This window comes from Pan troglodytes, chromosome 7 (assembly GCF_028858775.2).
Source record: "Pan troglodytes isolate AG18354 chromosome 7, NHGRI_mPanTro3-v2.0_pri, whole genome shotgun sequence".
NCBI classification, from domain to species: Eukaryota; Metazoa; Chordata; class Mammalia; order Primates; family Hominidae; genus Pan; species Pan troglodytes.
The window spans coordinates 12,096,330-12,168,418 of record NC_072405.2 but is presented as its reverse complement, the minus strand read 5'-3'; the positions used below and the strand labels follow the sequence as shown (position 1 = coordinate 12,168,418).

The 72,089-nt window shown below is 38.4% G+C and overlaps 1 long non-coding RNA gene and 1 other non-coding gene across 3 annotated transcripts; one reads left to right on the top strand and one right to left on the bottom strand.

Moving 5' to 3' along the window:
• Positions 1-38,837: 38,837 nt before the first annotated feature.
• LOC107976478 (uncharacterized) lies at positions 38,838-50,646 on the bottom strand. Of its 2 annotated transcripts, none has more exons than XR_001720519.4 (3): positions 50,595-50,646; positions 41,219-41,378; positions 38,838-39,904 (listed from the first exon to the last, which is right to left on the bottom strand). It is a non-coding gene; the product is annotated as an uncharacterized LOC107976478 (long non-coding RNA). The 2 variants fall into 2 exon arrangements; XR_010159359.1 differs by lacking the exon at positions 50,595-50,646 and adding an exon at positions 50,165-50,245.
• On the top strand, positions 45,161-45,294 carry LOC112204280 (small nucleolar RNA SNORA70). The gene has a single exon (XR_002937852.1). It is a non-coding gene; the product is annotated as a small nucleolar RNA SNORA70 (small nucleolar RNA).
• Positions 50,647-72,089: the final 21,443 nt, after the last annotated feature.

Sequence of the window (72,089 nt, the reverse complement as noted above, 5' to 3'; positions counted from 1 at the left end):
CTTTGGCCACAATAGTTCTTTAGTAGAAGTATAAATACAGCCACAATATATCAAGCTTATCAAGGTCACTGTAATTCAAATATTTACTAATCATCTGATATACAAAGTACTGGGTGTGAACACTGAGGTGAACAAGGCATGAATTTGATCCACAGAGTTCCCTTTCCTCACTCATCTTAAGGTTCAAGGCCGACACTCCTATAAAGAGAGGCAGGTGAACTGGAGGAAAGCTTAACACATTTATTTAATCCAAGTTTTAAATGATATGGGAGCCTTTGGAAATAAAGACCCAAAGACCCAGGGAAAATTGTCTATTTGCATGTTTAGGTTTGATGAAGAAAGGACAGCCACGAGGAAGAAACGTTAAAATCTAACTTAAAATCTAACGTTGGAGAAAATGTTATAATCTAATGGTAATAGATTGAGGAGAAACTTAGCAAGCCCACTCCAGATCCTTCTTGGCCTCTCTCCATAGCATTCTTCACCCACCTCTGAGTAGGCGGCAGGACTCCTCTGGAATGAGTGTCTGGAGGGAGAAGGGAGAGAGGGATCTTTCTAGGTTTTTCGGCTTGCTGTGGGGAGAGCAGTTTAATATTAGGTTGTTGCAAAAGTAATTGCAGTTTTGGCCATGACTTTTAACGGCAAAACCCGCACCTTGAGAAAGAGAAGTTCTGGTTTCTACCTCTCTTTTGTGGGTAGAAGGAGGAGCGAGAGACGGCAGGACGGGGAAGGCCCGGGAGACCGTGCTCTGCAGCCTTTCCAGTCTCCTTCAGCTTACGGTGTGCAGCAACGCCAAGGCATTGTCCTTCGGGGTGTCGTGTTCTGAGCCTCAACAATTGTATGCATCCAAAACCCTTTTGAAAGAATGAACCTCACTGCTGTCTCCCAGAAAACCATTTCATTTCCAAAGTGTGTTGGTCTGTGAGGCATCAGTTCAGCTATGACATGAGATAAAAACAATTCCAGTCCCCTTTGCTGCTTACTTAAGTTAGCGAGTTATTTGTACATATTATGGAAATGACCAGGTTTAGTGACAGGAGAGAATGAGCCAGAGAATTTGAACAGTAATTTAATTCCCACTGTCAGAATAGAAAGCTAATGATTGTATATTACTTAACACATGAGGGAACTGATGTATGAAAAAGTTAAATTACTCGTTCAAAATCACCTAGTTAGTAAGTGTTGGAACAGGGACTGAAGCGTTGAACCCAGATCTCCCTGGCTCTGATTCCCTGTTTCTTTTCCTGCTTCTTTTCACTGATCTGTGCTGCCTGCAGTGCTGGCTGGCACGGTTTGGCATACATGGTCTTTCTGAATTCGTTTGCTGTGCTATTCATTAAGCTGTTTATCCTAAAAGAAACATATGATGCCGATTGTTTTTGCGTTTGTTTGGCTTTGTTTCTTACGTTAGTTTCTGTCGTCTTAGAGGGTCATTTTCTAAATTAAGTAGCTTGATTTGATAACAGAAGCAGTAACAGTTTGCTCATACTTAAAAAAAAAAAAAAAGCCCCTCCCTTTCAGTGAGAGGCATACTAGTCTAAAAATAGCCTTTCCAAAATGTACCATATTATCTTATGCCATACTCTCTAAATTAATTGACAAGAAATTGATTATCATTCTTTTCATAGAAGGCTTAACTTTGAAAATCCATCACATGGAAATGGTTGTCTCAGGTTGTCAGAGTATTCACCCACACAACAGCCCGAAGGAATTCGGGAATTTTGTCAAATGCAAAGTTGCCCCTGAATCTGGTTCCGGAGACAAACCAGAAAGCTGGCAGGAGCCCTCTTTGTCACCAAGAAGCTGGCAGTTTCCCTGCCTGATCTGGAGTTGAAAATGTTACGGTTTGAAACTTTGTGGCATTTTGTCTGAAATGAAATTAAAATGGCTACCTAGATATTCTGGTCTTCTATCTGGCATTTAATTAAGAGGATTTCAGTCACTGTTCCTATATAAATTGAAAAGCCACTTCAGTCCTGTGAGCCCTGGAAATATGATCTTACATGCAGGCATGTTTATGAGTAAATCCATGTCTGGGGTACTAAATAGCATTTCTGAACCATGAACCTTAAACATTTGCAAGACATCTTACCATTTACAGAAATTGCAGAACAATATTTGGAGCACTGAAGGTTATCCCGTCCCTAAGTTAATGCTAATTATAGGACACGATTCCGTTGCTAAACTATAAAACTGAGAGATGAAGACGAAAAATGCAAACACGGCCACACAATGAGAGTAGACACTGCTTTCCTCTACTCAAGAGAGCATTTTAGAAAAGCGAAATTCTTGCTTTTACATATTCCCTTTATATATTCATTCTTTTCCTTTCTTAGTACACTGTAAATATATATTACTGGACTTCATACAGTGTTGTTTTTCAAATGTTGTATATTTCCTCTTACTAATGAGGACAGTGACAAGAAGTGGGGAAGATTTTCAGTCTTCTTGGAGATAAGCTGGATGTGACAAGTAAGTGTGATTTTGCTTGAATTCTCTAACCTCTCATACTGGGCTTTAGTTAAATGTCAGGGGTAAGTGATGAATAAATGTGAAATCAGACGAACATTGGAAAGAAAATGGTATCTGGAATTAGTTGGGATGAATCTTTCTCAATGATGAAAACAAAAATACTGAGCTCATACCACAGCTGAGTGGACTAAAAGTGTTCCTGCTCATGAAGGGCCCAGTGCAGTTTGGATTCTTAATAAATATTTAGGAACAGTGAGTAGCTGTCACTGCCAACCCACTCCTAGTGCCACCATCACCAAGGCACCCTCACCAGCACCATCGTCCAGGAATCAGGGGAGCCAGTTTCTCAGGATGGATTACCACAGCAACAAATGGGAACCAAATTGGAGGGAGGTCGGTCACATCAAATGCTCACCTTTCCCATGGTACAAAATGTATTCTCAGCCTTATTATTATTAGGGTTTAGGGCATAAACCCAAAAACAGGACTGCAGGAGACCAGAATACTTCACCCCTCAACGTACCACCCTAGCATATTGATTACTTTGAAGAATTTGAGAACGAGCCAACACAGGGAAAGCTCCTCACATCCTTCTCCACTGCCGAAAATAAAGTATAAAAAAGGAAATGTTCATTAGCAAATGTGCCCACACCAGGAAGAAAGCTGCTCTAAGACAGCCTTTCTCATCTGCGGGACTTTTATCTGCATAATAAGAAAACCCTCGTTCTCCATACCTTCCTCCCCTCATCCTCCTGTGACTTCTCCCCACCATCTCTGAGGTTTTCTTGTTATGCAGATACAAGCCCTGATTCCTTTCCATAGCGCTCAGGAAGCTCAACCATTTGGCACTGCTTTGAGTCTCCTGTTTATGGGACTCTCATGCTTAGTATGTAATTAAAATTATTTGTCTCCTATTAATCTTAGTATTCATGTAATTTGTTGCTCAGCCAAAGAACCTTGGAGGGTGGAGAGGTGTCAATTTCTCCTCCACTACATTATCTACTTTTACAAATGCAGAAAGCACATCTCAGTTTTATTGCTTCTATCCTGAGGTTAATCTGTCCATTTTATACAAGGAATAGGGCCAGCCATGTCCACGATGGGCATAGCAAAGAGGTCCGGACACACAGTGTGTCCAGCGTCAGGAAGAAACTTTTTACAAGAGAACCCTTCAGCAATTTTCTGGGAATCTCCCGCAAAATAAAGGACTCAGATGGAAACCATTTCCTGTAGTCTGTGATTAAGCTTTAGGCCCACTGTGACAAGTATCTAGTAAGTATGTCACAGAAAATGCCATTTCACTTACGTTGGGTGGATTCCTGGATTTCCCCCGCTGGCCTGCACATAAGAAAGGTGTGAAAACTGTTCCAACTGCTTGAGTTTTAAACATTGAGTGAGCAGTGACTTTGATTTTATTCTGCTCCTTTCAGACTGCCAGATTCCCCATTAATTTTTAAACTGCAGAATGAATTCTAAAAGCCCAGTGGCAGTGTATGGAATGCTTTGTCATAGCTCACACTCAAATACTCTTGCACCTGTAGAAAAACAAGTAGGGGTTTTGTTGCTTATGATACATGTTGACCCAGATTCTGAGCCGTGTTTTCTTCACCTACATTCTTTTAGACTGCCAGGAGACTCACTTGTCTCCTTTTACAAAGGACCAAAATTAAGTTTATTGTGAGCTCCTGTCAATCTAAAATGAGCCACAGAGAGACTGACTTTCCAAAGTAAAGAGCTTATTCAGGAACTGCAATCTGGGATACCTGTGCTGTGGCAGACCATGAGGGCGTTCGAGAGGGTAGGGCACAGGGGCATCTATGAAAGACAAGAAGTCCATGTAAGCTTTTTTTGAAACAAAGATCTTGGAACTGGTTAATGGGTACAATGTAGATTATTCAGGTGATGGATACCCTAAAAGCCCTGACTCGACCACTACACAATCTATGCATGGAACAGAATTGCACATGCACCCCATAAATATGTACCACTTAAAACGAAAACCAAATAAAACAGAGAGCTTTGGTTACAGGAGCTTGTTGTAGGAGTTAGCATTACCTCATCGGTGGAGATAGCATTTGTAGGCACATGCCACTGTGCAAGTGCCTTACCTGGAACACAGCAGTTCTGAGGAATTCCTTACATAGTTCCCGTCATACATACACATGTAAGAGGGCTCCTCCTGCATGGTCGGCCGGCTCTAATTTGTTAGAGTTTCACATTAATGACTTCATTTTGATATTGGTAACTTTCACACCCCCATAAGAAAATAAAATTCTGAAATCTAGGGCTGCAGGTAAATTAAATTCCTATTTATTAATAGGGTATGATCGAATAAAAATGTCGTTTCATAAAATATGTACTTAAAATATTTCAGTAAGCATTTCAAAAATGTAATTTTTCAGATTCTATCATTTAAAAACCAATCTTTTTTTTTTTTTTTTTTTTTTTTTTTTTTTTTTTTGGCATTTGGGATAGCCACAACAGCACATCAGTCCATCAGCTAAAAAGTCTAGATCATAGAACAGATAAAAATGGAAATATTCAAAATGTTGCTGTAATGGTAAAGATCTTCAAATTAATCATCTGTGGCATGACCAAATACATGCACATTTCTCAATCATCTAGTGGTGTGCTCTCTCTCCTGTCTTATGAAAGTCATATGGAGAATAAGGTTTACATCATAAACTATTTTTAGTCAAGTGTTCATCTGTTCCTTTTTTTTTTTTTTTTTTTTGAGATGGATTCTTGCTCTGTAGCCCAGGTTGGAGTGCAGAGGCATAATCTTGGCTCACTCCAACCTCCACTTCCCAAGTTCAAGCGATTCTTCTGCCTCAGCCTCCCTAGCAGCTGGGACTACAAATGCCTGCCACCATGCCCAGATAATTTTTGTATTTTTAGCAGAGACGGAGTTTCACCATGTTGGCCATGATGGTCTCGACCTTCTGACCTTGTGATCCACCCGCCTTGGCCTCCCAAAGTGCTGGGATTACAGGCATGAGCCACTGCGCCCAGCCCATGTATTCCTTTTTTTAAGCAGACATCTGAGTGTCTTCCAAGTGCCAAATGCAGTGTGAGGATGCTGGTGGAGGAGGAGTGGGGTCTGTACTTGTTCTCTTGAGAAGCTCACTGTATGGGAAGAGAAACAGTCATGTAGATCAGTAATTAGATAGAAGATGTCAAGTATTGTAAGGATGAGGATTCTTGCATTATCCTCTAACACAGGAAAGACTGATTCAGTCTACAAAGTTATGAGGTAGGATAATTCCCTTAACCCCCTTCGTGGGCAGGAACTGGAGTGGCTCACTTCACTCAACCTACTGCTGGCCACTCCTCACAAGAGGGAGAGTGTAAGCAAGTGAGTGTGAAAACCAGAGCAAAGGAATGCTGGAGCCATCGGGTCACTCCTCTCTGGTGGGAGCAGGCTCTGTTTGGGCCCCACAGCAGCATCCAAGTGCATTACAACCAGAGCTTTCTTTCAGTTCTGTCACCTAGGGATGACCAAGTGCCAACCAGCTCAGTGGAGGCTCAGGGTGGCAGCCCCTGCCCTTTTGGCACTGGGGTTCTTGTCTGGTATCCAAGAAGAATCAGATCACATGAACAAATTGAAGGGTAGTGTATGCAGTGGATTTTATTGGGCGATGGAAGTGGCTCTCTGAGGGATGGAAAGTTAGAAAGGTGATGGTGTGGGAAGAAAGTGATCTTCCCTGAAGCACAGCTGTCTACAGCCAAGCCCGTCTTTGAAGCTGCACAACCTGAAGTTAGCCATGTCTACCTGTGGTCTCTGATGCTCAGTTGCTTCTCTGCAGTCAGTTGTATCCCTAATGCTCAGCCCCTTGTGTTGGTCTACGAGCTGAAGTCTTTTTAAGGGCACAGGATAGGGGCATGGAAGGCCAAAAAGGCAACATTTGGGCAGAAAACTGGGGTCAGCGGTTTTCACTTAGGGCCACGGGTTCTAGGCACGGGTTCAAGGGTGGGGTTTAGGCAGGAGCCCAGCCCTTCTATATCAGCTGATTTTGAGTAGAGTGTATGGAAGATCTTTGAAGGATAAAGGATATCCCACTGAGATTTGACGCAAACAGTCTCGGACAAGGGATCATGAATACTAGACATCTGGAAACATCTGGCCTGTCAGGCTGCTGTGAATGACCCTGGTGGGGCAGGACGGTGGTTGTGCAGAAGTGAGGAGGGGAGGAGAGGAGGGCGGGAAGGTGAGAATGGTGTGATCCCAAGGTGTGAGGACTGTGCTCCTCGAAACAGCCTTGAAAGTTGGTGATTCCCAGAGCATCATGGAAGAGAGACTGCAGGCCCAAAGAGAGGATGAACACTCAAACAAGGTGATCCCAGAAGGAATGAGTTGACAGGAGGCTTTCTGGAGCTTTTTGGAGAAACATTGTGTGAGAAGTGCTGAGTAGTTGATTATGCCACGTAAAGTAGGAAAAAGACTGAGTTTCTAATTTGAATGAAGAGGTGCAAGGTGATCATCCACTAAGCCTCTAAAATAATGGGTGGGTGAAAGGGGGCCAAGAGAGGTCAAGAGAAAATGAACAAAAATTTCTGTCTATTATTATTCTATGTTCTGTGGAAGGAAATAGAACCTTGGGACCCCAAACTCACTATGCTAAAGGGAAAGTTCAGCTTGGGAACTGAGTCACACAAAAACTGCTTTTCCTTTTGTTCCCAAACAGACAGCTGGTGTTTCACAACCCTGTGTCATAGCCTCATTTCCTCTACTCCCTCTTTTCACATGTTAATTGATCTTATGTAAAATGTAGATTTACTGAATGCAAGACAATGCACAATTGACTTTTCCCTCTATTCACTCTTTTCACATGTAAAATGTAGTTTCACTGAGGCTAATCAGAGCCTCAGAAGAATGTAACCATCTGCCTCACTGCCTCCCCTCCCTCCCCTCCCTCCCTCATTTTTTTTCCTCTCCTGCTTGCTCTTTCCCCCTTTAAATACTGAAGCTTCCAAAACCCACTTTGGAAACAGCGCAGGTCACAGATGCTCCTGCGGCTTGTATGTTTTCTGGCCGTATCCTCAACCTAGGCTAAATAAACCTCTAGAGATTGAGACCTGCCTCAGTCAATTTGTGATTTACAGTTCTCAATACAGGCCTGAAATGTAAAAGTTGAAAGAAGGCAGGGATAGAGTTGCAGGTGATCTGTGTGCATGTGGCTTCATAAAATGAAAATGTGGTCACTCACAGGAGAAAAGAAGAGGCCTAACAGCATCTGTCACTCTCAGAACTGTTACATCACTTCTCAAAGTGAAACCGCCATTGCAAAATTATAAGAGACAGTGAAAGAGATCTGACGTAACCAACTCCATCTTGCTTCTAACCTCCAAGCCGTCCTTATTCTTTCCTGGGCATAGACTTAACTAACTTTGAGAGGAACTTAGTTTATAGTTAAAACAAAGTTGATAACAGCCCTTTCCCAAAATAAACTTCCTTCTTGCCTGGGGACTAGACTGCCTTTGTAGGACAAACACATTAGACACTAGATTAGAAATTATGATTTAAGAGTCATGCCACTGGAGGCTACAAGATTCTGACCCTCCCTGAACTGCTCCTAAGATCAGTGCTTGAGACATTTTGCAGACCCTGCACTTAATGGATCAGCTGGCACCACCCAGATGGATAAATTGGCTCATCTAATCTTGTGGCCCCCACCCAGGAACTGACTCAGCACAAGAGGACAGCTTCAATTCCCTATGATTTCATCTCCAACCCAACCAATCAGCACTCTTGACTCACTGGCCTTTCCCCACCCACCAAATTAGTCTTGAAAACACTGATCCCTGAATGACTGGGGAGACTGATTTAAGTAATAATTAAACTCTGGTCTCCCACACAGCCAGTTCCATGTGAATTACTCTTTCTCTACTGCAATTCCCCCATCTTGACAAATCCACTCTGTCTAGGCAATGGGCAAGGTGAACCCACTGGGTGGTTACAGAAGCCTCTTCCCAGTGACGCTCAGGGCAGTTAAATGGAAATAGGCTTGACACAGACACTAAAACAAACAGGCTGCACAAAGATAGTAGTGATGCCAATTATTATTGGAGTGTATGCAATTTTTTATAGACATTTTGGGAAACACACAGTCTCCTGGGTTAGGATAACTTAACAGAAACAAAAAGACATTAATTTCTTTGGGATCATTTTGGAAAGATTGACCACAGAGCAGTGAATTTAAGGACAGGCAAAAGAAAAAATTAGGTATGGGTTAGAAAAGATGTTCCACATCATATTTAATCAGGATATTGTAAATTAAAACAGCAATAAGATACCATGACACACCTATTAAAATGATGAAACTCCAAAACACTGACACCACCAAATGTGGAGCAACAGGAACTTTAATTCATTGCTGGTGAGAGAGGAGAAAGGAAGGAAGCGGTCAGGCAGTGAGTTAGGATGGGTTCTCAGTTAAATTCTTTCAAACAAAAGAACAGCCTAAAAAATCAAGCTGCAGGCACAGGTAAGGGAATTGCACAGAGGGGCTTGCCTAAGACATGCCCACAACTGCATAGATAAGAAAGGCTACACAGGTGAATTGCCGAGATCCATCCCCTAACACGTGTGTAGTAAGGGGAACAAAGCAATATGGGATAACCCAAGCTAAGGGCCTGCGTGCACACTAGGACGATAGGGTGGAGCTACCAGAAATTCACACCTTATGCAAATGAGATGCCCAGCACTCACTGGTTTCCTGTAAAAGCCTTTGCATGCAACTGTAAAAACAGCAACCCTCTTCCAGGTCCCTTCTCCACGGTGAAGTGTTTTCTTCTCTTGTTTATTTAACTTTCACTCCAACCTCACCCTTTGTGTCCATGCTCCTTAATTCTCTTGGTTGTGAAAGAGAAAACTCTGGGTAACATCTTATAATGAGAGACTGCTACATTGTGAGGCATTGGTGAGACTGTAACACTGGTGAGAATGCAAAATGGTATGTCCATGTTGGGAGACAGTTTGGTATTTTCTTGTAAAACTAAGTGTACTCTGGCTATGCCATCCAGCAATCACACTCCTTGGTATTTACACAAATGATATGAAAATGTATATTCACACAAAAATCTGCACACAGATGTTCATAGCAGCTTTATTCATAATTGCCAAAGCTTGAATGCAACAAGCCTGTCCTTCAGTAAGAGAAATGAATTAATAGACTGTGGTACGTCTATACGTTGGAATATTACTCACCAATAAAAAGAAGTGAGCTATAAAGTCATTGAAATACATGGAGAAAACTTAAATGCAGATTATTAAGGGAAATAACCCATTCTGAAAATGCTCCACACTGTATGATTTTGACTATAGGATATTTTCAAAAAGGCAAAGCTATGGAGACAGTGAAGAAAAAAATCAGTTGTTTCCAGAGGCTCATGTGGAAGAATGGAGAAATAAACAGGCAGAGCACAGGGGTTTTTTTTAGGGTTTCAGAGGCATTTGAACCAGAGCAACTCCATATTGAATAGAAGCTGGGTAAAATATGGCTGACATCTGCTGGGCTGCATTACCAGGAGGTTAAGGCATTCTAAGTCACAGGATGAGATAGGAGGTAAGCACAAGATACAGGTCATAAAGACCTTGCTGATATAACCAGTTGCAGTAAAGAAGCCAGTCAAAACCCACTGAAACCAAGACGGTGGCAAAAGTGACCTCTAGTCGTCCTCACTGCTACATACCCACCAGTACCATGACAGTTTATAAATGCCATGGCAATGTCAGGAAGTTACACTATGTGGTCTAAAAGGTGAGGCATAAATAATCCACCTTTTTTTTTTTTAGCATATTATCAAGAAATAACCATAAAAATGGGAAACCAGCAGCGCTTGGAGCTGCTCTGTCTATGGAGTAGCCATTCTTTATTCCTTTACTTTATTTATTTTATTTTATTTTTTATACAAAGTCTTGCTCTGTCACCATGCTGGAGTGCCATGGCACCATCTTGGCTCACTGCAACCTCCAACTCCCTGGTTCAAGCGATTCTCCTGCCTCAGCCTCCCAAGTAGCTGGGACTACAGGCGCACAGCCCCACACCCAAATAATTTTTGTATTTTTAGTTGAGACGTGGTTTCACCATGTTGACCAGGATGGTCTCTATCTCTTCACCTCGTGATCCACCTGCCTCGGCCTCCCAAAGTGCTGGGATTACAGGCATGAGTCACCGTGCCTGACCAAGAGATATTATTAATAAATAGACTAAAATGGGGATGGGGAGGAACATATATACAGGAACTCTGTGTACTTTCTATTAAATTTTTCTGTAAACGTAAAACTGCTCAAAATGTAAAGTCTACTAATAACACATTTTAAAGACAGATTGGTAGCAAGTCTTCACAACCTGGCTTTATTTTGTTTTCTCATCTCTTCTCTGGACTTTGACCTCTCTGGATTATACACAGCTTAAGTCATATAAAATCTAGCAAAACGCTGTTTCCTATGTTGTGTGGAACACACTAACTCATTCGAAATTCATGCTTTTTAACTTTTCATCACACAGCCCAAGCCTCGTTAGTATATTAAATCATTAAAATGTCTGTCTTTATTTTTCACACTATAAAAAATTGATTTTGATATTAGTTTAAAAGTGAGCTTTAATCTAGATTTAAAATCAGCTCCTAGATTTAAAATCAGCTTAATTTGGTGACTTCTTTAAAAAGTTCCTACTGATTTTCCAGTTTTCAGGCACTACTCATGAACTCACTAGTCTTCCAGCTTTTCATTCTGCACATTTTCTGATTACATCTTTTGCCTGGCTTCATATATCCTCACAGATTTGCAATATTTATTTTGATACTCTAGATAGTAATATTAATTCTTCTGCATTTTTAGATGTCCCAAATGTCTTCTTCTAATCTGTCCACAAACTTACATTTGTCAGAATAATCCCATAAACATAAGTCCTTAATTTTGATGTGTGCCTGTCCATCAATATATTCTAATTTCCTTTAAATTTTTTCCTTTTACACTGCTGTCTCTTGTATAACCAGTGTCCATGCCTGTATATAATATGACTTGGATACAAAACCACCAAAAAGCCTTTACTCCAATTGTCAATCAAACTCAAAAGGCTCCGTTAGGCTTAGCACCAAGTTTATTTACTAAGAACCCGAGAAACGGGGAGCACGACGGTTTGCAGGGAACCTGCGCGCAAGGCCTGGAGACTCTCAGACGCAGAGCCAGAAGTCCGCTCAGATGCAGAGCCGGAAGTCCGCTCAGGTGCAGAGCCGGAAGTCCGCTCAGGTGCAGAGCCGGAAGTCCTCAGTCCCCCTACCCTCGTGACTACCAGTGGGGAAGTTGGCAGGAAGCTAATGTGATTTCTAGGACATTTCGGCGTAGAAACGCCGTGGAATCCAGGTTCTCTCAGTTTTAACGTCTATCTAGCGACTGAATTCAGCTGAATAACCAGCTCCCTTTCCATCAGTTATGCAATAGAGCTCCTGACTGCGTGGTACAGCAGGTTAAGGAATGTCTGTGAATCTCTCATCGGTTCACAGCCAACCTACTGAACTCTTACGTGTTGATATTTCGAGGATTATACTGTGTAAGGGCCACATTCTTAATGCTGAAACACAAACTATTGTCCAACTATTTTAACATTTTTTTCCGTAGAAATTCCATTTTAGTCTTTTTCACGTTATGATCCATTTTCCCTAACACTATCCATTAAATCATTCGCCATTTTCACTCTGTCTTGGGCCATTTCTATACAAGCTTCCTTTGTATTTGTGATTATTCTGTATAATCAGCCATATTTCATTTTCCTGCACTAATTTGGCAGATGTATTACTATTACTGTTAATGATATCTTCCTTTCAGAATGTTTTTCTAAATAATTATTGGTGATCATCTTGTCCTTTAAAAAATTGCTGAACTCTATAATTTGTTTTAAAAGTGTATCTAATGATTCTCTTAAATAATGCTAATTGTTGATTCCCTTCTGTTTTGACCTGGGATTTCCAGAAAGCAGCAGCTAAGGTAGTAGTTTAGGGGCTAATAATTTATTAGGGAGTGCAATTCCCGGAAGAGAATTAAGGGCCAGCGAGAGTGAGGCAGAGAAGGATGGAGAGCCAATGTGGCACTCTTGGACATACCTGGCTGCCACGAAGTATAACTGATTGCTGATCCTGTGATTTTTTTTTTCCAAGACGTTATTTAAGTTGCATTTTAGGGAATAAATCCAGAGAAAGAAACGGAAAAACAAATAATTCATTGGCTCTCATTCTGTGGGGAAGGGAAAGTAGCTTCTCCCCAGTCTTCTAGGTACTTTGGCTGCGTTATGAATTAAATTGACATAAGACAGATTTACATGAGAAAACCCATATGTAATTATGTACTTAAACTTGAGAGTCTCACAAAAATAGGCGACTTGAGGAAGGGCCAGATGATTGAAGCTTATACAGCATACTGAGCTACAGAAAGAAATAGGGGCTTAGGATTTCTGGCAGGGCATGGGGACTAGTGGTGGTGGTTGGAGACAGGAGAGGGTAAGGGGAGGAAATATATAAATATATGGTGAGTAAAGTTTGCCTTGTTATGCAGATGAGAGTCTCAGGTGATAAAAGTAGCCCGAAGCAGCTCTCTTCCTGGTATGGACACACTTAGTAAAAAATATTTCCTTTATAGATATAAATTTCTTGGCCAGGCACTGTGGCTCACACCTATAATCCCAGCACTTTGGGAGGCCAAGGTGGATGGATCACTAGAGGTCAGGAGTTCGAGACCAGCCTGGTCAACATGGTGAAACCCCGTCTCTACCAAAAAATACAAAAATTAGCTGGCCGTGGTGGTGGGTGCCTGTAATCCCAGTTATGTGGGAGACCAAGGCAGGAGAATCGCTTGAACCTGGGAGGAAAAGGTTGCAGTGAGCCTAAATCATGCCACTGCACTCCAGCCTGGGCAACAGAGGGAGATCCATCAAAAAAGAAAAAAAAAAAAAAATATATATATATATATATATATATATATATAAATTTATTTTACAAAGGAGAAGCTTTCAGAGTTTCTGTAGTTTCTCAAAATAACCAGTGAATAGTGAATATGCCTAAAAGCAATATTTTGGGGTCGTGTGTGAGCCCCAATACTTCCCATTGACCAGAGCTTACACAAAGGTGCATTAACTTCCCTGAACTTACACATTTTGCCTGTTTGAGCACCAAGGAAGTCTTTGTGGCATACCCTTACATCTGGTTAAGTCATTCTTTGCTCTAGGCAAAATGAGAATATTTTTCTCTAGTAAAATCAAAGAGAATCCTTCTACCAAGGTTTCAGCAGAATCTCAGTATTTAAGACCCCCACGTATCCCCATCCTGGGAGTCAGGACTTCAATCTCTCCACATCAGGGCTCTGATTTTGACTTTGGAAAATTGTTGTATTATGCAGCCAGTCTTTGCAGTCTGGCCACCACGCTGACAGACCCTGGGCATGAAGTTTATATAGTCGACTTTGCCCTGGGCAGCTGCAGGAATTGACTTTCTTTCAAAGCAGTCATGAAAAGCCCCTTGGATGAGTTGGGAGTTGGCTGCCCAGAATGCATCGTTCTCTTTTATCTAGGATTCCAAGTGTAGTTACTATAAGCCAACTCACTGCACAATCCTAGTTATTTTCATTGCTCCCGATGCTGTTCAGGTGCCAGGGCTACCGCATATGCTAATGATTCACCCTCTGCCCATTTCTCATCAAGATTAACCACAGAAAAAAGCCTTTGTCATTGAAATGACACTGAATGCCAGCAGCAATCACTATGGAACTAAGGAACCAAGACCAGGTTTCGAGTTGTATGTAACCTTGGCACAGTTAAATAATCTAGCTACAAAATCTCAATGTGATGTTTGCATTCTGGGGCGAATCCTAACACGTCTCTTAGCATTGAGTTCTCAGAAAAATTCTAATGCAAGGGCTTATGTGCTATTCCTTCACAAGGTAATATAATCTCAGAGATTAAGGTCAATAAGAAGGATAACGTGAAGGAAATAAATGGAGAATGAGCGAAGTTAGGTTCAAGCTGGCTGCTGCTAAGTGCAACTGTGTGCTTGTCTGACGCAACATCCTCCAAAGAGGAATAAAAGGCATCGCTGAGGAGTCTGTCTGGAGAAAGAAAGAGTGGATTTTATTTTCTGACTCCCACAGTTCATTAGTGAACGGCTTGCCACATGGGACGTTAAATAATCCACATTTATGAATTTCACTCCCACAGTGCCGAGCAGGGACCATCATGTCCTGTGCTTGGGCACGAATAGGGAGCCCTGGGGCATCCAACAGAATGGAGCCCAGACACACATGAGGCGTCGTCAGGTTACACCTGAGTAGGTTTAATGAAGGTTCACACAATAGGTGCCTGCAGTAGTGGCTGGAACACGAGGCATACAAGGCTGAGAGGACATGAAATGGCACATACTAAGTGTCTGAGATGTCTACTTGTTTTTAAACTCCTTTTATTGCATCTTTTTCTTGTTTTATTCTCCAGGCAAGCCCTTCACTGTTATGTTTAATGGTTATAGTAACAGCATGTGCTTTTTTCAAAATTATTATAGTACCCACAATCAGATTGTATCAAGTTTTGTAAGTGAGGTTTGCTGTAAGGTTTCTGTAAGTGCTTTTTTCTCACCTAAGGCAGTTTCTATCTTTGTTTTCTTTTCTGAAACTGTATATTAAATTTTGTTTTTAAAATGTGTGCATCTACTCCGATCATTATGTGATTTTTTAAATATGTAGTCAATAGAAGGGATGAATTAAGTTGTTGGATTTACCTGATGTTTTAAAATTCTTGCATTTGTGATATATACTTATGTTGATTGTAATAGTTTATTATTTGTTAATGCACCAATGGGTTTGGTGTAAAAATATGCGTGGGATTTTCAGGGCTATGCTATGAGTTCTTTTGTTCCTTATGTAGCTCCGTAATCAAATCTATATTAAACTTACAAAATCAGCTGGTGACTTTCATTTTTGTCATTATAAGGAAATAAACTTTGCGAAGCAGAGGGTTTTCTATTCACTGAGGTGTTTTGGAGATTTCTTGTGCAGCGCCTTATGGGAGTGGGGAATCTGATGAAGCAGGGGCTATACTTTGATTCTGATTTAATGTCTTCATCTGCAGTTCGTCCTTTAAAGGTATTTACTTTTTCATTAACCAATTTTGGCTTCCCACCCCCCCCAAAAAAAAACCTGTTTTGGTTAGTTACTGTCACCTGGCCTTCAGAATGCAGAGGGACTCATCCATTTATCCTCATCTCTTGCCTGTTCCCACACCAGCCACTCTCCACTGACCCTTTCTTATCTACCTGGCTGCTCATGTTTTCAATACACTCTTTCAGCATCAATGAGAAAACAACAAATAACAAATTGAATGTGTTTAAAATAAAAATAATTATTTTATTTAAGAAAATTAATGGCAAGCATGTAACTTGCAGAAATTTTGTTGAAATTTACCATCCACCATGAGGTTTGTGCTGATTTATGTAACTAGTTCACATTAACGAAACAAAAATACAACTCTGGCTGGATGTGGTGGCTCATGCCTGAAATCCCAGCACTTTGGGAGGCCGAGGCGGGTGGATCACTTGAGGTCAGGAGCTCGATATCAGCCTGGCCAACATGGTAAAATTCCATCACTACTAAAGCTACAAAAATTAGCTGGGCATGGTGGCAGTCACCTGTAGTCCCAGCTACTGAGGAGGCTGAGGCAGGAGAATCCTTTGAACCTGGGAGGCGAGGCAGAGGTTGCAGTGAGCCGAAGTCACGCCGTTGCACTCCAGCCTGGGCGATAGAGCGAGACTTCATCTCAAAAAAAAAAAAAAAAACAAAGAAAGAAAAAGTCAAAAATACAATGCAGATAAAGAGGCAGCAACATCTACCTCAAAAGTTTGTAGATATTTTTAAAAGTCTGTCCCCAAAGTGATGGCTTATATGTTGTCACTCTGAATCATTGTTTTTCACTTAGATAAATTAGTTCATCTCATTTGCAATTAAAAGTTTGTGTTGAAGTACGGAAGTGCAGGTATAAAAAGTCAGGGAATCATTGCTAATGTGTTGTGCCTGAACTTTGCAAACCTTAAAAAAGTTTCCACTTTAATAGCACTGTTCATCAAATTAAAAAAAAAAAAATCAGGCAAATTCCAATAGCAGTTCATTTACAGAAGAACAGGTAAAGCTCTTCAAAATTTATTCTGCTAAAGGTGAAAGCCGAGATTATTGAAAATGCTACTGTAAATCCTGAAGTTTTATGTCAAAGAAGAAAATTGGCTGTTTATGAAACATGAAAAACATACAAGACATTCTCTACAGAAAAACGTCATTGTAGAAAAGCAGTCTTACTAAATTAAGGAGGTTGTGTAACATAAATATATTTGAAATGAGTTGTGGTTGAAATTGTTCATAATGTCTTCCAAAACGCATCCAAAATCCAACAGAAAGAAATATAGGTTTCAAACTCCACAAATACCCTGTTGACCCTTGAACAACACTGATTTGAATAGCATGGCTCCACTTACATGCAGGGTTTTTTTTTTTTATTATTTTTTTAAATATTTTTTTAACCAAACAGACAGGGAATACAGTATTTGTGGAATGTAATACCCACATATAGGGAGGACCAACTTTTACTGTATACACTCATGCACCCATGGCATCCGTGGCAGGACTTGAGAATGTTCAGATTTTAGAATGGGATGCATCCTAAAATCAGTCGTTCACTTACACCGTGAGATGATGATATATGTATACGTATATATGTATGTATGTGTATGTATGTATGTATATGTGTCTCTATGTGTATATATATATATATATATATATATATATATATATATATATGTATTCGGAGTAATTACACCAAGGAGGTCTATGTGATGATGGTGATGTTGAATACAAAATCAGATTACTAATATATATTTCCTCTTTGCTGCCCATGATCAATTATGTTTTAAAAACCCTGTGCCTTCAACATCTACTTTACGAATCAGCTTCTGTATCCTAGATCAATATTGAAAATTTTGGTAACTAAGTTCTCCAAATTTTGGTTGAAGTTCATTAAAAATCAGTTGCAAAATATTTAAACAAGTGAAGTACTAAACTTCAGCTTCTGATGGTTTTTAAAAGTTGGATTTATTTATAAAACAAATCTAGGAAACAGCATGGAGGCCAAGCTACCTAGGATATTTATTCTTAATATTCTGTAATTACTTTATGGGATATCTTGATTTCTTTGATGAAACTTCTAATTTTAGCAGAATGTATTTATAACCTGCACTATAAAGGAATGGAAATGCAAGGACCCATGGTTTTCTACTATTGAAATTTGGTAAAACATTGGAAAGAATCCTAATAGAGAAAATCTATTAGATATGTTTTATTGTGTAAAAATGTCTCAGTGGAAGATATGAATATAAACAAAAGAGGAAATAGTGGCCAAAAATATGGTTTCTTAAATATTTATAAAATACTGTATTAACACGTAAGAGAAATGAGAAAATTTAGGGTAATTCTTACGAGATTTTTCTGTTTCAGGATCCCATGCAGGATGCCACCTCACGTTTAGTGGCCAGGGATTTCCAGGCTTCCTTTGGCCTTCAGAGTTTCTCAGATGTTCCTTGATTTTACTGACCTTTGCAGCTGGAAGAACAGTGGCCAGGTGTTTTGTGGAATGTGCCTCTCTTGAGATTATTTGCTTTTCTCATAGCTATGCTAGGACTGAGAGTTTCTGGCAGGAAGACTACAAGGATAAATTGCAATTTCCATCATATCATATCAAGGGTACATGCCATCATTTTTATGTAGCCTTAAATTTTTGATGTTTTCTTTGACCACTTGTCTGAGTTCGTGCCTGTCAGCTTTGCTTGCTATAAAATTATCGCTCTTTTCCTCTTTCTGTGCTGCAGTCTCCGGAAGGAAGTTGCAGAGTGCACATATAAGGAGTGGGGATTTGGGATGCAACAACATCAGGGCAGATTATCAACCATTTGTAGTTCTTTTACATGGGGAATTTGTCAATTCTCCACCATTTATTTATTTAACTACTTATTTATAGCATTATAGATTCATAGGTATTTATTTTATAATTTAAATTGTAATCCAGTATGATTCTATTTATTTGTTGGTCAAATATTCCAACTTTAGAACTGGGGACTGTTTCAGTTGTCTCCTGTGTCCTTGACATAAGCCCTGATCTTTGTGAAGTTTATATCTTTTCTGATTGAAAAAATTGTACATATATAATCACACATTATATATTATATATAAATCAACTCATTTTTTAAAAGTTAGTGAATGTTCTTTATAATCTCACCCCAAAAAGTTGAGAGTAGAGACTATCAAGTGTCCTGTTTCTAATTAATATTTCATGTATATTTTTCACTAAATGATTTTCTTCTTTATTTTTTTATTTCTGGTGCTTCTCATTCCTTCTAGAAGTTTTGATTTTCCATCTGTTTTCCTGTTTCCATTTCTCTTCAGCCTAAGGTTTTTTTTTGAGCCTTTCTAGTGGCACAACTCTATCTCTGCTGAGATGGATTCTGTAATTCTACCATTGCTGGGCAAAGTTTTTTTAAAAATATTTTATCGTCACTATTTAAGGATATTTTTGCTGGGCATATAAATCTGAGTTGACATTCTCTTTGTTTTTTCATCAATTTAAATACGCTGCCTCCAGTTTCTGACAGAAAGTGAACAGTAATTCACATGATTTTTCCTGTATTTGCTTCTCTGTCTTTTTTAAATTAATATACAGTGAAATGCACAGATATTAGCTGTAAACTTAAAGTTTGGTAAATTTGTATGTCCATGTAACCATCACCTTGTTAAGATATAGAACTTTCATATCAATTATGAAAATTTCTTTATGCTGTCTTGGAGAAAATTCTTAGTGCATTAAATCCATTCTTCTGATCTCTCTCTCTCTCTCTCTCTCTTCTCCCTCCTTTTTTTTTTTTTTTTTTTTTTTTTAGATGGAGTTTCGCTCTTGTTGCCCAGGCTGGAGTGCAATGGTGCAATCTTGGCTCACCACAACCTCCGCCTCCAAGGTTCAAGTGATTCTCCTGCCTCAGCCTCCTGAGTAGCTGGGATTACAGGCATATGCCACCACATCCAGCTAATTCGTATTTTCAGTAGAGATGAGATTTCTCCATGTTGGTCAGACTAGTCACGAACTCCTGACCTCAGGTGATCCACCCACCTCGGCCTCCCAAAGTCCTGGGATTACAGGCGTGAGCCACCGTGTCTGGCCTCTTCTGATCTCTTTAACCAAGAGTTGTCCTGAACTTTATATAAATGTTCTCCTTTTGCATCTAACATGATTTTTTCAAAATAATGTTATATGAGATTTATCCATGCACCTGTATGTATCAGTATTGTGCTTGTTTGCTTGTTTTATTGGTGAGCTGTATTTTCTCATGTGACTATCCCACAATGTGCTTTATACAACCTTAACTTGATGGATATTTAGCTTGCTTTTATCTTATAACTGTTGTATTAGGTTTATATTGCTGCTGTAACAAATTACCATAAACTTATTCTAAAACCAATACAAATTTATTATCTTGCAATTCTGTAGCTCAGAAGTCCAGCACAATAGCATTGCTATAAGATTAAAATATGGGTAGGTTGCACTCCTTTCTGCATTCCTTTCCTAAGGGACAATCATCGTCCCTGCCTTTGCCAGCCTTTGGAAGCACTCACAGTTCTGTCTCACTCTGTTATCCAGGTTGGAGGGCAGTGGCGTGATCTTGGCTCACTGTGACTTCCGCCTCCCGGGTTCAAGCGATTCTCTTGTCTCAGGCCCTCGAGTAGCTGGGATTACAGGCACGCGCCACCACGCCCAGCTAATTTTTGTATTTTTAGTAGAGACGGGGTTTCAACATATTGGCCAGGCTAGCCTTGAACTCATGATCTCAGGTGATCCTCCCACCTCGGCCTCCCAAAGTGCTGGGATTACAAGCATGAGCCACCGTGACCGGCCAGTTCTAGCTTTTTTATATCAGTCGAAGATACATTTTAAATTATATGAATTGTTTTCTAGTATAGAGTTTGATAGTGGTCAAAGACTTTACTTTCCCCATTGAATTGCTTAGGTGTCATCTTTGTGTGAAACGGTTGCTAAATTATCTTGACTCCTCTATTGATCTACGTACTTGGCCTTATACCAACACTACATTATTTTCATTGTTATGTCATTATACTAATCTTGAGACAGTGTAAAGTATAACTGTAAGTCTCGAAACATATTCTTTTTGCAAAATTGTTTTGACAATTTTATATTGTCTAAATTTACAAACTGATTTGTCAATTTCTAGAAAAGGTCCTGCTTAGATTGTCTTTGCCATTACATTGAATGTATAAATAAATATAGAGAAAACTAACGTTTATGAAAGTTGATCTTTCTAATAAATGAAATGGTTTATATCTCCAAGTATTTAAGACTATTAAAATTTTTCTCAGCAATGTCTGTAGTTTAGAAGGCTTAGGTCTTACATATTTTTAAAAAAATCTCTCCTATTCAAACAAATGGAAGAACATTCCATGCTCATGGGTAGGAAGAACCAATATCATGAAAATGGCCACACTGCTCAAGGTAATTTATAGATTCAATGCCATCCCCATTAAACTACCAATGACTTTCTTCACAGAATTGGAAAACACTACTTTAAAGTTCATATGGAACCAAAAAAGAGCCCACATTGCCAAGTCAATCCTAAACCAAAAGAACAAAGCTGGAGGCATCACACTACTTGACTTCAAACTATACTACAAGGCTACAGTAACCAAAACAGCATGGTACTGTTACCAAAACAGAGATATAGATCAATGGAACAGAACAGAGCCCTTAGAAATAATGCCACATATCTACAACCATCTGATCTTTGACAAACCTGACAAAAACAAGCAATGGGGAAAGGATTCCCTATTTAATAAATGGTGCTGGGAAAACAAGCTAGCCATATGTAGAAAGCTGAAACTGGATTCCTTCCTTACACCTTATACAAAAATTAATTCAAGATGGATTAAAGACTTACATGTTAGACTTAAACCATAAAAACGCAAGAAGAAAACCTAGGCAATACCATTCAGGACATAGGCATGGGCTAGGAACCTTCACGTCTAAAACACCAAAAGCAATGGCAACAAAAGACAAAATTGACAAATGGGATCTAATTAAACTAAAGAGCTTCTGCAAACAAAAGAAACTACCATCAGAGTGAACAGGCAACCTACAGAATGGGAGAAAATTTTTGCAATCTACTCATCTGACAAAGGGCTACTATCCAGAATCTACAAAGAATTCAAACAAATTTACAAGAAAAAAACAAACAACCCCATCAAAAAGTGGGCAAAGGATATGAACAGACACTTCTCAAAAGAAGACATTTATGCAGCCAAAAAACACATGAAAAAATGCTCATCATCACTGGCCATCAGAGAAATGCAAATCAAAACCACAGTGAGATACCATCTCACACCAGTTAGAATGGCAATCATTAAAAAGTCAGGAAACATCAGGTGCTGGAGAGGATGTGGAGAAATAGGAACACTTTTATACTGTTGGTGGGACTGTAAACTAGTTCAACTCTTGTGGAAGTCAGTGTGGCGATTCCTCAGGGATCTAGAACTAGAAATACCATTTGACCCAGTGATACCATTACTGGGTACATACCCAAAGGATTATAAATCATGCTGCTATAAAGACACATGCACATGTATGTTTATTGTGGTACTATTCACAATAGTAAAGGCTTGGAACCAACCCAAATGTCCAACAACGATAGACTGGATTAAGAAAATGTGTTAATGGGTGCAGCACACCAACATGGCACATGTATACATACGTAACAAAGCTGCACATTGTGCACCTGTACCCTAAAACTTAAAGTACAATAATAATAAAATTTAAAAAAAAAGAAAATGTGGCACATTTACACCATGGAATACTATGCAGCCATAAAAAATGATGAATTCATGTCCTTTGTAGCGACATGGATGAAGCTGGAAACCATCATTCTCAGCAAACTATCGCAAGGACAAAAAACCAAACACCACATGTTCTCACTCATAGGTGAGAATTGAACAATAAGAACACATGGACACAGGAAGGGGAACATCACACACTGGGGCCTGTTGTGGGTTGGGGGGAGGGGGGAGGGGGGAGGGATAGCATTTGGAGATATACCTAATGTTAAATGATGAGTTACTGGGTGCAGAACACCAACATGACACATGTATACATATGTAACAAACCTGCACGTTGTGCACATGTACCCTAAAACTTAAAGTATAATAATAAAAAAAAGTGCATGAAGAAAAATTAAAACAGAAAAAAAAACTCTCCTAAATATTTTATGATTTGTAGCACTCTTTTAAATTGACTTTTTAATGTTTCAATTTGACTGTTTATTTTGTTTTAATTTTTTGCCTGCAAATAAACAGAAATAGAATTAATTTTATGTACTGACATTTCACAACTTTGATAAACTTACTCATAGCTCCTAGTATTTATAGTGTAGATTCTATAGTATGGTTTACATAAACAATTGTGTTGTTCGTGACTCTAGTTTTATTTCTTTATTTCCAAACTGCATTCATTTAATTTCATTTAATGCATGATTCCCTGGCTATCAACTCCAGTACAATATCAAATAGAAGCAGTGAGAGCAGACATATTTGTCTTTTCCCCAGTAGTCAATATTTCATCACTGTTGCCTATAAGATTTTTAGATATGCTTTATCTTATTAAACCTATTTTGCTGAGATTACATTCTTGTCAATAATTTTGTTTGAAATATGATGATATTAAGCATCTATTCAAATTATCATATTGTGTTCATATTTGTTCTATTTACATAGTTAGTTATATTAGTTTTTAAATTATGAACTATTACATTTTCCCTCAGATAACCCCCTTTGATCATAATCTATCAACATTTTTATTAGTTGTGGATTTCAATATGTTATTACTTTGTTGGTGATTTCCATGAATACGATCGAATGTTATGGGTCAGTGGTTTTCTTTTCTTCAAATGCATTTTAATGATTTTGCTGTTAAAGCAATAATGTTCTCATAAAATGAATTGGGAAGTATTTCTTCTTCAATATTTTCGGAGTAACTTGTGTAGAATTGATGTTATTTCTTCAGTAAACAGTTACAGAATTCACCAGGGAAACCATCAGTGCCTGGTGTTTTCTTTGTGGCAAGCTTTTAAATAAGATTTCATTTATTTAATACATTTAAGACTATTCAGACTATCTATTTCCTTTTGATTCAGCTTTAGTAGTTTGGATGTTTCAATAAATGTATCCATTGCATATAGATTTCAAATCTGGGGGCATAGAGTTAATAGTACTATCCCTACATTGTATTTTTACTGTCTGTCGAGTTGGGAGTCATAAGCTCTCTTTTCTTCATGATGTTTGTAATTTGTGTCTTCTTTCTGTTCTTTGTCAGTCAGGCTGTTGGTTTATTAATGCTATTGATTTTTAAAGAACCAGCTTTTAAAAAAAACTTCTTTTCCTACTGTTTTTTCATTTTACGTCCCACTGATCATTCCTCTTGTCTTCATTAATTCCATCATTGGACTTGCTCTGTGTTCAATTTGTCCCTTTTTTCTTGTTATTTAAGATTGAAAGTTGTCATTAATTTAAAAATCTTTTCTAATGCACATGGAATGAAACACATTTCCCTCTAAGAAGTGCTTTAACTGTGTTCTGTAAATCTAATATGTTGTGCTTTTATTTTCATTCAAATCAAAGTACTTCTAGTTGTCTTTGTGATTTCTTATTTGACCCATAGGATTTTTATAAGAATGCAAACAAATAAATTCTCATTCCTATTTTGTACCATGTAAACAGTTTAACCAAAATTGTCGAAGACCTAAAGATAAAAAATTCTAAAAGAAAAGGTTGAAAAAAATCTTTGTGACTTTAGGTTAGGCAAAGATTTTTTTTAATGAAATTGTGTGTGTGTGTGTGTGTGTGTGTGTGTGTGATGTCATCAAAAGGACAAACCTACTCTTTGAAAGACAGTATTTAAAATGTTAGAAGAGAAAGCACAGACTAGAAGAATATGTTTGCTAAAGAAATATAAACAAAGGTCTTCTCTGCATAGTATGAAAAATCTGTCATAATGCAATAAATTATGCAAAAACAAATTAATACAATAAAAATATTAAAAGACTGCATCAAAACAGATACACAAATACTAAAAGATTACATGATAAGATATTCAATAAGATTAATCATAGGGGAAGTTCAAATTTAAGATACAGTAAGATATCACTATACATATATCAAAACGGCTTTGCAAGTAAAATACCAGGTAAAGTATATATATCAACTGGAATTCTCATACCTTGTTGCAAGAATAAAAAATGGTTCACTCAATTTAGAATATAGCTTAGCAGTGTCTTATAAAATTAGAAATGTATTTACCATATGACCCAATGATAGCACTCATAGCTATTTATCCAAATAAGGTTAAAAATTATTCTTACAGTAACACGTATATGTGAATTCTGATAGAGGCTTTATTCATGATCATAGAAGTACCAGGTTCTAAAATCCACCCTGTATTTTGTGTCTAAAAACGGACAGAAAAGAGTATAAAGTCACAACTCATAGGTCTTAGACCTGCAATTCATCAAGAACTAGATGCTTGCAGCTAAACACTAGTTTCTTTCTGGCAGTGAGATCCAACTTGCCTGCCATGTGGCTGCCACATCTAGTGACCCTCTCCCACAACTTGACTTTCCCAAACCTACAAATTTAGGTATTTCTGGATTAGAATTCCTGATTACCAAGGTGAAATACTTCCACCCTAGGATCAGATTCGATTTTCATAGAACTCAAAGCTAAGAAACTTTGCCTGGTGGAACACATTTGTAATAATTTTATAAATCACCATGTCTACCGATTTCTTCACTTCTGTGTCTATTTTTATTTCAGATTTGTCTCCTGGTTATGGATTATATGTTTCTGCATCGTTGCATGCCTGGTAATAGCTGACTGAATGACAGACATTGTGATATTCCATTGCTGGGTGTTGAGTTTTGTTCTGTTTTTTAATAATGTTGAACTGTGTTCTGATATTCCACTAAGTTACTTAGAATTACTTTGACTCATTTAGTGCTTGCTTTTAAGCTTCATGAGTTCCACACTAGAGAATCCTTCATCCTTGAGCTACTGCTGCCCACTATTATCCTTGGGAGGGCTCTACCAAATGCTTTGTGTATTTTAATACCTACATTTTGTCTGGTAGCAATGTAAACTATTTTCATTTTTCTGTGGGACCTGAGAATTATTCAGCACACTTCTTTTCATGGTTCTTTTCCTAGTATCATTGAACTTCTCCTCAAACCTGTGGAATTTGGTATTCAAATAAAAACTTCAAAAGACCCTTTTGCAGACCTTTAATGTTCTCTCTGTGTCCAGGTGCCTCCCATCTGGTGTTCTGCCTCATAAAATCGAACCACCTCAGCCTCAGTGAACTCCAATCTATGTCCCATCAACGCTGTGAAATTAATGGTCCATACTGAGTTTGGTTTGTTTTTCATGTACTCTGGTTTAGAAATTGTTTCTTAATATTCAGCTGGGGCTGACATAGGACTTTTCTCATTGATTCCTCTTATCTTAAGAATCACATCCCTGTTTTGCCTGTTGCCTTATTTATAAAAATAGCCATTTTGAATATTCTGTATAGTTGTCTAGTTGTTTACCATAGGAAAGTAATTTTCATAACAGTGATGGTTCATGGAAGATGAACTCCATCATTCTGTATTTTGATTTAACATGTATTATAAAACCCCAATTAGATATTATTGTTTTATATTTCAAAAAGCACTTACAGTTAGAAGAGGTGTTTAGATATTTTAATTTTTAAAGGAATTTAAAAAGTTGAGAAACATTTTTTATGAAAAATGATTGAAAGTTTTATTTGCTGTTTATGTATAATTAATGGTCTAAGAATTCACCAACAGGCAAGTTTATTTACTTGCCTATGTGTTTTTGCTTTTGCAATCAGTTTAACTACAAGTAAACATGAGAATGCGACATTGTTTCTGTTTCTCAATTCCTGCTTGTTTGTGCTCAAGATTATTTGGATTTGTGCGTCTCATTATGAGTGTTATTTTTACTCAGGGAGAAGCACCCTTTAACATCCAAAAAAGGCAAATCTTCAAAAATTTCCTCATAAAGCAGGGGCAGAAGTGTGAATTTTGAGACTACAAAGATATTACATAAGGAGTATGATAAGAGTGGGAAAGCATGGACAAAATTCTCTTCTTGTTGCAGATTTATTTATTTATTTATTTATTTATTTATTTATTTATTTAGAAACATTGTCTTGCTCTGTCACCCAGGCTGGAGTGCAATGCGGCGATCTCAGCTCCCTGCAACCTCTGCCTCCCGGGTTCAAGCAATTCTGCCTCAGCCTCCCTAGTACCTGGGATTACAGTACAGGCACGTGCCAACATGTCCAGCTAATTTTTGTATTTTTAGTAGAGATAGAGTTTCACCATGTTAGTCAGCCTGGTCTCGAACTCCTAACCTCAGGTGATCCATCCACCTTGGCCTCCCAAAGTGGTGGGATTACAGGTGTGAGCCACCGTGCCCAGCCTGCAGATATACCTTTAGAAAGAAAATAAGCACTACAAGTAAAGCTGAGGCCCCTTCCCAAAACCAATTTCCTAGCCTCTTCACCATAAACTCCCTCACCATAAGCAAATATCCTCATGAATTTCACATTTTTCCTTTCTAAGAGCAAAGTACTTGAAACAATGCCAGGAACATAGTAACTGCTCAGTAAATGTTTGGGATACTTTATTCAAAATATTACTTATTTTAGAAGTATTTGAATTTTATTATTCTCTGCAGCTCACTTTTCCTTGTTCCATACTTTGTGTCTGAGATTACCAACATTGACACAGTAATTTATAATTTACATCTTGTAGCATGTGTTCACAATTACTTCGTATAAAATGCCAATTTATTTATGCATTCTCCTGTTGAAGGACCCTGGATTGTTTTTTATTTTTATTTTTTTGATATTATAAACAACATTGCAACAAACTTTTGTATGCATCTTTTCTTGTGCAATTCACTTTTTTATTTCTGAGTATTACTCCTAATAATATAACTAAAACCTTGACTATCCTGGCTGTGGGATATAATCATCTTCCTTTTTTCTCAGTTTTGCCAAATTTCTCTCCAAAATGCCAGCCATCATTCAGGTCCACACTCGCAGAGTAGGAAAGTCCCTGTTGCTCTATATTGTTGTCAACGTGTTCTCAGGTGTTGTTATTCTAAAGCTATGTACAGGTATGTCTGGGGCACGAAGAATGAAGTGATTATCTCTGCAGGTCCTCCTGTTTTCAAGGAGACTTCGAATAAAGCAGAAATAATGAGCACCTGAACCAAGGCATCAACACGGGGCTGGAGAGGACTAGAAGCACTAATAAAGTCCCATCCACAGCTGTTATTAAAACTGTAAGGAGGAGGATAGAGGTCCTATTTCGTGACTGAGGAGCTTTGGTGGATACTACAGCCACACATTTGGATGGAAGGTAGACGACCGGGTAATTCTTGTGCTCTGAATGGAAGCAGTTTATTGAGTAAGTATATATTTCACACAAAAACTTGAGAACAAATAAGTGCAAGGGCCTTGGGTGCCGTAAGCTTCTTTTCGTTCCATGTAAATATGGCATATGTTCTAAGCAGACTAAATTTTCAATATTATGCTATTTTAAACTTAGATCTTTCCTCAAGTTGGTCGGGGAGAATATTTCAGAGGGGAAATAGGAAGAAAGGTTATGATGATGAGATACCATGCACCTATAGATAGCACCTGGAGCTTTAAACCTACACAGCAAGTTTCCCCTACCAGGGGTGTGACTCATTTGAAAAAATAAATAGAACAGTGATCTTGCTACACTAATTATGTGAGTTCTCACTATAATTACCATAAAATTATAAGTTACAGTAATTTTCAGTACTCCACAGGGGAAAATGAAGTTACTTTGAATTGTAATGACAAATTAGATGGTAACTTATAAAAACATGAAATAGCATAAGCAATTTGAGTCACCGTAATATGTGCTATGTCTTGAAATGCATTCTTTTCATTAGCTGATTAAATAAAAACCATATGTCTGTGCTTGTATGCAGCCTTCCTCCCACCCCAGTACAATAAATGAAGAGACTCACAAGATTAAGGAGTGATAAGAGCACACTGCTTCAAAAAAAAATCTTGTGCAAGGGGAATAGTGAGCAAATGAGGTAAGCTCGTTCAGCTTGCTGGTGTGTACACCACTCTCACCAGGAGAAATTCTTCGTGGGTGTAAGCATAAGCTGCAGGAGGAGGACAGATTGACATGACATTTAGCCAGGCTGCTATCAGCGGCAGTCACAGTCATTTTTAAAGTCTGGTTCTGACAAATCTTAGCGTCGGCTTACATCAGATGAAGACTGTTTTTAGGTGAGCATTTTGGCGTGATAGAGAATAGTGGTTTCCCCCAGAGAGACAGAAGTTTGAATCCTAGATTTATTATTTTCTCTTGAGTTTGAAGTTTTTTGTTTTTGTTTTTTCATAACATAGGACTGACATCCCCATTTCATAAAGCTGTTAGACAAATTAAGTTAGGACATACAGAATGCCAAACAATATTCCTGTTGCACAATCAGTTTTTAATAAAGATGATCACATCACATGGTCCTCCAAAATAGCTCTCAAAAAGGGCTTGGATTGCATAGAATTTTTCTCCTGAAAATCACAGGCAGGATCAGAACAGACACAGACACAGCTTCTCTGCGTATTGATAGAACATTGCTTCCTGTAAAACACTTCCTCATCAGCCTCTCTTCCTAGTATTAGAGGAACATGTGAGATAGTGAATGAAATAATGTTTTTTATGCTGTCCTACAAGAGAGCTGTTATCAGACATATGTCTACGCCCCTTCCCTTGCAATTACCCCATGTCAAATAATTCTTTACTTGGAGGAAGTGAAGGTTAGACTTGAATGCCATCTCCACATTAGCACAACTTTTAAGACAAAGATGTGTTTTGAACCCTGGTCCTCTCAGGTTTTCGTTGTACACACTTCCCATCCATGGCACTGGTTTAGCACAGAATAAATTTATTTCTCTGTGTGGAATAGGATTTTGGAACCTTAAAGACGATGAGTGATCTGTTCTAATGCAATGAAACATTGACATAGCCTATAAGATCAGAAATCCAGAAAACTGGGTGTTCGCCTTTTATAAAATAGGACTAATGCCAGGAAGCATTTGGGACTGTATTTCCCAGCTGCTTGTGTCTCTTTGTAGTTGTGTGACCATTTCTCACCAATGGAAAGTGAGTGTGAATTTAATGTCTATATCTTCTGGATAAAGGATTTTGAGAAAGCCTTTCTCTTCTCCTATGCTCTCCTCTCATCTCTCTCTTCTTCTATGTGATGGGAGCATGTGCTGGTAGCATGTGATGGCAGCGAGGCCCAGGGGGATGGCAGAGGCTGAAAATGGAAAGAACTTGGGACATGTGCTCACCATGACTATTAAAGCCACCTGTAACCAGCATTTTCAGCATGCTGCGTTTTACTTTGACTGGGACAAGAAATAGGCTTCTGTTGTTTTACAATCTAATGGTGAGTTTTGTTTGTTATATTAGCTAGTGTTCCCCTGACTAATACAGCTGAGTTCCATTTGGAAAAAGAATCCTAAACTGATTAACACACACAATACGGGACGATACTCATTGCTTATGAGATATGGGTACTTGGTAGTTGATGACTTATGATTTGAAAAGGATTATACATTACACAGGATTATTTTAATCCTCACAAGATGACATCTGAAGCTTCATAACATTCTTTTATTGTGTCTTATTTTACCTTTAAGCCAACACAAGAGATTTAGTCACTGGTCCATAACAAAACTCCAATTGTGTTTTATTTTGCTGATGAAAGAAAAGGTTGTATGATATAAGGAGCCCTGTAAGAGAACCAATAAGACTCAAGTTCAATCCCTGGTTTTGACACTTGCCAACCTTGAAGTCTTAAGGTGTTATTCAATTTCAACTTCACTTTCTTCATTTGTGAAATACTAGGCGTGGTTACATGTCTTTTTTTATCTGACAGAATAAAGGTATATAGAAATTAGTACCCATGTTCTATTTTACATAGTGTTAAAGTATGTACACAGTTTTTAAATATTATTACTAGTAAAACATTCTGAATAATAGTCATATGGTCATTATGTAAATAAAATGTATGCGCATACTTATAGATGTTATAAAAACTACAGAACCTGTTAACTCACCTTGTAACAACTTTATGAAACATGTCATATGAACAAATCGTGTTAATACATATCACTTCTATATTAGTTGTTCATTGTAAGAATATTTTAGGATTAAAAAAGAAACTCTTGATGGTGCCAGTCATGGAGGCATGCACCTGTAGTCCCAGCTACTCTGGAGGCTGAAGCAGGAGGATCACTTGAGCCCAGGAGTTCTGGGCTGTAGAGCATTATGCTGATTGGGTGTCTGCACTAAGTTCAATATTAATATGGTGACTTCCTGGGAGCAGGGGACCACCGGGTTGCCTGAGGAGATGTGAACTGGCCCAGATTGGAAACTGAGAAAGCTCAAATTCCTGAGGTGACGATTAGTAGGACACTGACTCTGAAAAGCCACTGTACTCCAGCCTGGGCAACACTGCGAGATCTTTTCTTAAAAAAAAAAAAAAAAAAAAAAAAAAAAGAGACAGAGAGAGAGGGAGAGACAGAGACAGAAAGACAGAAAGACAAGACGAAGGAAGGAAGGATGGAGAGAGAAAGAGAGAAAGGAGAATAAGAAGAAAGAAAGAAGGAAAGAAAGAAAGAAGGAAGGAAGTAGCTTTGCAGTGAGCCGAGATCTTGCCACTGCACTCCAGCCTGGGCGACAAAAAAAAAAAAAAAAAAAAAAAAAAAAAAGAAGCAAGCAAGCAATAAAGGGAACTTCTATCCCATGTTTATTGATTTCTTTTTAATTTCTATGAGATTATCATTTAGTCATCCTTATGCCAGTAATCACAAGATAATCATGCAGAGTGAAATAAAAAAGAGCTGTTCAGTCCATAAATGAGGTTGAAATACATTCCTAGGAGTTTATGTGCATGATCACGAGCACTGTGTTCCTCTAGATGCTGACCAATCAACCTAGGACCCTAGAACCATGGGTGAGTTAGTGAGAAGAACGGGTATCCTCTCTCTGATGGAACTGGAGTGGTTTTGCAGGCGTTCAGGCCCTGGGAAGCAGCAAGGCTAGTGACTGTCAGGATCAGACAAAGGTCATTAACAGGACCCAAGGGTTCATTTCTGTGGATGCATGCTTATAAGATCTGAGTGTCATGATATATGTGTATGACACTCAGATACACACACATACACACCATATCCATGTATTTGTGTGTATATACACAATTATATGTATATAGAATTAAGTATATAATATTTATCTCCTTACATAATTCTAGAGTCTTATATTGACTGTAACCCTTCCATACTTTGCATTTTCTTTCACCTACAATATAAAATTTAGCAATCTACAGGATTTGGATTTTTATAAGCCTTCCAACCTGAAGATAATCTAGTATAACACCTGCAATAATCTAGAATCTCTGGGCATTAGGTGGAGTTTAGTACAGAGTGGGTAAAGGAATCCTGAAATTGTGAATTCAGTTTCTATTTCTGCTTCATTTTCTACCCATTAAAGAAATTATTCAGAGTCAGCCTGAAGTCGGGACAAAACACTGAGGAGAACATAAGATTGGGAGTTACTTTCCCCATAATGTTCCCCTCCTCTCTACTAGGCTGTCATTAGTAAGGATGCCTTAAATCCATACAGCTGCATGATTTCTTAAGCTGGACGTATTGTTATTTCTAGTCCTGCAGCCGTGAAGATATTGACTTTTTAAAAGATCCATTGTATACTGAACAGATCAAACAAATCAAAGACAAACAGAGGGATGAGGTTCCCAAGACTAACAAGATCTGATGGGCCTCAGTTCTGTCATCTGTAAAATTAAGACTACAATAATTGCTGTACAGAGTGGATATTAAGTTATAATGTAAAAGCAAAAACAATTTTACGTAGTATAAGAAAAACAAGCTAAGAAATGTGTTGCCTGTTTTATGGCTGATATAGCGCATAATTTTTGCTATGGTTATAAAAATAGTATAAGTAAAGTTATATATGTATAGTATATGAAAATATTTCTGATTTTAGTAGCTAAGCTAAAGTGTTTTTATTTACAATGACAGGAGGAAAACTACTTTCTGCCCCAAAAGCAACAGTGCTTCTGCAGGTAGCATTGCAAACTCCTGAAGCACATTCGGAAGATTTTAAACTGCATGTTAAATCTTGCAGTTTGAAACTGCGAGTCTTCCTGTGTGGCAAAGCTCTCCTCGTGGAAATGATTTTCTCGAAGCCTCATCTCAAAAAATGCTGTCATTTTCCCCCGAGTTTGCCATTTCCCACGCCCTTCGCGTGCACTTTTCTTTGATAAAGAAGTTCCCCTCGGTGGTACAGCCCTGGAGATTTAGAAGTTCGCCTCCTGAACAATTGTTTCTCAAAATTATTCAAACTGTATTTTACGATGATGGGGTGTCTGCGTCTTTCTTCCCTCTCCAGATCTTCCCCAGTGAGACCGCCGCGGGGTTGCCAGGGCTGAGCTGCTTTCATCATCAGACGGGCTGTGGTTGGCAGTGAGTTTGGGGCTGGCACGGTGGGGACTGGGGCTCTGGCGGCCCGGTTAGCAAATGATGTGGTTAATGAGCTCACGCTTCCTTTGAAGTGCCTTCTTTGGACAGATCAAACCTGTTTGCATTCTAATTGCTCTCCTTGGTTGCTTAGACTTTCTTCTCTTACCTTTCTTCTAAAAGGATATCAAAACTGCCCAGCCCTTGCATGTAAGATTCCTATACAAAACCATATTACAATAGATGGGTTTCTTGGAAGCAGCCTGGTGGGTAGAAAGAAGACTGATATGAGAGTGAGAAGACATGAGCCCTCACCCCGACTCAGCCACGTGGAAGAGGCGTGACGTTGTACAAATGACTTGACACCTCTACCTCCATTCCCCTAGCAGGAAAATGAAGATTTCCAACTAGATGACTCTAAGATACCTTTTAGCTCTGAAAAGTAAAGTAACTAACTTTTTTTTCTCTGCAAAGGCATTAGAAAATTAGAATCTCTGCATCCTCCTCTCCAACCGTAAGATTTTCTCTCCTTTATAAATGTTTACATTATATTCCACTAAATTTCTGCATGATTAAAGAGCTATAAGTTCAAGTCTACAGTACTGAGTTTCAGTCAGTTAAAAACCTCCCTGGAATCAAGCTCCTGTATTTTAGTCTTCTTTTCTTTGTCAGCAGTTTTAACAAAACTGACATCTTTTAAAAGGTGGTAACAGGAAAATACAGTTACTAAAAAATATGTATATAAAATGATTGTAGCTGTTGATTAATCTGAAAGTACACGAAGTTGAGTACAGTGTTGACACAAGTGGAAGATGGTGCATCTGATGTTGGCTAAACACTACAACGACCACAGTTAAAACGACAGTGGATAGAGCAAGACAGACCAACAACAAACTTAGTGGATGGGAATTTTGTAAATGATAGAAACATATTACAAATACGTGGGAAACAATCTGCTTCATAATGATGCTGAGAAAGATAATTAATTATTTGAAAAAAATGTGAAATGAGACCCTTTCCCTAAAATATTCACCATATTACAGATGTGTTTTTTAAAGTGAAAATGAAGCTATAGGACTGGAAGCAATTAAAGGAATATTATCTACAGAAGGAATGCGGAGGAACTTCCAAAAGTAAGACTGACAGATTTGTAAATTTTAAATCCACGCTGTCAAAAATTATCATGAAAAATGAAACCAAGCTTCAGCAACTGCAGTCCAGGAATGTTCTTGCGGATATCGGCAATGTATCCCTTTTTTATGCTAAATTGGATAAATAGAACCAGAGTGCTTCCTCGCCTGTTGGCAATGACTTTGGCAATTTCCAAGTTTTGATCTTGTGGTTACAGTTTCTGCAGACATTTCTGAACAAGTTGTGTGTGTGTATGTGTGTATGTAATTGTATATTTTCTTTTTCTTGTGTAAATACCTAAGTTACATTTCTAGGTGGTAGGTTAGTTGTATGTTTCATTTATTAAAAATTGCCAGGCCTTTTTCAAAGTCATGTGCCGTGGTACACTCCCACCAACAGTGTCCTCGTGTTCCCTTTGCTCCACATCCTTGTAAACTTTTTCTGTTACAAATCTTTATTCCTCTAGGTATAGTAACGGTGCATATTTAATTGTGGGTTTAATATGCATTTCACTGATTACTGGTGATTGGAGCACTTTTTCATGTGTTTACTGGACATTCATGCAGCTTCTATTTGGAAAGCATCATTTCAGCTATGTCACACATTCCTTTTGTTGGTGTTTTTAAAATTTTGTGTTGTGAAAGTTTATATATATATAGCTAGTACATATTTATATCGCTTCTAATAGATCTTTTCCTACCTGTTGTCTTATGCTTTCTTCTGGGCATCACCTCAGAAATAAGTTACATGCATCTACTTCCATGCCTCAGGCTCTGGTATAAAGAGCTCTGAAGAAACAAAAAAGACTCACGTTTATTCCTTGCCTTTGACACTTTCCAACCATGAAGTCTTAAGGTGGTATTCAATTTCAATTTTAGTTTCTTCATTTGTGAAACTTTCACAGCACATGTATTTGAGGCATATATGTATCTATAGGTATACGGTTTATATATATGTATATGGTATATATATACATATATACACATATATGTGGTATATATATCTACATGGTGTGCATATATATATATGGTGTACATATATATATGGTGTGTGTGTGTGTGTATATATATATATATATATATGTGGTACCAGTTATTTGTTAAATGCATGTTTTGCAATTATATTCTCTAAGTCTATGACTTGCCTATTCGTTTTCTAAACAGTGCTTTTCAAGGAACAGAAATTTTCTGGTTTTCTTTCATATGTATAAAGTTATTTTAAAATTTTGTATCTTTTTAAAATTTCTCCTGGTTACTGGGATTTTTCAAAGAAAACGTGGCCTTCCTTCAAATCATAAGTATGTCTAAGCTTTATAATTTTATCTTTTACAGTAGACTTTGATCCACCATGAGTTAATTTTTCATTGTTTTATGCAATTGTATTTTTATTTATTTTTTAAATTGTCGAATACTATTTGTGCATATTCACGGGGCCCATGAAGCCTCCATACATATAATGTATAGTGATCTGATCTAGGTAATTATCATATCCATCATCTCAAACATTTGTCATTTATTTGTGTTGAGAACATTCATTATCCTCCTCCTAGCTACCAGAAATTATAGAATATAATATGGTTTGCTATAGTCCTATTATAGTGTTGTCAGACGCTAGGATGTGTAGGTTGTGTTGGAGTTTTTTTCCTTCTTTTTCTCTTTCCTTCCATCTTCCCTTCCCTTCCCTCCCTTCCCCTCCCCTTCCCTCCCCTCCCCTTCCCTCCCCTCCCCTCCCCTTTCCTTTCCTTCCCTCCCCTCCCCTTCCCTCCCCTCCCCTTCCCTTTCCTTTCCTTCCCTCCACTCCCCTCCCCTTTCCTTTCCTTTCCTTCCCTCCTTCCTTCCTTCCTTTCTTCTTTCCTTCCTTGTTTGCTTCCTTTCTTGTGGCTGTTGAGGTACTCCAGCATTATTTATTAAAAAGAATTTCCTTTTCCTGTATGATTGTTTTCAAACTATTCTCAAAAATTATACTTGTGAGTCAATTTCGGGCTCTTTATCACATTCCACTGGTCTATTTATTGTTTCTTCTGCCAACAGCACACTATCCTGGTTACTGTAGCTTATAGGAAATCTTGAAGTCAGATATTGTAAGACCTACAACTGTTGTTTGTTTTATGTTGTTTGCACACACACTACAGATATCCACTTTCGATTTCTATAATAAAATCCTCAAAACTGAGTCACATGCATGCACCTCCATGCCTGAGGCTCTGTTTTGTGGGTGGCCGGATGAAGACCTTCTTTGTCTTACCTGCCTTCACTGATCTGAAGCCAGCCTCACTGCCGTGCCTTTTCCCTCTTAATATTTTTTATATATTATAAATGTAATGAAAAATTATCTAAATTTTCTCCAAAATTGTAAACTGTTTTAAAATTCTGAAGACCTTGACTGAAGTAAATCATTACTATTTAACTGTATTTCCATGACAAAAAATATTTAATTGTGTTTATATTTAATTTATCAATAAGTTAAATTTATTATATTTAAATGTATGTTTTTACAAATTTAAAGTGGACATCATGGCTTACATTCTTCCTAGTGTACAGATTCTTTTTATGAATTGTATTTTTAAATTATATATATGACAACATACAAATATACAGAAAGGTTAATTTTATTATTTATATACAATAACTCATTTTCTATTGTTACTAATAAATAACCAAGTAATACCATTAGGGTGCAATTAGATTTATTATCACATGCTTTTTTTTTTCACTGAAAACTGAGTCTCTTAGAATTTTGGCAAGGTCTCTTTTAATATCAGAAATATTTCCATTCTCCAACCTAATATCTTCATGTGATCTGAAGCTACTGTTCTCTATTGATTCATTCTGCGACACATCTATAAAAGCAGGAAAGACACATATTTTCACTTGTTTTCTTAATGGAAACTTGAAGCACATTGTGAATATTGTGTGCTAGTATCACGTGAGTTGTTTGTAACTATTAATATTGAAGCTGCAGGCTGAAATTTCCTTCCCTGTACAGAACGCACATTGCTGTCTGACAGATCCTCGTACGTGTGTGTGTGTGTGTGTGTGTGTGTGTGTGTGTGTGTGTGTGTGTAAAGTTATATAAGCTATTAGGCAGGTGAAATTTCTTTTTACCCAGCTTGAAGTTCTGCCTTAAATCCCTTTCATTGGCCCCACCTTGCTGCATATACCTGGATGGCAACATGTCAGTATTATCCTCCTATAAAGCCTAGAGTAGACTAGAGATGAACATTACTTTCACTTTTCCTTTTACCAAAGAACCCTGCCATTATGCCATTTGATTTTCCTGAATAATGGACTTCCTGAGCCGAAAGAATTGCCAGAGTTAACCTTTCTATTTTAATTTAAGAAGACAGAACACGATACTGTCTTCTTCTCCATCTTTAATCTTTACATTAATCTTTTAAAATGTATATTCCCTGGCAGGCCCAGATGGGTGGATTGCTTGAGGTCAGGAGTTCCAGACCAGCCTGGCCAACATGGTGAAACCCCATCTATACTAAAAATACAAAATTTAGCTGGTCATGGTGACGGTCACCTGTAGTCCCAGCTACTTGGGAGGCGGAGGCAGAGGAATCACTTGAACCCTGGAGGCAGAGGTTGCAGTGAACTGACATCTCACCACCCCACTGCAGCCTGGGCGACAGAGTGAGACCTTGTCTCCAAAAATAAATAAATAAAAATAAATAGAATAGAAAGTATATTCCTGCAAAATGCTGGATTAAAATTATTCTCTAATGGTCCTGGGTGGCTTGAGATCATCCTTGATGCCTGTCCAAGAAGTTGTCTGAGGAGATGAAACATAAGCACCTCATCACTGTAACACGTTTTTACATTTGCCCCTTGGCGTGATCAAGCCAAGTGAAGCTTGGTAACCTATTGTTAAGTAACCTGGATTTTTCATGTCAGGGACCCTTGTATACAAAGCGTAGTTAAAAATGAGTTTCGTTAGGGTGTGTAGGGAAGACAAGACAGTCTTTCTAGATAACATTTATCTGTGTTTGCTGACAAAACTACTGCCATCTGGTCACACAGTTTAATCTCCTAGAGCCTATCCTTCTCCCTTGACCATAATCAAGCAGACTCTTAGGCCTGTGAGAAGCCAAAAGTGCAGTGGCATGCACAGAGTAAGGGTAAAAATGGGGCATGGAACTGGGCACAGTGGCTCAGGCCTGTAATCCCAGTGCTTTGGGAGGCAGAGGTAGGCGGATCACTTGAGGTCAGGATTTCGAGACCAGCCTGGCCATCATGGTGAAACCCCGTGTCTACTAAAATGTAAAAATTATCTGGGTGTGGTGGTGTGCCCCTGTAATCCCAGCTACTCGAAAGGTTGAGATAGGAGAAGCTCTTGAATTGGGGAGCTGCAGGTTGCCATGAGTTGAGATAGCACCACTGTACTCCAGCCTGAGTGACAGAGTGAGACTCCATCTCAAAAAAAAAAAAAAAAAAAAAAAAGTGGCATGGCTGGAGAATTGGTGAAATGCAGCTAGTCTCCTAATACACAGTTGATACAGATTCTGCTGCCGCCGACAACACTATCGCTTCCATTCATCTTCTCTTTGACGTTATGAATAGGTAGGAACATTTAATTGTTAATCTGGCAATGAGACAACAATATTTTCTTAAATAGCTTTTTGTGGTTTACTTGTCTTTTTTAAAAGAACTGGGGGTAAAGTCAAGAAAACTCAATTTTTCCATCGTTCTCATGTATCAAAAATAGTTCATGACGCAGCAGATAGAAGATTAATACTCAAGTTCCTTCTGTTTTCCCGGGCCAAAAGAAAGTCTTCTATTTGAGTTATGTCATTTATTCCCATATATTATTCATGGCCAACTTACAGAATATGTTAGCTACACCTCTTAGTATAATATTTGGCCAATTCCCTCTCCTCTAGAGATTATATTCACATTTTTTTGTGAGTTAAATAATAAAAAACATTAAAATGTCAGTTATCCATAATATTAAGAAGAACCTATTTTAAAAGGTTGATGAAGATGACACTTCTCACAGCAGAAACACTGATCATATCTGGGGCGAAGAGGACCAGCGTACGTTGATTTCCCTATCCCACATTTTCCAACTGTTTTTGAACGTCTTCATTGATGGTTTCGGTAAATACTCTTCACGATGAAGCCAGAAAAATCAAGAATTCAGAGGCCACTTTTCTCACTGTGTTGCCGAAGTGTGGGAAGATAGATTCTTCTATCATCTCAGCAGAGAATTGCTTATTTTATCCAGATTTATAGTGTCTGCAGAACAAGAATTCTGTCACTCATAATGACTCCAGCCATTATTTATTTATCAGCCCGGGTAAAAGTTATAAGTCACACTACACCGGACAGCTGCTGGTTTTGCCTGTTCATCCATCATTCCCTCTTTGTCTGTTAACACTGAAGATTTTCCTCTGAAAACCACCTTTTCTCACTTTCAGCCCCTGTAGTTTGCATGTGTTTGATCACATCCCTCCAGGTCTCCCAGGGAGCGTCTGTCTCAGAAGCTGGACACAGAGGCTGACCATACATAGGTTATGTGGGCATCTTGAACCAAGAGACACACCTATATCTTCACTTGAACTATGAAGGCAACAGCTAATGGGTACAATCAGAGTTAGACAGAATAAATAAGTTCTCGTATTTGAATTCATAACAGGTGACTACAGTGACTAAACAATAACTTATTGTACATTTTTAAATGACTAAAAGGGTATAATTGGAACATTCATAACTCAAAAAATGCTACATGCTTGAAGTGATGGATGCCCCCTTTAACCTGATACGATTATTACAAATTGTATACCTGTATCCAAATATCTCATGTGCCTCATAAATATATGCACCTACTATGTACTCATACAAGTTAAAAATTTTAAAACATTAAAAAAAGAAAGATGACCCTTTCTGCTCAAGTTCCTAGCTGATACAATGTACATAGGGGGCTGCTCAGGGCAATATGGAGAAAAACACACCATACTAAGTCCACACCAAAGAAAGAAGACAAAGAGAGAGAAGAAAGGCTTTAATCTTCAGGCCCTTACATTTTTTTTCTTAAGTTTCTTTGAGTAGGGCATTTGTCTCTTGCAACTAAAAGCATACTAAGGAATAAATAATCAATCCTGTTATTAATGATAAGACAGGAAAGAATAATAGACACAAAAAGTAAGAGGATTCAGAGAGCAGAAACTGTCTGGGACTAGCTGTCTGATGTCATTGACGACATTGATTGTTGGTGTAAGCAGGCACGGGTGGAATAAATTTTGATGGTCACATTCTTGAGGAAAGGCTGAACCCTGGTATCCCCTGGAACAGAGATGCTGTGCAATTTCCTACAGAGGAAGGGAGGAGGAATGTTTGCTGCATTGTATTTGTCAGGCTTTGAAGACTATTGGATAGTGTTTTTAAATAAGGAGTCCTCAGTTTAAACAGAACAAAACCTGTGTACAGAAAAGTAGCTATGTACTCCTCAAATCACACAGGAGTGAGGAGTAACAGAGCCAGATTTTAAAGCCAAGTCTGCCTGATGTGAATGGGCATGTTCATCTACTATAACTTACTAATAACATTAGGGACACCAGTTACTTTACTAAGGCAAACAGTTGCTTTTTGGGGGGTAATAGATATATGAGATCAAAATGACCTCACCCACCATCAGCCCCAGTGCCTGACATCTTTGTTATTAGAGATTCCTTTGAATTCCGATTTTTTAAATTGCTGTGCTTTGGAGCAGAGGGCTTAATGTATGTCTAAATATATCATACTGAATACCTTTTTCAAATCAGAACGGGATTTTTGCCAGCATTAAACCCTTGAATCTTATTGATGGCTCTGCATCTTATAAAACTCTTTAGTTTACAAAGAATTTTTGGCACAGTTTAATGTGAACATCACCGGACCTCATGTACTTACGAGATAGTTGAACCTTGGGACGTCAGCATAGTTTGAGGATGGAGGAGCAGAGCGTATGAAATGTTAACTGGAAAGGCAGGAAACATTTAAAGATGATACAACTTTGTGCAGGAAGAGCATGCGAATTTGTTTTATCTGCCGTCCATGATGAAAAGGAAATCTTAAAGAATAAAAATTGTGATTAGTTGTAACATGAATAAGCAGACTGTGCTATTATACAGAAAAATGAATGGATTATCAAGCATAAAAGGAAAGCTAAAAAATTCACCAAGATTAAAAGATAGCATCCGGGCCAGGCACAGTGGCTCATGTCTGTAATCACAGCACTTTGGGAGGCTGAGGAGGGCAGATCACCTGAGATCGGGAGTTCAAGACCAGCCTGACCAACATGGAGAAAACCCGTCTGTACTAAAAATACACAATTAGCTGGGTGTTGTGGCGCATGCCTGTAATCCCAGCTACTCAGGATCCTGAGGCAGGAGAATCGCTTAAACCCAGGAGGCGGTGAGCAGAGATGGCGCCATTGTACTCCAGCCTGGGCAACTAGAGCAAAACTTCGTCTCAAAAAATAAAAAATAAAAGTAATGAAAAATAAAAAAGCAGCATCCAAGATATATGTTGAGCCAACATCCTTTGAAACTTACAGTAGTCACCGTTATAAAAAAAAGAGAAGCCCAAAGGAAGTGAAGAATTCCTGAGAGCACACTTAATCTAGTTAATTTATCTGATAGGGCGTTAGAAGTCTGCAAATTAGGTTGCTGAAATACAGTCACTGATCTCGGAGGAAATGTGATGACTGAGTTTATTAGAATCCAGATGAAGAAATGCTACTGCACTTCATTCCATATGCGTTTTGAGGAACTGAACCATACCAGAATCAACACACGCTTTTAGGAGGTCAACAGGAAGTCCTTGCAAAATGGGGTTCTTTCACTTACACGTGCATCGACATTACGTGGTGGGCTTATTAAAAAAAAAAAAAAGTTGTTGGAACGCAGTTCAAGAGTGTCAGAGAGTGCAGACTGAGACTTGAGAATTTGCATTCTTAACAAAGTTCAAGGTGAATTTGTTTCTAATGCTGCTGGTCCAGGAAGCATGCACTGACCAGCTCTTGCAATGCCATGATGAGCTGTGCTGAGCCAGCCATTTGACAGCATATTTTGGGAACCAACTGAAGAAGTCCAGGTGTTGCATAAACGTGGTAACGAGCTGTATCTTTTTGTGTATTTGGAGACAAGATCTCTCTCTGTCCCCTAGGCTGGAGTGCAGTGGTGTGATCATAGCTCATTGCAGCATCTGCCTCCCAGGCAATGCTCCCACTTCAGCCTCCTGAGTAGCTGGAACTACAAGCATGCACCATGGTCAGCTAATTTTTTTTATTTTTTATAAAGGTTGGGGTCACACTATGTTGCCCAGACTGGTCTCGAACTCCTGGGCTCAAGTGATCCACCGACCTCTACCTCCCAAAACGCTGGGATTACAGGAGTGAGCCACTGCATCTGGCTCCTCAAGCTGTATCTTCCTATTTAAAAGAAAAATAAATAAATAAACTTTATTGTGTATGCTTGATGTTTAGAACATAATGTCATGGAATATCGTCAAAAGTTAAATGATGACTATAGTGAAGCAGATTAACATATCTAGCATCTCACATAGCTTCTTTCCTTGTGTGCAACAAGAACAGCTAAAATCTCCTCATTAACTAAAATCTCTAAGACAATTCAATTTTATTAACTTGATTCCTCATATTGTACTTAATCTGCAAGTCTCTTTCCTCAGTATTTCTGTTGACTGTGCTGTAGGTGACGAGAAAAAGTCTTGCCATGCCTTTGCTCACTTCAGGTGCCTAAATTGCGGGTCATGCATGCATCATGTTCTCTATAGTTTTCCTAACCTCCAAAAAATGTGGAATTCACTCTATATCATTTAAGTAGATGATATGTTAAGTAAAGGTTATTGAGTTAATCACAGAATTATTAGAATGGCCAAAGAAATATATTCAAAGATAAGATTGCAGGGAAAATGCTGCAAGCCATACCCCAACCTGGCCTTCTGCTGCATCCCAATGAGGTGGTTTAACTTGCACGCCATTGTCAACCCACAACCAAATTACATTAGGAACCTTCTCTGAAATCTTCCTCATGTCCCCAGCTGCCACTCTTAGAACAGAGTGGATTCTCCACACAGAGCCTTTGTCCTAAAGTGGCTCACCTCTGTGTGGGGTCTGGAGGCGCATAAGAACCTTTCACAAGCCTGTACACTAACCACAAGCAAACTGAGAAATGTATATTTCTGGAGTCTACGTTGAAAAGGCACTTTTTAGAATGTGGAGATTGATCCAAATTTAGGGAAAATGTTCCAAAAATGTCAGATGGCCTTTTCAGTGGGTGTTCTGGTTTATTGTTGTTCAACAAATGATGCCAAAACTTCGTGACTTAAGACTATGATTTGTCATCTCTCCTAGTTGAGTGGGTAGATGGGAATGAGCTAGGCAGTCCTTGTTTAAGGTTGCTCGTGCGTTTGCAGTCAGAAGTGGTTGGACCCATCTCATCTGGGAAAGGCTGCATGTCTAAGCTGTTTCACCAACATGGATGCCAGTCAATGTTTTCTATCGACTGAGTGTCATCTGGGGCTATGATCCAAGTGCTTACACATGTCTTTTCTTTGATGTATGAGCTTCTCATAGCACCATTGCTGAATTGAAGAGAAGACAACAGAAGAAGTGTGTATGTGAGGCAGGAACATGAAGAAGCCTCCAGTTTCTCTAAAGGACTACTCCTGGATTTGGACAGCGTCACTTCCACTGTATTTCCATTGATCACAAGATTTGCCCACAATCAGAAGGCAGAGTGGCAATATCACATTGCAAAATAGCATGCAGGATAAGAGCTGTTGCTGTGTCCCTCTTTGGAATATGCAATCTGACAGATTGCTATTTAAAAGTGGACAGATGGAGCATTTTTGCAGCTAACTCAACAAACAAACACCCATAACACATGCACGCACACACACAAACACACACTATATCTTGATATTCAGTCAAAATTATTTCTTTCTTGACTTTAAATACTATGATAATTATCTTTACTGCCTACTTACCTATAAACACTAAGCCAGAAGCCAGAGTTTGAGATCTATCACTGTGATAGAAGTAGGAAAGAGAAAAAGCATTTGACAAAATTTAACACCCTTTCATGATAAAAACTCTCAACAGAATAAGTATAGAGGGATTTTAACTTAACACAATAAAAGCCATAAATGACAAAGCGGTAGCTAACATCATACTCAATGGTGACATGTTGACAGCTTTTCTCTGGGTTCAGGGAGAAGACAAGGATGCCCACTTTCAGTACTTTTCTACAGAGCTGTGGAAGTCTGAGCTGGAGCAATTAGACAAGAGAAATAAATAAAAGTCACCCTAATAGGAAGGGAAAAAGTGAAATTGTCTGTTTGCTGACAATATGATCTTATACAGAGAAAACTGTAACGACTCCACTAAAAGCTAATAGAATTGATAAATAAATCCAGTAAAGTCACAGGATACAAAATCAACACACAAAATTGGTAGCATTTTTATACACTAATAAAAAGCTATCTGGAAAAGGTATAAAGAAAAGAATCCTATTTACAACAGCAACAACAAATTAAATACTTAGGTATAAATTTAAAGTGGTAAAAGACTTGTATACAGAAAACTGTAAAACTCATGAAAATTCTTTTAAAAATCACACAAATAAATGGAAAGGTATGCTGTGCTTATTGCTTAATAGAATTAACATTGTTAAAATGTCCATACTATCCAAAGTGATCTACAGATTCAATGCAGCCACTATTTAAATTCTAATGTTATTTTTCACAGAAATGAAAAAAAAATTCTTAAATTTGCATGAGACCACAAAAGACCCCAAGTAGCCACAATCTTAAGTAAAAAGAACAAAGCTGCTGCAACCAGTTCAGCCAACTGAGTTCCTTTCTTCATAGGGGTCCAATGTGCAATGGCTGCAAACAGCTGCTTCCCTGTAGTGTATGCTGCCCATTTCTTGTATGGGTTGCTCTAAGGGACCTTGGAGACAGGCTTTCAGATGTATGTTCTTGCCTCTGAACTTGCACTAACCCAATGCAGGCTCCAAACAGACATGTGAGGTGCCTTGGAAAAGGCCCAGGACACTGTGGACAGGGTCCACATTGGCCAACTTATCATGTCCATTTGCACCAAGCTGCAGAACAAGGAGCATGTGATTGAGGCCCTATGCAGGGCCAAGTTCAAGTTCCCTGGCTGCCAGAAGATCCATGTCTCGAAGAAGTGGGGCTTCACCAAGTTCAATGTGGATGAATTTGAAGACATGGTGGCTGAGGATTGGCTCATCCCAGATGGCTATGGGGTCAAGTACATCCCCAGTCATGGCCCTCTGGACAAGTGGCGAGCCCTGTTTTCAAAAGGGCTTCCACTGTGCTGCCCCCTCTTAACACTCACCAATAAATTCTACCTCCTGTCAAAAAAAAAAAAAGAAGCATCAGACTATCTGACTTCAAGATATATTACAAAGCACTTATAATCAAAACAGCATGGTACTCACATAACAACATATTGACCAAAGGAACAGGACAGAAAGCCCAGAAATAAACCCATGCATTTATAAGCAATTGAGTTTTGACAAATGTGCCAAGAACATACGACTTTGAAAGGACAACCTCTTCAATAAATGGTGTTGGGAGAACTGTTCATCTCATGAAGACATCTATGGGGATTGTGTTTTCGTGAGAACAGAAGAGGTTAAAACAAATAAAATGATAAAAGAGAATGAGGCATATTGAAGTGACTTCATTGCCTAGGGTAATACCTGAGATTCATTCCCTCACAGCCACGGAAAACTATGACTCAGATCACCAGAGTGAGGTTAGGAGCAGAAGTTTAATAGGTGAAAGAAAGAGAAGAGCTCTCTGTACAGACAGGGGTCCCAGAGAAAATGAGTTGCTGCTTCCACGATGAAGTACAGGAGGTTTTATAGATGAGCTTGAGGAGGTGGTGTTTAATTTACACAGGGCATGAGAGATCGGTCAGCCCAGCTGTGCCATTTGCATAGCATGCAAAAATCTGGCCACCCCCATTCTAATATTTTATCATGCAGAAATCTACTGGCACCATGTTGCCTGTTCCTTTACTGTACACGTGGTGACAAAGAAAAGGGAAGATAGAGCCTCTGGGTTGAACATAGCTGGCCCTCAGGTAGTGCCGATTTTCAGGCCCTCATCTTTGTTTGGGGTTCTCCAGAACAGTACCTACGGAAAGAGCTGCAGTCTTGCTTCCCACCTAACCACTAGAAACCTACCTGAAATATGCATCTAACCATGTCACTATCAAAGTTAAATAAAAATAAAACCAAACTTTTTCTTTGGTTTAAGAGCCACTGCCTTAGCAGGATGCCACAGGACCTCAGTGACCTGGTGGCTGCTCCTGACTCCATCTGTAAAGGACTTTCCCACTGATATTTCCTGCATAGACTGTGGAGTGCCCTACCACAAGACTTTGTGTAAGCTGTCCTGTTATTAAAAGGCTAACCCCCCTGATTTTTATCTACACAATACCTACTCTTCCTTTCTGTAAGGACTTTGCTCCAGCATCACCTTCAGAAAATTTCCCTGTAGCCTCCATTCCTTGTCCTGAGTTGAATTATCTTCTCTTCTCTGCTCTCATGAGTGCATCCTTCTAACAAGTCCTTAGCCTATTTTATTATCTCATGTTGCATCTATCTCCATGACAGGGCTTGAAGCCTTCTGCCGGCAGGGATCATGTCCTATTTTTATTTTTGTATCCATTGCCCATAGCATAGGCGATCAAAAAATACTTGTTGAACAAATAATTTTGTGTTCTTCCTGATCATTTGGAAGAAATGTTGCATTCTCAATAAGATGTTTAGTATTCTTTGTAAATGTTCTAGGAAACGGTATAAGGTACTTTGAGTTTATTTCCATCAATTTGCCAAATTTCAGAGTTTTATAGCCGTAGGTAACAAGCAAAACTAAGTAAGACAAGAGATGCACACTTGCTAGTCAGGGCCAAAATGTTATTAGCACTTTCTCATTTGTGCCACTGATGTACAATCATGTCTTTGTAGAAAGAGAGAGCTAACTTATTTTCCACGGAAATTGTGGCACAGATCACATACCAACCCTGAATTGGTTAATCTTTCTTCAACACCATAAAAATTATTTCTACCAATAACATTGTAATCCACACATTAGTTCTGAAGGATTTTTGTTCATTCAAAAGTGATCATCATTTGGTAGTCAGTGACATCCAGTCTTCTAAATTTTCAGAGGTCATTTTCCCCAGCTCTGAGATGAATGAAATATATTCAAGAAAAAACAAAAACAAAACAAGAAACTTGTTTGAGAAGGACTTAGCAAGGTCGATTTTGCAAAGTTAAATTCCTAAGTACAAATATTTTGATTTGAACATGTATAGATAGCACAGCCCACTCCTTTCAAAGGCTTGTACCTCTACACAATTTATGGAATAAACTACACACAAACAGCCAGTGGCAATATCAGAAATGCAGCAGCCAAACCTAAATTAATTATTCACATAATAAGCCCCTGTCATTTACTAGTTAAAAATAATGTGTGAGTGTAACAGAGAAATATCTGTTAAAATTATTGTGAAATTTGACTTCTTAATGTTTCTTCCATAACACATGTTCTTAAACATCATGTAAGCTCAGGAAGGTGGTGAGGGGCCTGTTCTCTCTGGCAACAGGTGATACATCTCCTCTCTGTCACAGAATCTCAAAGGAAACCACACAGAATGGAGGAGAGAAAGTTTGGCAAGAGATGAGCAATAACCTAACTTTAATTCTGTTCCCCTGTTTCTGAGTGCTCAGCTGGGGCATGTGGCTCATTACTCATTCATGAAAGCATTTCGCCATTGTGTGAGCCTACCAAGACAATCGATTTAGACAACACAATGGCTTGGGAGTGATAGGGCCACACTCCAAATTTCAAAAGTACCAGGACACACAAAATCAAAACACACTATTTTTGTGATAATTGAATTTCACTCAGATTTAGCCACACAAAAAATGAACAATAAGGGAGTTGCTTCCAAATGCAATTTTAGAAAATAATGGAGGTGGCAAGAATCAGAAATACACACTCGCCATTAACATTCAGAAATAATTTGTGTCAACAATTTTACACATATGACGTATGTATGTCCTTATTTTAAGAAGCATAAAGCTATTTATAGCTACACAATTAAACCTGTTAAATCACATGATTATGGAGAAAAACAACAGCTTTCAATGTTTTCTATCTGCAGGGCAGCAAATTGTCTTTAGGGACAATTTTAATATATGCCAGGAAGAATATTTATGCAAATGACACCTTCTCTAGAGCCAATGTTAAGAAAAGACTTCCTAAGTAAAATTGTTGTCCTGACTCGTGAAACTTAACTCAGCTGAAGGAAGATGTACACTGGCCTCTTGTAATGTTTGAACTGTTTGAATCTGGTGCTTTTATTTGCAAAGGTGAGCATTGAGGTTTTGCTTTTAATGAGAGCAGCCATTTTCTTTCTTTTTAATGCAGTTCAGGGTCTCTCTGCCACATTCAACAACAGTTTTCAAAGAATCTGCCTTTAGAAGTCACAGCATAAGTAGCTACTGACTGGCTATTTTTCTACTAAGATAATTAATATTAATTAAGATTCATGACACATCATTGATCTATACATGCATAATAAAAATTATGCATAATAAGACAATTTCTATAAGGGAAATCTGAGACTTGTTGCTTCTGGGTTTTGTTTCTTTCTTTCTTTGTTTTTTGTAGAGAGAGTTTCACTCTTGTTGCCCAGGCTGGATTGCAATGGCACGATCTCGGCTCACCACAACCTCCGCCTCCCAGGTTCAAGCGATTCTCCTGCCTCAGCCTCCCGAGTAGCTGGGATTACAGGAACATGCCACCAAACCCAGCTAATTTTTGCATTTTTAGTAGAGAAGGGGTTTCTCCATGTTGATCATGCTGGTCTCAAATTCCTGACCTCAGATGATCCAACCACCTAGGCCTCCCAAAGCGCTGGCATTACAGGCATGAGCCACTGCACCCGGCCTTTTTTTTTTTTTTTTCATGTTAGTAACTCTCCCCTTTCCTTCTCATGTTGCACCATAAAGGGTTGATAAAGTACACAGAGGAATTACTAGGATAATACCAGTCAAGCTGCATTCACCAGTAAATAGAAAGATCAGACAGACACTCAGTTATTAAGAGAGTTTTTCAGACATGGAGTGTGTGCTTTAATAAGATCTTTGGAACATGTAGAAATAATATTTATTCTGTTGTAGAATTCAGGGTTTGTATAACTCCCTTGGAAACATAGATTGTTATTTAGATACGTAATAAAGAATATGAATCAAAGAAAAACGACAAGATTATTTTAGTTCGTGTTTCCTCGTTCTTAGAAGCTGTTAGAGTAGGTAGGTTAGGCGGACATGAGTAAGGCAGGAGAGGGAACCCCCAGGAATGTCAGCTGACCATTAAGCGATGGTCAGGTGGTTATTAAACTATCTCTGTAACGTAATAATTAGTTGCAGCCAGTGCCAGGGAAAGATAGTCTCCCAAGAGATAGAAAATACCTGACGCTGGTGATCAGCAGCTTCTGATAAGATTTCAGGCGTTGGGTGAGTGGGCTCAAACGTGGCACCAAGAAGCAAAATAGTGGAGTTTAACTGGTATATGACCTTCCTCTAGGAATGGTCAACTGGTAAATGAAAAACGCCTCAAGTAGGAACAACACACACCAGGGTCTGTTGAGGGGTGGAGGGTGAGGGAGGGAACTTAGAGGACGGGTCAACAGGTGCAGCAGGGGCAGCAAACCACCACGGCACCCGCGTACCTATGTAACGAACCACCACGGCACCCGCGTACCTATGTAACAAAGCACCCGCCTACCTATGTGACAAACCACCACGGCACCCACGTACATATGTAACGAACCGCCATGGCACCCGTGTAGCTATGTAACAAACCACCGCACACCCACGTACCTAGATAACAAACCAGTACGGCACCCGCCTACCTATGTAACAAAGCACCCGCGTACCACTGTAACAAAGCATCACGGCACCCGTGTGCCTATGTAACAAACCACCACACACCCGCGTACCTAGGTAACAAACCACCACGGCACCCGCCTACCTATGTAGCAAAGCACCTGCGTACCTATGTAACAAACCACCACAGCATCCGCGTACCTATGTAGTGAACTTCCACGGCACCCGTGTAACTATGTAATGAAGCACCACGGCACCTGCCTAGCTATGTAATGAAGCACCACGGCACCTGCCTAGCTATGTAACAAATCACCACGGCACGTGCGTACCTATGTAAGGAACCATCACAGCACCCGCGTACCTATGTAGCGAACCTCCACAGCACCCGCGTAACTATGTAACAAAGCACCACCGCATCCGCATACCTATGTAACAAAGCACCACCGGACCCGCGTACCTATGTAACAAACCTGCAGGTTCTGTACATTTATCCCGGTTTTCCTTTCTTAAGACAGTTTTAAAAAATAAGAAAGAAAAAAGAAAAACACCTAAAGTGAGCATGTGCACAACATCAGTAAACACACTGAGCATGTGGCCCCCCCCAAGTGCTGGCAGGCCACTGCCCATGCAGACAGCCCACCCCAAGGGAAGAATCAAGTGAGCAGAACTGCAAACTCCAGAATCACACTGATGTGTAAAACCTCAAGTCACGGATGAAATAGGGCACTTGGATCTCTCAAGTCACCCGCTGGGCCCTCTTCCAAGTGTATTTTATTTACTTCCTTTCGTTTCTGCTCTGAAACTTTTTAACAAACTCTCAGTCCTGCTCAGAAACTGACCTTGGTTTCTTCCCCTGCCTTAAACTTACTTCTGCCTCTCAGCAGAATTCTTTCCTCCAAGGAGGCAAGGATCAGATGGCGTTTGCTGCAGATCTGTGGGATTTGCCACTGGTAACAAAGCTTTGTAATAGAAAAATGCATTCTTCTAATTTTGAAATAAAACTAAATTTTACCCAACCTTTTATTGCTGTCCAGAAATGACAAAAAAGTAACTAACCTTTTCTGAAACTGCATCTAACTGTGTTTTATATTTTCCTGCTGTGTATTTTCAGAGTATGATGTTAACTAAAAAATTTGAGAGTCATGCTATAAATTAAGAAATACTTCACAACAATAGACTTAGGACAGCACTTAATCATTAAATGTAGCACTTAATGATTAAATATAGTTATTTATTATTAACAAGTAATTGTCCATTCTGGCAGTTTGGTAAAGAGGATTTAAAAAAATAAATTGCCCAAAATGTCTATATTAGCAATATACACAAAATATATGAAGACAATGACACTCTTCGATTTTCTCATGAAACTTTTATACAAAATTCAGTCTAACTAGGAAACATCTTACATAAAGAGGAAAATTCTACCACTATTTCTGTAGTGAAAATGAAGCAAGGCGTTGGTAATTGAGAGTTAAGCACAAATCTCCTATAAGATCTCGGGAGATAAAGATAGGCAGAGATGGTACAATGAACTTGGCAACATATTATATGAATGTAAAATCTCTTTTGGTCATAATTCTGTGAAATCATGGAATTTTATAGTGCAGAGTTCCAATTATTATTGACTACAAGATGAAGATTCGTTTGTCTTAATACGTAAACTCTTACTTACTTAAAATCTTTGGGGCTTATTGGCTTTGTATATGTTTTTATTGTGTAATTTTTTTAAGTTTCTTTTTATATATTTTGTGTCTTTTGTTCTGTATCATAGCCCAGAATTTAGAAAGGCCTGTTATATAATAGGCTCTTGAGAAACATTTGCTGTTTAATTAATAAATGTTGTTAATGAGAGAAGCAGATCAGAATTTGTGAACATAACTTTTTCTTGAATTTTTGTTTCTGGAAAAACTAAGGCTATATGAGTGATATTCACAAAGTATAAATGTTGCTACTCCTCAGTGGTTCTTGGGGAGGGTATAACCCTGCCAAGAGCAAAGAAGTCACATTTCAGCTTTAACTTTCAAAAAGGACTTTTCAAACACTCTGAAGAACGTCTACCATCCTATAAAACTTGTGAGAAAAGAACACTCGGTGCTGGACTTTAAATACCAAGAGAGAGGTTTGGTGAACTTATCATAGAATTTTTACTATAATCGACAACATTAGTAAGATGAAAAGTATGAAAAAAAAAAAACAGCTTTCTCATGCGATATAAGAGTGCCATAAAAGCCTTTTTCTTGGGCCTGAGACTGGGGGTGGAAAGGAGTGAAAATTCAGAGAAATCATCAAGAAAGCATCGGGGCTGCAGTGGGCCCTATCTCCCGTGGCTTGCTCTTGATAGAAAAGCGCCGGCGGGTTTCAGGGGCTTAGAAACTCCATGTAAGTTTTATGGATTCAGTGTTAGGAAACTTTTCCCTCCACTTTCTGTTTGGAATTCTGAGGAGGCCACCACACAGTAGAATAAAAATGACGATGTAATGTTTACAGACAGAGAACCTGCAGATGCCCAGCACACATTTGACTCACCATTCCTTCTCTGTCTCTCCAGCATGCATGAAATATGACAATTAAAGGTCCCATGGCCCTCATAGGAGACACCGAAGATGGCTAAGAATTGAGAATTAGCATACTGCTAGGGAATTGCTGCCATGTAGACCCAGGAGACTCCATATCCAAGAGCATAAGCTGGGTAACCCAGGGAGAAGGGAGAGAAGACACCCTGCATCTTTGAGGATTGGCCACATCACAGGGAGTGGGGAGGAAGCAGTGCCCGTGGGCCTGGCTCTACATATTGAACTTGTGGGAGGAAACGGACCACCAGCTGCTCCACTCATGGACCCATCAGCAGTGAGTCAGTGAGGCGTGAGGGAACCGGTGGGAAAACACACCTCAGTGGGGCCCAGGAAGCACCACTAGACAGACCAAGGACAGGTACCCAGGACCAGACCAGGATATGGAACTGAACACCGAACTCCTCCTCATAAAAGTGAGATCATAGAAACTACGTGGAGGAAGAGAAGGCGGAAAGAAAGAATCATCAGCTTACTAAAATGGAATCTTCAATTTAACTAAATACTTCGAAAATTATCAACCACAGCTGGCTAAATTCCGTTAAAATAACACAAATACATTTTCAATCTTTGGTGGAATTGGCATTTCCAGGGATAAACTGAATTCAGTTATCAAGAAATCAGCATGAGGGCCAGGTGCAGTGGCTCATGCCTGTAATTCCAATGCTGGGAGGCCAGGAGTTAGAGACCAGCCTGGTAACATAGCAAGACCCCCTTCTTTACAAAATAAAATAAATAAATAAATAAATAAAATGATATTGCTCAGAGAGAGAACAAACTAAATTTTTTTTTAAAAAGAGAGAAAAATAAAAATAAAATATCCAGGTGCATACGTGCAGTCCTAGGTACTTGGGAGGCTGAGAAGAGGGTATCACTTGAGCCCAGGAGTGATAATTGCACCACTGCACTCCACCCTGGGCACAGAGAAGGACCCTGTCTCTAAACAACAACAACAACAAAAACTGCCACGGCAAAGTTGAGGGACAGCACTTCTATCCTCGGAGCAATGAATGACAAAATGATGGATTAGAAATAGCCACTTTCCACCCTCAAGAAGATTGCAATCTAGTGGGAGAACCATTTGCATAAAAAAGAAAAATAAAAACAAAGTATTCCTAAGGAAATATTGAAAGAGTATCAAATATATAATTACAATGATCCTTAGTTGAAAATTAAAAATTGAAAGGCATGGAGCTATCTTTTATTCCTATTTCTATACTAACATTCTACAATAGCAAGTGAATCTTCTCCTATTGTCCCAGTGGAGGGGCAATAGGAGATTTTGAGATTTGCATTTCAGTGGCAGAAGGAGAAAGTTAATGATTGTAAGGCCATCTCTAAATTACTTAAAACTCTTTCAGACATAGTTTTCTGTAGAATGGGATGACCATCACATATCTCAAAAGTTAAATGTAATTATGTTTCTCAGATACTTTGTAGACTGTTGGTATTTTGGTAGGTAGCTAGATTACATGATTCTCGCTTCTCCGAGATTAACAGTGGTTTTAGATGTTGTAACCCAAGAAAATCACAACACAGCAAAAGCAACCTTGAGCTAACTACGAGGTCTTTAGATCTTATTTTAATTTTTTAATTATGTGAAGGAACTGGATATATCATGTACCTATGAAAAATTTTAATTTGATATTTTGCCCTTATTATGTAACATGGGATAGAATCATCAAATGTGTGAGTGAGCAACATGGTAATGTCACTGAAAAGGCTCTATTATAACCCATTACTCATTCCTGAGCTTAGCATTGTAAAGATACCAGTACTGATGTCTGGCTATAAAAACCAGTCTGGAATTATTTGCTACACCATAGTAATCCTTTGTTATGTATTATAAAGGGATTCAAAATTAGTGGTCTTAGGAAAATCTTTATCAGCAAGATCTGCTTGGCAACTTCTCTTGTTTAAATTGCAGGGGATGTCAGCTTCAACCACGGACCTTTAATACGTACTAGTTCATTTCCTTTCCCTTTCACAAATCTTATCTAAGACCAAACAAGCCCATTGTGTCATTGATAACACTACATGAAAAGGGAAGTCAGGACCAAGTTTCATAATCTTTAGGATTTTAAACCCAAGGACTAACCTCAATATTCTCTTTTATTTGTATGTGAAAACAGCGCTTTTTATTACTTTAAACATAGAACCAATTCTTGTGAAAGAAACCCCAACAGACTTCATGTTTAAGAAAATTAGTAGAGGGATTTGACTGACGTTTATAAAACAGAGCTGAACTTTGCCTTTTAATGTACATGTGAGACAAGATATACTAATGCAATTGAAAATTAAGATATTTGACGGGGTTGAGGGAGTAGGAAGAACTATAAATAACTTTACAAAAGAAAATATGCAATCTCCCACGTATCTGCAAGTGAAAATTTAAACAGAGAAAATTATGGTTTATGGTCATATTTCATTTGTCATTATACAAAATTTCCAAGGCAAAATTTTAGATGGATATGAATTATGGTTATTTGGACTCATGGAACATTTAGGCTGGAATATCTGACCAACTCTACCTAGTTTAAACAAGACACGTTCTAGGACAATGTTTGCTGCTTCTGCCCACTATTTTATCTTTAGCTCTTGGTGTCTTTCTCTGCATTTAACACTAAACTCAATACATTTTTGTTGAATTAAATATATTCAATTAGGCACTGTTCTAGACATTGAAGATGCATTTGTGATTCAGATGCCATAACTGAAGAGACATTAGAATAAAAACATTTCAAGCTACGCATTCTACAGAGAAGGAAACCAAGATCTTGTAAGATAGCAACTTTGGCAACGTCTCACGACTGATTAGTTGTGAGAAAAGACTATAATATGAGGTCCACACCTAATTCATTGTTTATTCTCTGACTAGACAACACCTCCTGAGGCAAATCAATTCTTATCGGCTACCTGGTATGTTGTGTCAAAATGGACTTTCCTGCCATAACAACACAGGTATCCTTTTGGCCTTAGCATGAACCATTTAATGATATTTTTATCACATTATATCCTAGTTGACAGTACAACAGCATGGGATAAATTTTCTATTTAAAAACATGACGAATCATACATATGCTGCTTAATGGGGTAAAGACTAACAGCTTATGAAAATATCAATTTAGAAAATAGTGGAGCCCTATGCAATATCTACTAAGTATACATTGTGAGTCTCTTATTTCTTTTCTTTCCTTCTTTTTTTTTTTTTTTTTTTTTTTTGAGACAGAGTCTTGCTCTGTCACCAGGCTGGAGTGCAGTGGCATGGTCTCGGCTCACTGCAACCTCTGCCTCATCGGTACCAGCGATTCCCCTGCCTCAGCCTCCCAAGTAGCTGGGACCACAGGTGCATGTCATCACACCCAGCTAATTTTTTGTATTTTAGTAGAGACGGGGTTTCACCATATTGGCCAGGATGGTCTTGATCTCCTGATCCCGTGATCTGCCTACCTCGGCCTCCCAAAGTGCTGGTATTACAGGTCTGAGCCACCAAGCCCGGCCCTCTTTTTATTTCTTTTTTCCACTTTATAGGCAAATTTATAGCACATGTATGGAAGAAAAACACATATTTGTGTATTTTAAATTTTATTAGAATATTCGGATAAACAATGCATTCCAACACGGATGAAGAATCAAATGCCTTTAGGAGGTATTTTGGACTCTATATAATACACTTCATTATGATTAGATACAAGTTATATAGAACTTATCACCCACATTATTGTTTCTACTTATTGCAGTATAAAATATTTTATAAAAGTAACACCAAATACTTACTACACATGTGTTTTGCCTTCAATTATAATTATGGAGACTAATTAGAAAATGCTTAATGGTATGCACTTAACACACCTCAGAATAAATTAGGGGTGAGACATAGTTTTTGTTTGTTTACTTTTTATTTGGCTTCTTAATATTGTCAATTTTGGAGGAAGATGCTAGTAGAGTGTTTTCATAGACACACACATACACACACGCACACACACACAAAACTAATGAATTGTTGATTCTTTTCCCCTACAAGAGTTCACACTGCTCTAGATTGTGACCTTCACCCACATATTAGTAAAATGTGCAGATCACACCAGCCACTTTACTGAGCAAGAATGGAAAAACTTAGAGTTCTCAGAAAGCAGGGTAGAACAAACTTTCAATAAGGAACTATAGTGATCTGGGGCCATTATGAAAATTGACTGAAAACTGCCTTGAAAGTCAAATCACTTGGGTCCATGATTTAACTGCTTGACACATGTTGATCTATATTTTTGTCCAGAATGCCTAACAATGACCAGTTAGGCCTCTGAAAGCCAAAGATGTCTGAGAGCCAGAACCGCATGTTGACACCTCAACAATGCTTCTCCAACAATCAATACAAATAAGATGCACCCAGCTCTCCAGAAGGAGACTGATATCTTGTTTTCAGAAATTAGAGGAATGGGATGTGCCTTCACAGAGGAGACTCCAGGAGTTGAAAATCTTAAGTATTTATGTTTTATGTCTTTGGGAATAAAGACTACTCAATGAATGGTCAAAAGTGACACATCAGTTTGTTAACTAGAAAATGTTCGAAGGGAGGAATGCACAGAAGCATTCTTAGGTGGGCACTTTTGCTTCACCTGAAGAGCAAATAGCCCCATACTATACAGGTGGCCGCGTTGGTCATAATGGACAGCTGAAATGCTGAAATGCACAGGAGGACAGCAGTCCCCGGGGCCTAGTAACAAGCATGCAATTCACAATGGAGAATTAGAATGCATTGACCACAGATGCATGAAGGAACGCTTGGGAAATATGTTGTACAAATTCTTCATACAGAGAAAATACATTTAAAGATGAGAATTAGGTAAGGATCTGTGGTCCTATGGAGGAAATAAAGCTTATTAATATGGTAAGTGGGATAAAAGTTTCCATTTGCGCTCATACCTTCAATTCAAAGGACTCACACCAGAGAGGAATTTCATGAAAGACGATGATTATAACAAGAACGGCATTTAGTGTTTACGTCTTTGAGACCAAGTTTATACATGACCAGCAGAGACTTCGTGAAGAAGAGAAACTTTATAAATGTTTTATTGGACAAAAATAAATTGTTTTTTTCCTACAAGAGCAAGTTTTCAGTCTCAGAGGGTTCAAAAAATGAGAAACTTCATAAATACAATATATAAATATAACTTTTCTCATGTTTTTATTAGTAATAATACAGTCTTAATGATAGAAAAATACATTTTAGGGTGAATAACTAGGTAACAGAAATACATAACTACATGATCCAAAGAACCACTCTTAGCATTTTGACAGATACTCTAGAAAATTTCAAACATGTAGGTACACATTTATTTTGATGGTATTTCATTGTACATATGATTTTGTAAAAATGTCAGTTACTTCTAAATAGTTTTGGTAGATTTCTTATAAAGTGAATTTATGACAATGCATTCAGCGTTATTTATAATTTATAGTATTTCCCTATTAAATACAAATAAAAACCTTGATACCCATTCTTGTGAACAAGTGTTTGCTCCCTTTTTAAACTTTTATTCTTGTGAGGAATGGCTTACATGTTCCCCACAAGGAAAGAGCTTAAAGCAATGAGGAAACACTGAGGTAAGTGTGCCCACATGTCCTACCTGATACCAGCTGGTAGCTAAGAGCAATCACACAGTTTTTAATTTATTAACTGGTAAGTTCTCCTATGAAGAATAAGATCTGATGGGAGTGGATAAGAAGGCTCTATGTCATTAGAATAATATTGCAAACACCACAGGTTTCTCAGACTTGTGTTCTTTACTTTTGGCTTCTTTATTGAGGAATTAGGATTTTTCTCATTTGAATATTGAAAATCACATTTTAAAAAACACACAAGCAAACTTAAATACACAACTTTAGGTTCGTTTAGAGTGAATGTGTTTTTCAAATAACATATAATAAAGACAGATTTATTATACAATAAACTGTATATATTTAATACATTTTAATCATAAAAGCAACTGCTATTTCATAATGCCTATTCCTTTAAGTGCTATATCCCAGTTGACTATATTATTAAAATGACACTGGACAATGCCCATTTTTAAAAGAAGAAAGCTAAGGTGTGGAGAAATTGAACAACTCCACCCAGGTATCAGAGCTAAGAATTGGCAACATCAACTTGGAATTATGTTTTTGCTTACCTAAAAACCTACATTATTAGCTGTGATTCATCTGCCTGGTTTGTAAACTTGCTGGCAGGATGTTTAAGATCTTGAGAATTGCTAATGAAAATCATTTCAGTTGAGTTAGTTTTCTAAAGTTGTGTTTTAAAAGGAAAAATGTGACTTTAAGAAGTTTGTCCTTGTAATTTCCTGAAGTTATTAATTCCTGAAACAGAAAATTGCTTTCACTGTGGTTTACTAAGTAATAAATTATTATTTCTGGTGACTTCTTTTAAATATTAGTTGATAATAACATGTGGACACCCAAATAAGCCAAAAACTTCACATTCATTCATTGCTTATGCTCACATAATTATAGCTGATGTATGCGCTCTCATCTTTCCAGCTTAACGGGTATCCATGAACCCAACACCAACTAGTTTACTTTTCTTTTCTTTTTTTTTTTCTTTTTTCTTTTTTTTTTTTTTTTTTTTTGAGATGGAGTCTCTCTCTGTGGCCAAGGCTGGAGTGCAATGGCATGATCTTGGCTCACTGCAACCTCTGCTTCCCAAGTTCAAGCAATTCTCCTGCCTCAGCCTCCAGAATATTTGGGATTACAGGTGCCCACCACCATGCCCAGCTGATTTTTGTATTTTTAGTAGAGACAGGATTTCACCATGTTGGTCAGGCTGGTCTCGAGCTCCTGACCTCAAGTGATCTGCCTGCCTTGGCCTCCCAAAGTGTTGGGATTACAGGGGTGAGCCATCACGCCCAGCCCAACTAGTTTAATACTACCAGACATGTCATTTAAAAACATTTTAATGTAACTATTTAAGCAAGGGTTTCAATATTCTTAACAGGTTTAATGTAGCAATCTAGCCATTTATCCTGACACTTACTGAAATGTGTATTTTATATTACTCTATTTTTTTCATCACTAAAGGAGTTTACTATTTTTTTCTGCATTGAATTTTATCCCCTTCTCTTCTTTGAAAACCCTAAATCTCTGCATTTGAACATGTTTTGGAGGGGGTTTGCTGTTGCCTAGATGGTTCACTACCTTGTTGCATCTGTTTTAGTCAGCAATCTTGTGTCTCCTGTTGCTCTTTCTTTCTCAGGGGTCCATTTTGATGCTCAATTTTTTATCCAGGCAAAACATTACAAGTGACCTGTTCTTGGCAACCCATTTCATCAACAGTGACTTTTGTTTATTTGTTTGGATCCCTAATGTGGACACTGATACCATCAGAGGTGTTTGAACCAGAGCAGCTCTGTCTTGAACAGGGGCTGGGTAAAATAAGGCTGAGACCTACTGGGCTGCATTCACAGGGGGTTAAGGCATTCTTCATGACAGGATGATATAGGAGGTGAGCACGAGATAAAGGTCATAAAGACCTTGCTGATAAAACAGGTTGCAGCCAGCCAAAACCCACCAAAATCAAGATGGCAATAAGAGTGACCTCTGGTGGTCCTCACTGCTAATTATATGCTAATTGTAATGTATTAGCGTGCTAAGAGACACTCCCACCAGCACCATGACAGTTTACAGATGCCATCGCAACATCCGGAAGTTACCCTATATGGTTTAAAAAGAGGAGGAACCCTCAGCTCCGGGAATTGCCCACCCCTTTCCCAGAAAACTCATGAATAATGCACACTTTGTTTAGCATATAATCAAGAAAGAAACATAAAAATGGGCAACCAGCAGCCCTCAGGGCTGCTTTGCCTAAGGAATAGCCATTCTTTTATTCCTTTGCTTTCCTAATAAACTTGCTCTATGGATTCGCCTTGAATTATTTCCTGAGCCAAATCCAAGAACCCTCTCTTGGGGTCTGGATTGAGACCCCTTTCGAGTTACAATATGAAAGATGTGAAGACTTCCTGTTATCTCCACACCATGTCCCTGACTTTATTTGACATTGTTATGGTCTGAATTACATCCCTTGAGCGTTCATATGTCGATGCCCTAACCATCAAGACCTCAGCATGTGACTGTATTTAGAAATGGAGTTTTTTAACACGTGATTAAGTTAAAATGAAGCTGTTGGGATGGGCACCAATCTAATCTGATTGGTGTCCTTATAAGAACAGGAAACTCAGGCACAGGCAGGAACAGAGGGAAGCCCCTGTGAAGACACAGAGAGAAAGTGGCCGTCTGCAAGCCACGGAGAGAGACCTCAGCAGAAACCAGCTCTGCTGACATTTAATCAAGAGATATTTCCTGACTCCAGAACTATGAGGAAATAAGTTTATGTTGTTTATACCACCCAGTTCCTAATATATTGTTACAGCAGATCGTGCTGACTAGTAGAGGCTCTGGTGGTTTCCTTTGACCATTAGAGTTCCATGTGCTAGACTACATACTACCCTGTCTCCAGCCAGCCCATGGCCACCTTCTCTGTTTCTTCCCTGGGGGCTTCCCTCTGTTCATCTCTATGCTTTAATTTCTGTTCCTATAAGGACACCAATCAGATTGTATTGGTGCCCACTCCAACAATCGGTGCTATGTCCTGAAGCTTCTTCTGGGTACGGCCTCTTTTCTCCTCTTGGGGTCAACACATTCTGTGTCAGGTTGTTTTATGATCGACCCTCATTTTTCTCTCATGGAGATGAGGGGAGGTGGGGCAGAACTTGAAGGAGCACACATTGTCTCCCCGTTGTCTCCAAACATCTGACAGGTGAAGTTCAAGACTTTAGTAGGTGGAAGTGGGGCCATTTTGCAGAATCCCAAATTCCAGGGAGATTTGGAGGTCCAAGTCCTTGGGGACATCCTGAGCATCAGCCCAGATGTCTACATCCCATGTCTTCGGATCTCAATCCTTCCCATCCGGGGTCTGACTTTGGTGTAGAGCATTGCTACAGATCATACACCAACTCTATCCAGAGTTTCATGACCTTTGTAATTACGTCCTAGGTCTGATCCTTCCAAACGCGGGAGACAGGAATTCTGTTTGTATGTTACGAGAGATGTCCAAATGCCTGTCACTTTTTCCTTAATGTGGTAAGTAATCACTCTTTCCTTTCATTAGTACATCCATAGCATTTACTAAGAACCACCTAATTACTTTACTTTTTAATTATGACTTCCCACACATCTATCAGCTGCCGGGGATATTGCACCTGCTAGTGCATTCTCTTCCACTCTTCCCCTATTCCCATTCTCCACCAGTGGAAGTTTTAACAGCCACATGGCTACTGCATGCTACGGTCTACTCAAAATCCACTCCAGACCAGGGAGGGTCAGACAATTGGCAAGAGACATTATGCACCTGTAAAATCTCATTATAAAGTGTTCTTCTTCAGACTAGTTTTAGTATGAAGTGTCTGAGGTGGGATTCTCTGGAAACTAGTCTTTGAGGTTGAGATACTCTGGCAGGAAATGTATGGAGAGCACTCTAGTGATAGATGTGGGTGAGTAAAAGGACAAGACTGGTTACAGGGAGGCAAACTGCGATGCCCTTGCAAGAAAGGACCCAGCCAATCTCATGGGGAATCTGGAGGTTGGAAAGGTCTTGAAATTTGCCCAGAATTGAGGTATCATATGCCGTATCCTGGAAAAAAATCACTGGCTGCAGCTCCTCCTAGACAGCAAGAGTCACCTTAAGCAAAGAAGCAATCTTTGGCTCAGGGCAAGTCCTGTGGAAAGAGTAGGCAATCTCCTTGAGAGACTTGCTGTGAGCCTTCAGCTGCCAACGCTGTCCACAGCTGTGAGGATTAAGGCTTCTATCAGGAACTAAAGATCAGGGAAGCGTCTATGGCTCTTAGAAATCCAGGAAAAAAAAAAAAAAAAAACTAGCAGAGAAAAATCTTTAGTTTAAGGATGTATTAATGTGAGACAGAAGTCCTATCCGCTCTACAATCCATGAGACAAATTGTGACAGAGTCCTCCAGTACCAGTATTAAAAGCAATCCAAGTGTTTCATTCAGCCAAATTGTCTCCCCGGGAACAATGCAGGAACAAACACTATTTCCATCAGAGTGCAGAGGATGAAGTGTTCTGCCATGGTGTTCTCAATTTTATTACTGTTAATAGAAATTAAAAATTATAAAATATTTTAAAATGTTGGAACACTGTGAAAAAGCATCATCCTTAATGTTACAAAATGACTGTCTTCATTTTATTAATTTCTCAACTACCCACTCACTGACCAGGGACTTTTGCATTGTTGTTACTTAAGGTTGTATTCAATTTGTATCTTGATTTTTTCTTTTAATATTGCTTTTAAAATTTTAAAAATTTAATTTGTTTGAAATTTATGTATAGCAATGTGCCTCAAGTAAAAGTGTACAGTTAGATGAGTTCAAGAGTCATGCACACACACAAACCCATCACCTTGGACAAGATCCGAGATACTTCTGTTTCCTCCCTTCACTCCCTTCACCCTAAAAAAAAAAAAAAAAAAAAAAAAAAAAAAAGATTCTTTATGTTCTTTTGTTGTCCAGAACTATCTCCACCTAGCCCCAGGCAACCAAAGGTATGGATTGTGTTGTATTGATTACTTTACATTTTCTAACATTGTCTATAAATTGAATCATACATTGAACACTCTTTCACCGGCTTCTTTCACTAAGCACACTGATTTTGAGATTGAGTTCTGTTGTTACATGTATCAACAGTTTATTCTTTATATTGCTACATAGTATTCAGACGAGATCGGGCGCGTTCAGGGTGGTATGGCCGTGCTACATAGTATTCAATTGTCTGGATATAATAAATTTTTGTATCCATTCACTGGTTGATACCAATTCTAGTTTCCAATTCTGGATTATCATGAACATAGATATTTGTGCTCAAGTATTTTGTACGCGTAAGTTTTTATTTCTCTTGGGTAAATACATACAAGTAAGTTGCTAGGACAAATGGTAAGTACATGTTTAACTTTTTAAGACAACTGTTTTCCAAAGTTGTGGTAGTATTTTAAATTCTCATCAGTAGTGCATGAGAGTTCCAATCGTTCCACATGATTGTTAATAGTAGGTATTGTTGGTGTTTTTGATTTTTGCTATTCTACTGAATGCATAGTGTTGTCTTTTTGTGTTCATAATTGCCACTTACCAGATGACGTAGTAAGCATGTTTGATGTGCTGATTCACCCCAGTGACTTCCCTTGGCACTTTTATCAAAAACCAAGTGTCCAGTTGAAGAAACAGATTCACAAAATTGGACAACTGGATTTTAGTAATGGTGCCAAAATAATTTCTGGGTAGGGATTATGGAAGACTTGCTTCCTGTGTACACGCACGTGCATGTGTGTGTGTTTGTGTAATTTCTGTGTTCTTCAAATTTTCTGTATTAAGACATTACTTTTCAGCCATAAAATCAGAAACTTTTTTTTGTAGGTAGAAAGGTATAAGAAAGTTTATAGTCATTGGTTTTCAAACATCTTATAATTATTTTATAAACCCAAGAAATGTAGGGCTGTAGGGACTCCTCTTTGAATTGAACTTCTGAAAAGAAGAAACTTCTTTTCAGCTATGCTGATGGAAAGGATTTCATCTCTTTTATTAGTCAATTAGTACTGTCTTTAAAGTTATCATAATCTCATCTGCTGAAACTGAAATTATTTATGCTGAAGGTTTTCCAAACAATAAGTAAATTATAGTGCATGATGTTTGCATACAAATTTTCTGACTGAATATTTCTTTTGGAAAGAAATTTTATACTGAAATAAAGCAGAAACTTTATGTATTAAATTCAATTTGATTTTATTTTCAGTAATGCTGATTTAAAAAACACTGATTTACATAAGTTGAATCAGCAAAATTTTTGCTATTAATTCTAAATATGGCAATATTAACTTTTACAATGATTGTTTCCTTTCCTGGGTTCCTAAGGATTTGCTTGGATTTTGAAAAATTAATTCTAAAACATAGGATTTATTTTACATCTGTCCTATTCCATACAAATTCTAATATTTTTCATTATTAGAATTACATCTAAGGAGATTGATTTTTGGTGGGAACAAGTACGAGATAACAGTGGTTTCTTGAATGTGAAAAATGAACAGAACCTATTTATTGAGGCGTTTCTGCTCACCATAGTGTATGGATTAATGGTTACATTTAACTATAAATCCACTAAAATGTGATTTCTTAAATCCTCCTTTTCTTCAAGTAACTTTTGTTAGGGGACACATTGACTACTAGGTGTTGATTTTCCCACACTAGCTCCTCTCGCTGGACATAAGTAGATGCATACAGCAAGAGGATAAATCAGGAGTAATGACTCTCACAGGGCATGAGTAGATGCATACAGCAAGAGGATAAATCAGGAATAATGAAAGGCCATGCAACAACAACAACAACACAACACTTCCATGTAAGTGCAATTCTGAGTCAACCTCTTGAATTAAATGCCACCAAAACTTAGGTGGCATTAATTGTTATGGGGCCTAAATGGGAGAAAATTTTCGCAACCTACTCATCTGACAAAGGGCTAATATCCAGAATCTACAATGAACTCAAACAAATTTACAAGAAAAAAACAAACAACCCCATCAAAAAGTGGGAGAAGGACATGAACAGACACTTCTCAAAAGAAGACATGTATGCAGCCAAAAAACACATGAAAAAATGCTCATCATCACTGGCCATCAGAGAAATGCAAATCAAAACCACAATGAGATACCATCTCACACCAGTTAGAATGGCAATCATTAAAAAGTCAGGAAACAACAGGTGCTAGAGAGAATGTGGAGAAATAGGAACACTTTTACACTGTTGGTGGGACTGTAAACTAGTTCAACCATTGTGGAAATCAGTGTGGTGATTCCTCAGGGATCTAGAACTAGAAATACCATTTGACCCAGCCATCCCATTACTGGGTATATACCCAAATGAGTATAAATCATGCTGCTATAAAGACACATGCACACGTATGTTTATTGAGACACTATTCACAATAGCAAAGACTTGGAACCAACCCAAATGTCCAACAATGATAGACTGGATTAAGAAAATGTGGCACATATACACCATGGAATACTATGCAGCCATAAAAAATGATGAGTTCGTGTCCTTTGTAGGGACATGGATGAAACTGGAAACATCATTCTGAGTAAACTATCTCAGGAACAAAAAACCAAACACCGCATATTCTCACTCATAGGTGGGAATTGAACAATGAGATCACATGGACACAGGAACCGGAATATCACACTCTGGGGACTGTTGTTGTGGGGTGGGGGGAGGGGGGAGGGATAGCATTGGGAGATATACCTAATGCTAGATGACGAGTTAGTGGGTGCAGCGCACCAGCATGGCACATGTATACATATGTAACTAACCTGCACAATGTGCACATGTACCCTAAAACTTAAAAGTGTAATAAAAAATAAAAAAATAAAAAATAAATAAAAGAAAACAAACAAAACCAAAAAAAAAAAAAAAATCAGTGAGCCAGGGACTGTAACGGAATGGAGGGAGGGTTGGCCACACTAAGATGGTGATGGATCACCCAGATGGTAAATTGGACCATAAATGTTTGGTGTGGTAAATAACGTCTTACAAGAGGCCTTGCAACTGCCTTTAAATCTTGCATATTAAAATGTGGAGTATGTCCAAAGAGCAAAACTGAGGTCCATTGGTACAACTCACACATGGAAAGAGCTAAGTCTCATGTGCTGGGCTCTCCTGCAGCGTGTGCACCTGGAGCCTGTCTGTCCTGCAAGGCACTAGATGATAGAGTAGTCTCCCCATTTTTTTCTTTTCTTGGATCCACCAATTAATTAAGTGGCCCTTTCTGCCTAGATTTCCATAACCTCAGTATAAAAGAGAAGAGCTTAGAAAGCATCTGGTGACCTGGAACCTACCAAGATGAAAACCATGAGAAAGTATCCAAGAGTTGTGTAGGTTTAAGTATATATCCACACTTCCCCTTTGGAAAAACTAAGGATAAGTTCTTCTCAATATATTATTTTCCCAAAACTCACCCCCAACCACCAAAATAAATAAATAAATAAATAAAAAATAAATTAAAAAACAAATTATAAAACACCAGTGAAAACACTTCCTATTGCTTTAAGAAGCTAGAAACAGACTGTATAATTGTGGCTTGACTTGGTCCTTCTTGCTAATTGTAACAACATGGGCATACACACTCTCTTTTTTAAGAAATATGCTTGGACTTCAGAAACGTGGCACAGAACACAAACTCCCACTTGTTGGAATAGTTACCAGTCATCAGACGTTCCTAGAGAATAAAAATTAGTGACACAAAGTGAATCATGCCTTTAAAATTGCCATTCAAGTAATCAGACAAAAAATAAAAAATAAAAAGAAGAGAGATGGTGCTGAGTCACTCAGAACTAGAAATAAATTTCGGGACAACTTTTACAGGCTCAGGAACTGGCTTCTTCTCTTATCTTCAAGGCAGCTTCAGCTGAACTAAAACCAGCGCCGGCATTCGGAACATGGTTTAAGAAGATATAAAGAAACGAAAGATGTTTTTTTAAAAAAAAGCCTCTTATGACTATAAATCTATCATTTTAGGGTCATACATTGACAGGTAGGTGGGTCGGGATTGGCAAAACTTGATTCAAGTACACTACTGAAGACAGCAGACGGTTTATGCTTTCTTTCCCCCATTGCACTCCTTCCTGCTACATATTTTATATTTATTTTAGGGTATGGTCACAATTCTCAAACAGATGTCTTTAATACTGAGGAATCAATTTAAGTAAGGATGAAAGTCTTTTGATTATACGCATACAGAAATTATTGTGTCCTTGATAAGGCTTTCTAAGTTATAAAGTGGTATTTCCTTAATTTCTCTAAACTAGATAATTAAATAGCGTGATACTACTTTAATAAGACATTCAAACTGGCAAGTTGATTCATTTGATTGAAATGCAAAACCAAATGATGATGTAAAAATTCAGCTTGTTAGTAGAATCCTTCACAATATGGGGTCTCTCACCCAGTCATTTTTGGTGACAAGAAAATTTAGCTTCAGCAACTGAGGCTGTGGAGAAAGATGATACCATATCAGCACCAAAACGGATAACATTTCAAAACCAAAATAGCTTCATTTTGTTACAAAAATATATTTTTTATGAATTTTACCAAGAATACACTTTAAAAAAGAGTAAAAGATCCCTCATTGTGTGTTAGAGCTATGTTGAGGCTTTTAAAAAGTTTATATAGAGTTCAAATAAGTAGCGTGTGATGGGAAAAAGAGTTCAAGTTTGAGAAGGTATTTGTGGGTAGGATCTCAGCTGTGATCCATCCTAGCTTTCAGGCCCTCCTTTAGATTCTATTTTTTTCTCAACTTGCTTAAACCTAAACCAATGGTTTCATCTATCTACCTTCATGACCCCAATTTTTAGCCTCTCTCTCTGTAATCATCTGGACTGATTTCTTTTGTGAAATAATATATTTAGAACTGCCTTTGTGGTCACAGCCATTTATTCCTCCTCTTTTTGTGACCCAACATCTATACCAATCCTTTTAAAAAAATATTTTCTTTGTACCATAAGCCCATAGATGCCATCCTTTATTCATATTTATTAGCAGCTTCCGGCCTTTGCTTTCCTCCACTGCGGCTGCAGACTCTGTGATCCTCTTCCCGACACACTCTCCGGACGGTATTCCCAACTTTCTTACTCATTGTCCTCTTATCAGGGATATTAGCAGAGAGATTCCAGTCTCAGTTGAATGTAACTGCCCACCTTTTCCCCTTTCATATTAGCGATTTTTCAAGGGATAACCTTTCTTGCATGCTGTACCTCCCAAACCTTAAAGCCTTCAATCTCCATGGAGCACTGAAAAGTTACCGGTAATCCTGCTATCCTGCTGTCATCAACCCGTTTTATTCTCCACAGTGGCAAATACAAATATTCTTCTTTCCCCTACCTTGTCATTAACCACAAGAGAAGTTGTAACTCATAGAAAAAAAAAAAAAAAATTAGCCCTTTTTAAAACTCTTTCAACTTCCTGTCAAGCCTAAAATGTTCTGGATTCTATATTTACTTTCCTTTATCCGTTCTGAGAATTTCACTTCCTGTGTTTTGAAAGCAGGGCCCAGTTCAGAGCATAAAACATTAATTCTGGGATAAATTATTCATGGAAAAGTCGTGTGCGCTGATGAATCAAGAGTTTTGAAGCAGAATCCAGAGCATGACACATCGCTGAGACATACAGCTACACCTTCAAGGAGGTCCAATGATGTCTCCAATACCTGGAGGAATTCGAAGTGGAACAAGGACTGGGGTGACTGACTTCCATTATGGACATTCTCTTTAGATCATGTAGCTTCACAAGACTGCAATGTCTCTGCATAGAAAAAATAATCATCCCTAAGGGGAGGGATTTTAGGCTCAGCAGAAGTTGATTTTAATATCTTGGGTTAGTTACTAACATAAGGTGAAGGAACCTAGTTTCATGGAAGGCATGCCACATGGATAATATCAGTGAGCTTCTTGAAATAGGCATGAAGTCATACTTACCTTTGAATAAGCAAATGGTAAGGTGAAATCCATGCCTACAAAGTATAGTCATACTACCAGCAACATTCTTCTTTTCTCTTCTTTTTATTCCTTATCATTCTCTCTCCCAAACCTGGAAACTAGAGATTAATGTCTGCACTTAACATTAATTATCTAGCCAAGTGGTACTTCCTGGGCTGTCAAGGGATATATGGAAGGTTCGACTGGGGTTCCAGAGTTTCATACACAGGCTTTATAGAAAGTTTTATTTCCTCTATATGTTGGATTTCTATACTTGGGCTATATGACTATTGTTCAGGTGCTTTATCTAAACGCTCATTCTGGGTGTTGTGGAACTGATTTGTAAAGAGTCAGTGAAGCCCAGGCTATGCCTTTGCTTGATGATGTCTCTATTGGTTCGCAAAGGAGGGATGATGGCTGATCACAGAAATGCCTGTGGGTTACAATGACATGTAAAATACATAAGGTGACTCAGGAAAACCAAAACAAGAACGAGGAAAAGCCAAAGGCATACCTGACAGATATTTTAGAGGCTAAGTGTCCCCTGCCTGCTTTGCTATGCTTCCTCTGCGTCGTGTCACCTGCGGCTCCCATCAGGTGTGTGGTGCTGTGGGGCCACGGGGAACTGAACTGAGGTGGTCCCAACTGTTCCTTCTGAGAAATGAGGCTCATATTCCACTTACTTAGTTTCAGGAATAGAACTATAAGGTTATGTATGGATGTCATTTGAAGGGAGTCCTCTGGGTTATCTTTTATTTCTTTTATAAATTTGGGCTTTAAATAAGAGTACTTTATAAAAATGGCTAGATAGTTTTGTTTTGTCTTTTGAAAATTACCTATCAAAACACTGTTGTATAGCACATTATGACAATGAGGTTAAACAGATATCCTAACCTATGTTCTTGGTTTATTAAGTCCCACCTTGCTTAAAATGTTGAAATAAGCCAGTAAAGATAGAGAGTATAATTAAATATATGCATGAAGAGCACCAGAAAGGACTCGGGTCCCAGAGACAAAGGGCAAGATTGGATTCATTGGTCCCTGATGGCTCCTAATGAAACTTTAACCAGATATTTCTGCCCTTAGCTTCCGTATCCTAAGTTGTTTCCCTATAATAAATTCTTCTTGACTTAAACTGAATTGAAGAATCTAATTGGTTGTTTCTTGCAGCCATTACAAACTAAAGCTATCCACAATTTTTATGTTGCAAGGCCTATATTTTTACTAGCTGTTGGGTACAAAGAAATCTTGTGGAGCCACAGAAAGAAAGCAAAGTGAATAAGCTGCATTGTCCATATTTCAAAAAATGGAAAATAAACACAACTATTATCTAATATTTGTAGGAGAGAAGTGTATCCCCTGGGTCTTCATAGAATAAGGTTTGTGTACTACAGAGAACATTATCTTCAAGAACATTCTTACAAGAAACATGACAGTGAATTTCAAAGGATTATATTTATTCAATTTCTTAATAGGAACCAATCACATAATACCAAAGAGAAAGATAGTAAAGGCAGATCAGTGTGGGTGCTCAAGACATAGAGACTGCATCTAGCTAATAATGATGGTACAAGAAACCAGCTCACCTAATTCTTAGTTTAGTGCTCTTTTTTCTCCCTACATCTTGTGTGAAAAGAAGCCATTGGCATATGTGTATATGTATGAGAGACATAGAGAGACAGAGACAAGTTAATCTCCCCATGATGTTTACATGTCAGTGATACATTGTGAACTGGTAAAGAAAAATGTCTCTCCTCCATCCCGCCCCTCACACACACACACACACAGAGCACACATACACAACACACACAACACACAGACACACACACAACACACACAGGAAACACACACACAACACACACACACACAACACTGCTGACTGAACCTAATATAGGGGAAGGAAAACCATTCTTTCTCTGTGGGTCTAAATGCATTGAAAATTGGAGGCGATCTATTATTTAGTAATAGAAGAATTTCAGACGAACTCTAAGAACCAATGTGGTATGTTTTCCCCTGGGTTCTTGAGTACTTTCTATTTCTTTACATTCAGTAATCTAAGGTATCGATTCCAACCTGGGGAAGCACCTAGTCAGATAAGTCTTACTTTGGTTTGTTAGTTTAACCTAAATAATTTAAATGAAATAGAAAATCTCAGTAAACTTTGGGGAAGTGGTTTCAGAGTCCTCATCTCCTACATTAAAGCAGTGAAAAAAGTTAACCTTTTTTTTTCTGTGATTGCTATAATGTGTGGAAATACAGCAAGCGTTTTTCCTTATTCACTAGCCTCTTCTCTACCAACTCTTTTTTCTGTAATTCCTCCTGTAACTCCTGTAGCTCTGGGTTGCAGAGTGAAAAGTAATATCTGTGGTGTTGAGTCCACTATTCATCATAGGATGTTAAATCTCAAAAAGACAGATCATCTAGATTTATTCTTTAATATTACAGGTAAGGAAATACAAACCCAGCCAGGAAAAATCACTTACCTAAAGGCATATAAGTAACAGAGGATGGGGTAAGGAATAGAGCCCACGATGCTCATTTTTAGACTAGTGCCCAAATGTCACCAAAACAGGTGGTCTCTCCCTTACACTATTCACTGATAATAAAAGAAAATTTGACTCCCTTGGAGAGCCATATGAACCTCCAATGTCATTGTTTTCAATTATCCAATCATCTTT